The sequence below is a fragment of the Pelophylax lessonae genome, assembly GCF_965119305.1.
Source record: "Pelophylax lessonae genome assembly, chromosome: 2".
NCBI classification, from domain to species: Eukaryota; Metazoa; Chordata; class Amphibia; order Anura; family Ranidae; genus Pelophylax; species Pelophylax lessonae.
Genome location: NC_138769.1, coordinates 420551921 through 420624009, shown reverse-complemented (window position 1 = coordinate 420624009; position 72089 = coordinate 420551921).

Sequence of the window (72089 nt, the reverse complement as noted above, 5' to 3'; positions counted from 1 at the left end):
GGGTGGGTCCGGAACATAACCCACGCAATGGAGGGGGGTTTACTGTATACTCTATATATTTATACATGGTGATCATATCTCTTCTTTGGTACAATGTTTTAATTGGGTTTTAAGGAAGAATACAGCTGTAATAATTCCACACAAGGGATATGAACAGTAGGCATGACACAGTACAACATAAGAATTCACACCTAGAACATTTTTTAAGGCATAAATTGTCGAGCAACAGTTCCCCTCCGACCAGAGGGTGCCTGAGTCGAAGGGCTCAGGGGCTGGAGTGTGGAGCAATCCACAAAGACTGGGGTAAGTGAAACATAAAAGAACAAAAAAGAGGGCGGGGGGGACCAAACAAAACATAAATAAATACATTTCAAAGAAGGGGGAGGGTCAGATAGAGGTAGGAGGGGGTCACAGAAGAAGAAGAAAAGGGGAGCAATTTAAAGAATGGGGAGAGAAAATTTACCCCCAGGCCAGAAGGTGCAAGAGGTCAATTGGAGAGGCCCAGGCTGGTCAAGTGCAAGGTTAAAAGAGCGTAAGGCCACAACAGGGACCACACCTTAGGAATTTAGCATTAGAGTGATCATATCTCTTCTCAAGAGAATTAAGTCAGCTTAATTAATCTTTCCTCATAGCTGAGCTCCCCCATGCCTCTTATCAGTTTGGTTGCCCTTCTCTGCACTTTCTTAATTTACCCAATATCTTTGTTTTGTGAACTGGTGCTCAAAACTGAACTGCACATTCCAGATAAGGTATTACTAATATATTATATATGAAGCAGCGCTAACAAAAAATGTAACTTAATATTGTGAAAACACAAAAATGAATCAATATAATGATATCAAACTTATTCAGTGAAAAACGTGTATAAAGAAATCACACCAAATATAGTCCAATGAAACAAATGGTCCATGATTCACTTGCTCCACCAGTGTCCCCACACTCATAACTTGTAGTGCTTCCATCACCAGGTGATACCAAATATTAAAGCCTCTAACTGGATCCTGTGGACCATCATATGGTATGGTCAAATGCACGTTACGTCTCCTTATGAAGGGAAACTCCAAAGCGCCACTTGTGATCCAGTCAAAATAAAAAGCATATACGCCCATAGTGTAGCCCAAAAAAACAATCAATCAAAAAAAAAAAAAAGTGAAACTTGCAAAGGGAATCACACTAAGCAAACCCTTGGGCAATAGGTTTAAAAAAACTTGCATATAGCAATAATAACAGATACAATTACTCTCCCAAAAAACAGTAGGCTATGTGGCTGTACCGGGACTCTCCTGCCGGTCAACAAGTGTGCGTGATAACAAAGCATTAATCTTCACTCTCTAAATACGGTCTTTGAGCTAGTTTTCTATCTATTTACAAACTGTTTTTTCTATATTTGCTTTGGCAGATAAAGATTATCTTAAAAAACCTTAGAGCTGTTTTGTGTATTGTTAGGATGTAGGAATAACTGATGTAGGAGTAGTGTTTACAATAATATCCAAGTTTAATGGCAGTAATGCCGCCCATTCTTGTGGCACTTGGTCCTGATTCAGTCATCAAGTTCTTAGAGGGTCAAGATCTCAGGGCTGTGTTGGCTTTGGCTGAAAAAGATCAAGTCACATTAGACAGAGTAGTGGGCTTATTTAGAAAACTTGTAAAAAAAAAGGCAACATGAAGATGAATTTCTTCCATAGTTTGCAGTTCCCTCTCAGGGTATGTGGAATTCCTTAGAATAAGTGTGCAGCACTGGCGAAACTCGACCAACTCATACAATAATTTGAATTCTGGAATTAGAGGGAGACTGTTGAAAAGGGTGCTAAAGGATTGTGTTCAGGCTGACAGAGAAGCCATTTTCCCTAATATACTACAGGAAGCTATCAAGCAAGATCAGAAGGAAGAAGGAGCTTGAATGATAATTGCTTTGGGGCCGTATCACAGGTTTTTAATAGAGGACACTGGAGTATCTTCTGCCTTGTCCATATTAGAGAGCACTTTCCAGGACATTAAAGAATCATTAGCCTCTATTAAGAAGGAGATGATGACTGTTAAACAGGTTACAAGGACCTTGTCTAGTGTCAAATCTTTCTGTAGGGGTACTAGTACTGATCAGAGGTGTTGGCAGTGTGGGAGAATTGGTGATTTCAGAACTCTGGGTGAGGGGGGGCACTTTTGCAGAGCTTATGGTAAAAGAGCAAGCTGTGGGGAGAACCTTGATCAGCTCTAAAAAGGTAGAACCAAAATGGCAGCTTCCTTCCAGTGACAACAGCAGTGATCAGCCTGTGTGCCACTTAATAAATACTAGGTCAAAATTTACTACAATGGACCATGCCTTTTATTAGCATCAGTATAATCATCCAGGGACATAGAACACTCTGTGGACTGCTTTGAAAGCAGCCAATAATTTACCTATACCAGTTGGAGGCATTGCCTGGAATATGTTACAGGTATTTGATCAAAAATGTAGTAAAATTTAATGGTGACCCATGGCTCTGTTCCTCCAGAAGTCCCTGTTGTTATAGGTATGAACATACAGAAGCTTCAGAAAAAGGGACCAAAGGTGGGGGAAAGCATTCTTGTACTCCATTGGAACAAAATATAGAGACCTGCCACACACTCCTCATAAAAGTTTGAGGTGACCTTAGATTAGATTAAATTAGAATAAGGGGGTAAATGGAACGACTAGTAGCTAGGGCAGAAAGGTGAATAGAGACTTTTACGTACACAAGTCCATATTTCAATGGTGTCTGTTTGGGTTGTTGTCTGTAGACTATGTGTGAAATTTCAGGATCAAGAGATATATTTGATGTGCTAAAAAATGATTGTAAATAATATTCATTGAAACATTGGATTAACAAGCACTGGCAAACTCACTGTATGTTGAGATATTGGACCTCACAATATGGAAGGCTGAGCACTGGGGGCCTATGTTACCTTCCACAATTTTTTTTATTATTGCCAAAATAGAAAGCATACCTAACAGTATGAGACCAGCTTTTGTTACCCCAGCATTTCAAATTCCTGAAATATGCCTGCTGTACCTTGTACTTGTATGAAAAAGTATCCTGCTCTCTGTGTATTGTTTCCTTTGTGTGAAATCCGGTGAGTTCCTGCCAGTCCCTCTGCTTTCTTGTTAAAAACTCACTACACTAAGCAGGAGAACACATCGTGGTCAGTTCTCTAGCTGTGCTGGAACTCAGCCTGCTCTCCTCCAATGATCATGCTTGCCCCCCCCCCCCCCGCACAGCCTTCCACTAGTAAGATCAGCATGCTGTTGCTTCTCCTTCCCCAGCTCGTATGCAGCTGAGAACAGAGGGAACAGAGGGTATGATATAACTTCTAAAAAAAGGGGAAAAAAGGTATTTATAATGTTTTTTTTTTTTTTTTTTTTAATATCTATACACAAATGTTTGCCTTTCATTTCAATTTTAAACTGAATGGATTGTTTTACAAGGTGATCATTTACAATCACTTTAATCACATCACAATAAAAATGATTAACAATGGTTCCTAGTATTTGGGCACGAGTGGGCATCCACATTTAATCCATATCATAAACCACATCTGAATGCATACTTTGTTATATAGAAATGCTGTAGCAGTGCAGACAAGAATCAATAATTCATTAAAACCACTGGGCCTGGTGCTAAGCAAGGATTCCTAAATCTAGTCTAACTACTCCTGCCTTTTTTTGGCACAGGTATGAAAGTAGACAGTCAGCTAGCTGAAAGTTTTTTGGTTCTGAAAAGAGTATCCAGAATATGAAGTCGTTATATCATAGTTCCTGATCTTCCTTTTTTCTCTATTTTAAAATTATTTTGGCAAAACTGCACAAAAAAAGGATCAGGCCAATTCAGAATGAATATTTTAAGGATTCAGTAGATACTGGAGTGTTAAAGCTGATTTCCAGGATAAGTACATATTGTTTAAATAAAAGAGCCACATGTTTTATTGCTAGAATCTTAGTGTTCTTTGTGTATTTCATCCAGATCTGTTCAGTAATTTAGTGTGAAACTTTGCCTCTGTGCAAGAGATTCCTGTTATAAAGACCTGTCACTGCTGCTTTCTGTCCTTGTACAGGGTGACTGGTCTTATAGATGACCGCCTCCTGTAGTTTTCTGCTGGCATCCTGTAGTTATTGAGACTGCTGAGCTCCTCCCACAGCTATGCTCTCTGTAAAGTCTATGTGCAGCACAGTCATGATGGTGCACACAATGTGGATTTATATACGTTGTGGCTATTGAAGAATAGAGTTAAATGAAGCTTTTGTGCCCCGAATTCAGCTTTAAACTTCAGGAATTCCAGTGTCAATATTTCTGTGTCTGTGTTCTGAGGTCTGCATTACTGTTGGGGTCTTTAACCACTTGCCTACTGGGCACTTTTGCGCCCTTCCTGCCCAGGCCAATTTCCATCTTTCAGGGTTGTCACACCTTGATTGACAATTGTGCGGTCATACAACACTGTATCCAAACAAAGTTTTGAAAACATTTTTGAGACAGATAAAGCTTTCTTTTAGTGGTATTTAATCAGCACTGTTTTTTTTTTTTTTTTGCTAAATAAAGAAAAAAAGACCAAGCATTTAGAAAATTGTTTTTTTTTCTTAGTTTCTGTTAATTTTGTAAATAAGTAATTTTCTCCTTCACCGATGTGTGCTGATGAAGTTGCACTGATGGTCACTGATAGGCTACACTGAGGGGCACTAATGAGGCTGCATTGATGGGAACTGATGAGGCGGCACTGATGAGGCAGCACTGATATGTGGCACTGATAGATGGCACTGATGGCCACTGATAGGTTGCACTGATGGGCACTGATAGGCAACAATGATGGAAACTGGTAGGCGGCACTGATGGGCACTGATAGGCGGCACTGACAGACATTGGTAGGCAGCACTGACAGTCACTCTTCCCTGCCAGTGTCATTATTACAGTAACAGTGCATATTTTTAGCACTGATCACTGTAGTAATATCACTTTGGTCCCCCCCAAAAGTGTCAAAAATGTCAGTAAGGGGTCCGATCTGTCCGCCGCAATGTTGCAGTCCTGCAGAAAATCGCAGATCGCTGCCATTACTAGTAAAAAAACAAAAAACAATAAAAATGACATAAATCTTTCCCGTAGATAGTAGACGCAATAACTTTTGCGCAAACTAATCAAAATAGGCTTATTGCGATTTTGTTTTTACCAAAAATATGTAGCAAAAAACAAATTGGCCTAAAATGTTAAAAGATTTTGATTTTTTAATTTTTTTTTTTTTTGAGAATGTCATATAGCAGTATGTGAAAATTTTTCAAAATTATCGCTCTTTTTTTGTTTATAGCACAAAAAATAAAAACTGCACAGGTAACAAAATAAAGCTCTATTTGTGGGAAAAAAAGGACATCAATTTTATTTGGGTACATCGTCGCACGACCGCGCAATTGTCCATTAAAATAACGCCGAATCGCAAAATAGGGCCTGGTCAGGAAGGGGCCAAATCCTTCTGGTCTTAAAGTGGTTAAAGAATAAATAAACCCACCCCCAAAAAACATTAAGCCCTGGTTCACACCAGTTTAAAGTGGCATGACAAGTTGCACCCTATTTGGAGCAATGGGATTGTTCAGAAAGATTCCTGCACTATTTCTGTGTGATTTCAATGCGACTTGCATTGACATATATTAACCACTTAAGCCCCGGAAGATTTTACCCCCATTCCGACCAGGGGGTATTTTGCCCCACAAACAGAGCTTTCTTTTGGTGGTATTTGATCACCTGTGCGATTTTTTGATCACGCGCTATAAACAAAAAAAGAGCGTCAATTTTGCAAAAATAGCAATATTTTTCACATTTTTTTATATGAAATTCCCCCAAAAAAAAATGTAAAAATCAAAATTTTTAAAAATTTTCGGCCAATTTGTTTTATGCTACCTATGTTTGGTAAAAAAAATCGCAAAAAGCGTATTTTGATTGGTTTGCGCAAAAGTTATCGCGTTTACTAACAAAGGGAAAGATTTTTGTCATTTTTGTTGTTTTTTTTTTAACGCGTAATGGCGGCGATCTGCGATTTTTTTTGCGGTACTGCGACATTGCGGCGGACAGATCGGACCCTTGACTGACATTTTTGACACTTTTGGGGTTACCAGTGACATTTCTACAGTAATCAGTGCTATACATATGCACTGCTACTGTAAAAATACACTGGTAGTGAAGGGGTTAACTTTATTTGGAAGGGAGGGGCTGTGTGTGTCCCTAGGGGCGTGGTTTCTACTGTGATTGGCTGTGGCTCTAGCTGTAAGGACACTGATCAACGGATCTACATACCAGATCCGTTTTATCAGTGTCTTTGCAGCGAGGAGAATGACAGGCAGTTTGTTTACACAAGCTGCCTGACATTCTCCCTCTCCCCCGCCGATCGCCGAGTGACCGGCGGACATCGGGTCCGCTGGTCACACGCGCGGGGGGGTCCGTGACCACGCGGGAGCGGGAGCGCGCCCCCGGGGGCGCGCGCTCGCTCCCTAGACCCTCACAAGCAAGCAACGTAGCCCTACGTTAGTTTGCCTGTGAGGGGCTGACCGCCGACGTAGATAGTCGTGCGGCGGTCGGCAAGTGGTTAAATGAAGTTGTACAGATGTCAGCAAGCTGCCCATGAAATTGCACCGATGGTTGGCTTTAAAGTTGCACTGGTGTGAACCAGGGCTAAAGTACATTACAGTGCTTTAACGTTCACTCCTGCTTAAAGCGGTAGTAAACCGCTGGAATTAAAAAAAAAAAAAAAAAGCTTTCCCCTGTAAAATAATAGCATAACGTGCTAGTATGCATAGCATATTAGCAAATAATGAAACACTTCACCTAAAACAAAGCCCTCCAGCGGTGCGCTGTCACCTCTGAGTGGGCTTCCATCTTCCCCTGGTATTCCTTCTGGGTTTGCAGACTCTGGCTGTGTGAATAGCCTAAGCCACGATTACATCACTCAGGCACATGCGGGAGCCCTCAGTTACGGCAGGGTGCCGGTGACGTCACTGGCTGCATCCAGGGTGAAAATCTCCTAAATAAAGCACGTTTAGGAGAGAGTCATTTTAGCTACAGGTAAGCCTTATTATAGGCTTAGCTCTAGGTAAAAATCACAAAGCGGACTTTACAACTGCTTTAATGGCCTCTGGCCACTTTCATTTCATACACCTGTATCATAGACACATGTGTACGTCTCTCCTAGTGACATCACCAGCTAGCTTGTAGTCAATAGAACCTCAGGAGCTACTTTCAATCACTTTCCCTAAAGTCGTACTGCATGTGGGCAATAAAGCTGTAAATGCTGACTGTGCATTAGCTTGTACAACTTTTATATAGAAAATGTGTATTTAACTGTTCTATACCATCATAATACCATTTCTTGTAACCTGTGAGAAAAATGGAAGGAATAAAAAAAACAAAACTTAAAATCTATAACACCATAAATGGCTGCATGTGCACAAAATATTGTATACATGTACCAAGTTTGCAAATTTTTTTTTATTCCTTCCATTTTGCTCACGAGAAAGATATTTCTCGTGAACTTTTCAAACAGAGGTTGTGTGATTTTGTTTGGGTTTAATCTGTTTAGATTACAGGATATGGTATTATGATGGTATGGTACGGTTACATACACATTTCCTATATATAAAATTGGTTAGTAACTGCAGCTTGGCATTTAAAGTGATTGTATTTGTAAAGTTTTGTTAATTTTTTTTTTTTTAAAATAAGAAATATGTTTATACTTACCTCCTCTGTGCAGGGGTGTTGCACAGAGCAGACCAGATTCTCCGCTTCTTGGATCCCATAGCAGCTTGCTATGGGGGCACCTGAGCCGAGCCACAACTCCCTGTATCCATTCAGACACGGAGCTGCGGTTCGGCCCCACCACCTATCTCTCCTGATTGGTTAACGGACTTTGATCGACAGCGGCGGGAGCCAATGGCCAATCAGGATGCAGAGTCCCAGAAGGCAGTCGTGCACATTGCTGGATAGAAATGGGCCTCAGGTAAGTATTAGGGGGGCTGCTGCACACAGAAAGTTTTTATCTTAATGCATAGAATGTATTAAGATAATAGACCTTCTGACTTTACAACCACTTTAATACACAGATTGTATGTGTTGTTCCATTTTGGAGCAGGTCACGTTTGCTTTATAATTTGGACAGCTTGTAGCCTGCAGCACAATCTAAGGTGACAAAGCTGTTTCTACTTAGAACGTTGTGACATCAGGACAGCAAGTAAAAGAATAGGCTGGAGTAGCAGGTGAAAAAAGAACAAAAGAAAAAAGGAGGATAATCTACTTTACATGAGCAGGGGCAGTAGTGAACACCCAAAACTCATAGTAAGCAGGATAAGCAACTAATATTTGTCCCTGGGTACCCCAAAAGATATAAGAAACAACTAGGTGGCTAACCCAATAGATTTCCTCTACACATAAAATATTTTAAGGCAGTGTGGCCTAGGGATCGACCGATTATCGGCAAATCTGATTATGGGAGGGCCGATATTCACTTTTGCCGATATATCTGTATCGGCCCCGGAACTGGCCGTTATTACTGATATTCCAAATATTGCTCATGAAAGGGTAAAATGATGTCACATAGCATAATTCAGTTTACAAATGTTATTCAAAATGCCACTCACATATGTACAAAATATATAAGCAATTCCACATTAGCAGATCTGCTGGCAGATTGGTATCTGTCACCCACTTGGCGCAAGTGATACCGGGTGATACCGCTCCATTCGGCTTCCACTCAATACCTCTCTGTCCCTCACCCGCTCCATCTCCCACCCACCCGATACCGCTCCCTCTCTCACCCACTTGCCGTAAGTGACACCCGGGTGATACCGCTCCATTCGGTGACCAACGTGACCTCCGAGATCGTATGCTGGACCAAGCGGTATCACCCAGGTGTCACTTACGGCAAGTGGGTGAGAGACAGAGCAGTATCGGGTGGGTGGGAGACGGAGCGGGTGAGAGACGGAGTGGGTGAGAGATGGAGCGGTATCGAGTGGGTGCCGAACGGAGTGGTATCACCCGGGTATCATGTACAGCTAGTGGGTGACAGATACCGATCTGCTAGCAGATCTGCTAATGTGGAATTGCTTATATCTTTTGTACATATGTGAGTGGCATATTCAATATCATTTGTAAACGGAATTATATTATGTGACATAATTTTACCTTTACATGAGCATCACCACCTAATGTTTGGAGGAGGAGAAGACTAATCTCGGACCCTGACATAGGATGTACAAAATATGGGCCCATATCGGCCAATACTGATACGTTGTGACCAATATATCGGTATCGACCCTGGAAAAAACCATATCGGTCTATCCCTAATGTGGCCCTTTTGCAATCACCAGATAAAATACACATATACAAAGGGTTCTTCAAAAAGTTTCCACACTTTTTTTTAACTCTTAAATATAAAAAAGTGCAGAGACTTTTTGAAGACCCCTCGTAAATATATAGGATCTGTGAACTCAACAATTTAGATTTTGTTGAAATTGTCATCAGCAATAAGGGAAGAAAGACATCTACCTTTATTTCTTCTGTCTTTGCCTGAAAACACAAGCATATTAATTTATTTTCAATAGTTCAACTTTTAGGTTGTTCAGTAGCATTATCAGCTATTGTTCTAGATACCAAGCTCTATTTTAATATGAGCAGTGTACTACATTTTATTAGAATATATTGTTTCTGGGGGCAAAAAGGCCACACAGCTGCTAAAACAATTTAGGAGAAAAGTGTTCAGAGCCTGCTAAGCTATATCTGTATCATGTATCATCATTTTATTCTAAAGAATATCCCTTCTTAAACACAATATTTTTCTATGGCTTTTACACAAACATTGATATTAATCTTGTTTCAACAATGAGCATTTTCGCAGTGTTCAGTCCAGATAGTGAATTGCAGAAGGAACAAGGCTCTCATTCCTTGTTTAGAGATTAATGATCCTCTCTTGTTGTTGAGAGGAATGGAATCCCCCAAGCACATCTTAAAACCAGTTGCAATGTTAGGAAGACCAAGAAAAAAAGGCACAGATGAATATATCCAAATTATTGTGGCATTAGAAGAATACATATAGAATATTTCACCCATGAAGGATGACTGTTATGTTTTTTTCATGAGCATAAAAGTCTAGTAAGCAGTAACTTGCCAGGCATTACTGGGCTGTGAAGGTCTCTCCTGATGCAGAAAATATTGATGGATAAGTTGGATCTGACTGTTCTATCTTCTATTCATGCCTTGTTTTTCCTCATGCATTATGACTGTAATAAAGCATAGCCTGACAACCAAGAACTTGCACTTTTTTACTATCTTGTACAAGGACAATGCATGGCTAAAATTATGAGTGAGATTCAATTTCTACATAACATCTACCTGCACTATAAGTTGCACATTTTTGTAAAATTATAAAAGAGAGCTTTGCCTTGGTGCACAACTTGCTTGCAACACTTCATGTTAATTAGGAGCCAACTTAAAGCTTAGGAGATAGCATAAAAATGCTGTTATCTAATATTGCCTAAATCACTGGGACTGCAGAGCCTATTCTTCATAACACCTTATAGCTTTGTTGATGAAGTGCTTGAAGAAGTTTTTATGTGGCTTTTTTACAAAGTGGACTTAACCTCATATAAAAGACATGCATTCCTTGCTTAAAAGCAGCATATTGCTAATAGGCACAATGTATTTTCAATATCTTTCTGCCATGACAATATTTCTTTAAAAGAAGGACCTGCAACAAAATGAAAGCAGATTTAAGTCAGAAAAAAAAACTCTACGTGTTATTTTAACACTTGTTCCAGGCTTTTCCTGTTTGCTAGGCTTGAGGGCATCTTTTGAGAGTTTTTATATGTTAATTCAGACCAGGGCTGTAGATACATTTTTTTCAGGATGGTTCAGCTAGTGGATGAGCTGCATTTTTACCACCTCCAACTGCTCCCCCTTAACCTCCCTGGTGGTATGATTGTTTCTGATTTTAGGTGCTGAAAGCGGTACCATTATTTTACATGTAATTCTTAAGGACTAGCAGCCCAAACCAACTATTTACATATGATTTTTTTTTTTTTTACTGTGCGTTCTTCTTTATAACATCTCGGGTATGATAAAGTTTGAAACACAAAATCATAAATTATAACATAATAAATAACTATAAAAAAGTTAAAGTATATATATATATGTGTGTGTGTGTGTGTATATATACAGTACAGACCAAAAGTTTGGACACACCTTCTCATTCAAAGAGTTTTCTTTATTTTCATGACTATGAAAATTGTAGAGTCACACTTCAAGAGGTAGTCACCTGAAATGGTCTTCCAACAGTCTTGGAGGCGTTCCCAGAGATGCTTAGAACTTGTTGGCCCTTTTCCCTTCACTCTGCGGTCCAGCTCACCCCAAACCATCTTGATTGGGTTCAGGTGCGGTGACTGTGGAGGCCAGGTCATCTGGCGCAGCACCCCATCACTCTCCTTCTTGGTCAAATAGCCCTTACCCAGCCTGGAGGTGTGTTTGGGGTCATTGTCCTGTTGAAAAATAAATGATGGTCCAACTAAACGCAAACCGGATGGAATAGCATGCCACTGCAAGATGCTGTGGTAGCCATGCTGGTTCAGTATGCCTTCAATTTTGAATAAATCCCCAACAGTGTCACCAACAAAGCACCCCCACACCTCCTTCTCCATGCTTCACGGTGGGAACCAGGCATGTAGAGTCCATCCGTTCACCTTTTCTGCGTCGCACAAAGACACGGTGGTTGGAACCAAAGATCTCAAATTTGGACTCATCAGACCAAAGCACAGATTTCCACTGGTCTAATTTCCATTCCTTGTGTTCTTTAGCCCAAACAAGTCTCTTCTGCTTGTTGCCTTTCTTTAGCAGTGGTTTCCTAGCAGATATTCTACCATGAAGGCCTGATTCACACAGTCTCCTCTTAACAGTTGTTCTAGACAGGGCTGGCCCAAGACATTGTGCTGCCTGGGTCCGAGAATGAAATGCTGCCCCCCCCCCAAAAAAATTCACGCCCTCCAAGAGGCCCCCACATTCTAGATTTAGATGAGTGTGAGTGTGTACGGAGTGGCAGCAGGAGCAGGACAGAGCAGTAGACACTGGGCAGATGAGCGCACCAGGCTTTCTACTGTCTATAGTGCCACAGTGCCCTGCAGTGCTGTGGGCATGGTACAGGAGAATGCAGAGGCTGCGGGCATGGTACAGGAGAATGCAGGGTGGTGGGCATGGCACAGGAGAATGCAGGGCTGCAGGCATGGTACAGGAGAATGCGGGGCTGCTGGCATGGCACAGGAGAATGCAGGGCTGCGGACATGGTACAGGAGAATGCAGGGCTGCAGGCACGGTACAAGAGAATGCAGGGCTGTGGGCATGGTACAGGAGAATGCAGGGCTGCAGGCAGGGTACAGGAGAATGCGGGGCTGTGGGCATGGTACAGGAGAATGCAGGGCTGCGGGCATGGTACAGGAGAATGTAGGGCTGCGGGCATTGTACAGGAGAATGCAGGGCTGCGGGCATGGTGCATGAGAATGCAGGGCTGCGGGCATGGTACAGGAGAATACAGTGCTGCGGGCATGGTACAGGAGAATGCAGGGCTGCGGGCATGGTACAGGAGAATGCGGGGCTGCGGGCATGGTACAGGAGAATGCAGGGCTGCGGACATGGTACAGGAGAATGTAGGGCTGTGGGCATGGTACAGGAGAATGCGGGGATGCGGGCATGGTACAGGAGAATACAGTGCTGCAGGCATTGTACAGGAGAATGTAGGGCTGTGGGCATGGTACAGGAGAATGCGGGGCTGCGGGCATGGTACAGGAGAATGCGGGGCTGCGGGCATGTTGCAGGAGAATACAGTGCTGCAGGCATGGTACAGGAGAATGCGGGGCTGCGGGCATGGTACAGGAGAATGCGGGGCTACGGGCATGGTACAGGAGAATGTGGGACTGCGGGCACGGTACAGGAGAATGCGGGGCTGCGGGCATGGTACAGGAGAATGCGGGGCTGCAGGCATGGTACAGGAGAATGCGGGGCTGTGGGCATGGTACAGGTGAATGCAGGGTGTAGGCATGGTACAGGAGAATGCAGGGTGCGGCATGGTGCATGAGAATGCAGGGCTGTGGGCATGGTGCAAGAGAATGCAGTACTGCGGGCATGGTAGAGGAGAATGTAGGGCTGCGGGCATGGTACAGGAGAATGCAGGGCTGCGGGCATGGTGCATGAGAATGCAGGGCTGCGGGCATGGTACAGGAGAATACAGTGCTGCGGGCATGGTACAGGAGAATGCAGGGCTGCGGGCATGGTACAGGAGAATGCGGGGCTGCGGGCATGGTACAGGAGAATGCAGGGCTGCGGACATGGTACAGGAGAATGTAGGGCTGTGGGCATGGTACAGGAGAATGCGGGGATGCGGGCATGGTACAGGAGAATACAGTGCTGCAGGCATTGTACAGGAGAATGTAGGGCTGTGGGCATGGTACAGGAGAATGCGGGGCTGCGGGCATGGTACAGGAGAATGCGGGGCTGCGGGCATGTTGCAGGAGAATACAGTGCTGCAGGCATGGTACAGGAGAATGCGGGGCTGCGGGCATGGTACAGGAGAATGCGGGGCTACGGGCATGGTACAGGAGAATGTGGGACTGCGGGCACGGTACAGGAGAATGCGGGGCTGCGGGCATGGTACAGGAGAATGCGGGGCTGCAGGCATGGTACAGGAGAATGCGGGGCTGTGGGCATGGTACAGGTGAATGCAGGGTGTAGGCATGGTACAGGAGAATGCAGGGTGCAGCATGGTGCATGAGAATGCTGGGCTGTGGGCATGGTGCAAGAGAATGCAGTACTGCGGGCATGGTAGAGGAGAATGAGGGTCTGCGGGCATACTACAGGATATGCAGTGTTGTGGGCATGTACCATGCCCGCAGCACTGCATCTTCTGTAGTATGCCTGCAGCCCTGCATAATGGCAGGTAATGTGGCTGTGTGTGGAGCAGTCTCACTTACCTGTTCCAAAAGGGCACCTTAGGATTTAAAAATGGCGCCGCCCGGCACCAAAAAAGAAGGACCGCGGCCGGCCTGCCTGACATGCACACTGCACATGCGCCACCACCGCTCGGAAAAGCCCGTAAACGTTCGGCTATTCACGGTCCTTTTTTTTTGGAAAAGCCAAAGAAGAGAAGAGGCGGCCGCCTGGGTCCCATGGTAGGGCCGGCCCTGGGGGGAAGATGGATGGGAGTAGTAGTGTATGAGGAGATGTGAGTAGTGGGAGGGGGGAGACAATGTGAGTAGCAGTGTGTGAGGGGGGGTGGAGAGATGAGGGGAGTAGTAATTGAGGGGGGCATGATGGGACTAGAAGTGAAACATGGGGGGCACGATGGGGGCACGATGGGACTAGTAGTGGAACATGGGGGCATGATGGGACTAGTAGTGGAACATGGGGGGGCACGATGGGACTAGTAGTGGAGGGTATGATGGGAGTAGTAGTGGGGGGTAGGATGGGAGTAGTAGTGGGGGGTAGGATGGGAGTAATAGTGGGGGGTATGATGGGAGTAGTGGTGGGGGTATGATGGGAGTAGTGGTCGGTATCTCCTCCTCGCCCCCCAGTAGGCGGAGCCTCTTCCTGGCTCTCCGGTCGGGTCGGGGGATTTCCGGGCAGCTCCTCTTCTTCCCGCTCGGTCCCCGGGGTGATGGGGGGAGGGGGTTCCGGTCTCGGTGGGTCTCTCCGGGGTCCTCAGCAGCTCTTCCAGCTTGTGGCTCCGGGTGACGATTCGGACCTTCCCCCGCTTCCCCTCCAGGGGCGCCGCCCGCTTCCACTGCCCGAAGAACTGAGTGACCCGAGTCTGCGCCATTCTGTACCGATCACATGTTTGGCTATTCCCGGAAATAGCCGAACGTTTGCTTTTCCGAGCGGCGGCGGCAGGGCATGCGCACTTGCGCAGTGTGCCTGTCAGGCCGGCCGCGGACCTTTTTTTTTTTTGGAAAAGCTGGGGGCCGCCCCTCTCTAAGTGCCGCCTGGGTCCCATGGTCCCACCGGGACCCATGGTAGGGCCGGCCCTGGTTCTAGAGATATGTCTGCTGCTAGAACTCCGTGTGCCATTGACCTGGTCTGTAATCTGAGCTGCTGTTAACCTGCGATTTCTGAGGCTGGTGACTCGGATGAACTTATCCTCCGCAGCAGAGGTGACTCTTGGTCTTCCTTTCCTGGGGCGGTCCGCATGTGAGCCAGTTTCTCTGTAGCGCTTGATGGTTTTTGTGACTGCACTTGGGGACACTTTCAAAGTTTTCCCAATTTTCCGGACTGACTGACCTTCATTTCTTAAAGTAATGATGGCCACTTGTTTTCCTGTACTTAGCTGTTTTTTTCTTGCAATAATACAAATTCTAACAGTCTATTCAGTAGGACTATCAGCTGTGTATCCACCTGACTTCTGCACAACACAACTGATGGTCCCAACCCCATTTATAAGGCAAGAAATCACACTTATTAAACCTGACACGGCACACCTGTGAAGTGAAAACCATTTCAGGTGACTACCTCTTGAAGTGTGACTCTACAATTTTCATAGTCATGAAAATAAAGAAAACAGTTTGAATGAGAAGGTGTGTCCAAACTTTTGGTCTGTACTATATATATATATAAATATACACACACACAAACACACACGTGTATATATATATATCTATATATATATATATATATAAGTACAGTAAAACTGTAAAACTGGGGGGCAAACTAATGTCAATTTATTTTATCTTATAATGTAATCCAATAGGATTACAATATATTAGTGTGTTTGTGTGTTTTACTTTTCAAATTTGCCTCCAGTTCCACCCCCCTGCGATGTGACGCACGCAGGAGATGGAAGCCGGGGTACACAGCATCAGGCGGAAGATCCGACCGCCGTATGCTGCAGGAACACATTGCGGGATCCCGGGGACAAGGTAAGTAACCTCTTCCAGGATCCAGCGACTTCTCCCTGGCGGTACCCCGAGTGTGGCTCGGGGTTACTGCTAATGGCACTGAAATTCCACCCCAAGCCACACTCGGGAATACGGCCAGGGAGGTTAAACTGCAAACAGGCTGTTGCACACAGCAAGTAGTAGCACCTATCGAATGTGACCCATTCCCCACGTAGTTGTGGCACAGGTTTTTAGGAGTTAAAACAGGCATTGAGGACCTTAACGTGTTTCTAAACCCACAACAGTAAACTCAGTCTGTATATACTATAAAGCATGCTTGTTATACTCACTGTGGAACCTAAAGGGTTTATGCTCAGCATTGGCATATCCTGTCTCTCTGATCCTCCTCTTCTTCCAATGGCTCCAATCTATCTCCTGATAGAACAGAGCATTAGGGGACAAGCTGTACATGTTCAGTTTGGTGTGTGTTGCTAGAGAGTTTTTTTTTTCTTTGGAGAGTGCATGTGATCAGCACAGAGCCAATCAGCACTGTCCAGACAGAGGGTCAGGGTTCCTACAATAGGGCAATCAGAGGGAAAAAAAACTCCTCCTATAAGCTTTAATCAAACACTGATACAAGTCACAAGACTGCTTTACCTGAAAAAAGGTATTTGGCAGTTTATATTTACTAAACCTTTTGCATTTCCATGGTTTGTGTACTGTGGGAGACCAGATATAGTGAATGCAGGGTCCTGGGTTTGGTAACACTTTATTGCCTCCACACAGATGCATAAATCTAAAGAGAGTAAAGACAGAGAGCTAACACTTTATCTGAGCTTTCCGTGAAGATGAATTTCATTAAAACCGTTGCAAACTACACAGCGACAGGCAAATGTTGAGAAAAAAAAAACACTTTATTCAGACATACGGAACACATAACATATATTGAGTGCAATTGTAGTACTGAATCTCTTGATCGTCTTCTGTACAAGTGCCCTTTTGGATTTTCCCAGCTCGATCAGCAATGCGGGCTGTAGCCTGCAACACTAATCAGTGTATTCTGATAGCGGGAGACTCTCCCTGCTGTCAAAATACAATAGTTTAGCAGGGAGGATTCTTCTATCCACCTCGAGCACATGAATGGGAGCACTGGATCCGTTTTTTAGTTTAACCAGTGACTCATTTATAGCCAGCTTAACAGGACTCCTCTGCTCTCAGAAAACATTGAAAAGTGCTGCAGCCGCTGATCAAATGAAAATGTTTCAACATTCCCATTAGATAAATGTTGATCATTAGATCAATGTCTGTCAAGTGGGAATAGGCATAGATGGATCGAAATTCAACTGGTCCCTGCTGAATTGTGATCCATCTATGGCCATTTTAAAGTTTATATAACATACTATATGGTATATAGGCCCAATTCACAAAGCTGACACACCAGGATAAGAATACTTATTTTCAAAAAAGGGACAGTTCTTTTCACCTCCAATGAGCTTTGAAAATAAGTCACATGGATAAAATAAAGATTCTTATCCTGGTATTAAATCCTTGTGAATTGAGACTATAGAGTGTAGCTGTCAGGACTGTACAATGTACTACAAATTTTATGTCAATGGATCCTAGGTAGGGAAAAAATCATCTGATGTCATTAATTCTTGGGACTAAAAAATGGCCCGCATTAGTGAGGGGTGGGGGGGGGGGGGGTGATCTGGCCTCAGTTGTCTGGATTGAACAGATACAGCATTTGTAAATAGATCTGGGTGTGCTAGTGTGCTACTTTAGTCTGGGTTTACACTATGGCATTGCAGTAACACATTACGTGTGTTAGTGTGGTGTAGCGTCATACATTTTGAATGGCGCCCCAACACACTAAAGCTGGCCATAGAGAAAGCAAATTCTGGTTGGTTCAGCAGGGACCAGACACATTTCAATTGCGCACTGCACTTAAGGCCTCCCACGCCTCCCACAGCCTCATGTTACAGCCAGCTGCAGTCCAGTCCAGTCACGCTGCCAGCCATCCATCCACCCACAGACCCTGGCCTCAGCCAACCACCACAACAGAGTGCCAGCTAAAGCGAGTAAGCAACAAGCCACCCAGATGACACCAAGCCTGCCACCCACCACCGTGACCAGTGTTCCAGCAAGCCAGCAGCTACCCGCTACAACAGGCCAGGGTAAGTGAGTGACACCAAGCCAGCCACCCACACAACAGGGTGACCTCAAGCCAGCCCCCCACCACAGTGTTCCTGCAAGCCAGCCATCCACCAAAGTGTTCCAGCAAGCCAGCCACCCATCACAGTGTTCCTGCAAGCCAGCCACCCATAACAGGGTGACCCCAAGCAAGCCAACCAAGCACCACAGAGACTGTTCCTGAAAGCCACCCATCCACCCACCCACCATAGTGTTCCTGCAAGCCAGGCGCCCACCACAGTGTCCCTGCAAGCCAACCAGGCACCACAGTGACTATTCCTGCAAGCCAGCCACCCATCACAGTGTTCCTGCAAGCCAGCCACCCACCACAGTGGAGGGTGACACTAATCCAGTCAGCAACCACAGTGTTTCTGCAAGCCAGCCACCCATAATAGGGTGACACCAATCCAGCCACCCACCACAGTGTTCCTGCAAGCCAGCCACCCACCACAGTGTTCCAGAAAGTCAGCCACCCACCACAGTGTTCCTGCAAGCCAGCCACCCATAACATGGTGACACCAAGCCAGCCAACCAGGCACCACAGAGACTGATCCTGCAAGCCAGCCACCCACCCACCACAGTGTTCCTGCAAGCCAGCCACCTATAAGAGGGTGACACCAATCCAGCCACCCACCACAGTGTTCCTGCAAGCCAGTCACCCATAAGAGGGTGACACCAATCCAGTCAGCAACCACTGTGTTTCTGCAAGCCAGTCACCCATAACAGGGTGACACCAAGCAAGCCAACCAGGCCCCACAGAGACTGTTCCTGCAAGCCAGCCACCCACCACAGTGTTTCTGCAGGCCTGCCACCCACCACAGAGTTCCTGCAACCCAGCCACCCATAAGAGGGTGACACCAATCCAGCCAGCCACCACAGCGTCCTGCAAGCCAACCACCCATAACAGGGTGACACCAAGCAAGCAAGCCAACCAGGCACCACAGAGACTGTTCCTGCAAGCCAGCCACCCGACCAACCCACCCACCCACCACAGTGTTCATGCAAGCCAGTAACCACAGTGTTCCTGCAAGCCAGCCACCCATAAGCGGGTGACAACAATCCAGTCAGCAACCACAATGTTTCTGCAAGACAGCCACCCATAAGAGGGTGACACCAATCCAGCCACCCACCACAGTGTTCCTGCAAGCCAGCCACCCACCACAGTGTTCCTGAAAGCAAGACACCCACCACAGTGTTCCTGCAAGCCAGCCACCCACCACAGTGTTCCTGCAAGCCAGCCACCCATAAGAGGGTGACACCTATCCAGCCAGCCACAACAGTGTTCCTGCAAGCCAGCCACCAATAACAGGGTGACACCAAGCAAGCCAACTAGGCACCACAGAGACTGTTCCTGCAAGCCAGCCACCCACCACAGTGTTTCTGCAGGCCAGCCACCCACCACAGAGTTCCTGCAACCCAGCCACCCATAAGAGGGTGACACCAATCCAGCCAGCCACCACAGTGTTCCTGCAAGCCAGCCACCCATAACAGGGTGACACCAAGCAAGCAAGCCAACCAGGCACCACAGAGACTGTTCCTGCAAGCCAGCCACCCGACCAACCCACCCACCCACCACAGTGTTCATGCAAGCCAGTAACCACAGTGTTCCTGCAAGCCAGCCACCCATAAGAGGGTGACAACAATCCAGTCAGCAACCACAATGTTTCTGCAAGACAGCCACCCATAAGAGGGTGACACCAATCCAGCCACCCACCACAGTGTTCCTGCAAGCCAGCCACCCACCACAGTGTTCCTGAAAGCAAGACACCCACCACAGTGTTCCTGCAAGCCAGCCACCCACCACAGTGTTCCTGCAAGCCAGCCACCCATAAGAGGGTGACACCAATCCAGCCAGCCACAACAGTGTTCCGGCAAGCCAGCCAGCCATAACAGGGTGACACCAAGCAAGCCAACTAGGCACCACAGAGACTGTTCCTGCAAGCCAGCCACCCACCCACCACAGTGTTCCTGCAAGCCAGCCACCCACCACAGTGTTCCTGCAAGCCAGCCACCCATAACAGGGTGACACCTATCCAGCCAGCCACCACAGTGTTCCTGCAAGCTAGCCACCCATAACAGGTTGACACCAAGCAAGCCAACCAGGCACCACAGAGACTGTTCCTGCAAGCCAGCCACCCACCACAGTGTCCCTGCAAGCCAGCCAACCACCACAGTGTTCCTGCAAGCCAGCCACCCATAAGAATGTGGCACCAATCCAGCCAGCCACCACAGTGTTCCTGCAATCCAGCCACCCATAACAGGGTGACACCAAGAAAGCCAACCAGGCACCACAGGGACTGTTCCTGCAAGCCACCCACTCACCACAGTGTTACATAGTTACATAGTTACATAGTTTGTGAGGTTGAAAAAAGACATCAGTCTATCCAGTTCAACCTATGATGTGTGTGTGTGTCTGCTGTTAATTGTACATTATATCCCCCTGTATGTTGTGATCTTTAAGGTGCCCATCTAATAGTCTTTTGAAACTATCGATGCTCCCCGCAGACAACACTGCCTGTGGGAGAGAATTCCACATCCTTACTGCTCTGACAGTGAAGAACCCTTTACGTATTTTAAGGTTAAACCGTTTTTCCTCTAGTTTTAGTGAGTGGCCATGTGTCTTATTGTATTCCCTTTCTCTAAAAAGTTTGTTCCTTATGCTAGGGTCGCCAGTACAGTATTTGTGTGTTCCCGCAAGCCAGCCACCCACCACAGTGTTCCTGCAAGCCAGCCACCCACAAGAGGGTGACACCAATCCAGCCAGCCACCACAGTGTTCCTGCAATCCAGCCACCCATAACAGGGTGACACCAAGCAAGCCAACTAGGCACCACAGAGACTGTTCCTGCAAGCCAGCCACCCACCACAGTGTCCCTGCAAGCCAGCCACCCACCACAGTGTTCCTGCAAGCCAGCCACCCATAACAGGGTGACACCTATCCAGCCAGCCACCACAGTGTTCCTGCAAGCTAGCCACCCATAACAGGTTGACACCAAGCAAGCCAACCAGGCACCACAGAGACTGTTCCTGCAAGCCAGCCACCCACCCACCACAGTGTTCCTGCAAGCCAGCCACCCACCACAGTGTTCCTGCAAGCCAGCCACCCATAAGAGGGTGGCACCAATCCACCCAGCCACCACAGTGTTCCTGCAAGCCACCCATAACAGGGTGACACCAAGTAAGCCAACCAGGCACCACAGGGACTGTTCCTGCAAGGCACCCACTCACCACAGTGTTACATAGTTACATAGTTTGTGAGGTTGAAAAAAGACATCAGTCTATCCAGTTCAACCTATGATGTGTGTATGTGTTTGCTGTTAACTGTACATTATATACCCCTGTATATTGTGATCTTTAAGGTGCCCATCTAATAGTCTTTTGAAACTATCGATGCTCCCCGCTGACAACACTGCCTGTGGGAGAGAATTCCACACCCTTACTGCTCTGACAGTGAAGAACCCTTTACGTATTTTAAGGTTAAACCGTTTTTCCTCTAGTTTTAGTGAGTGGCTATGTGTCTTATTGTATTCCCTTTCTCTAAAAAGTTTGTTCCTTATGCTAGGGTCGCCAGTACAGTATTTGTGTGTTCCTGCAAGCCAGCCACCCACCACAGTGTTCCTGCAAGCCAGCCACCCACAAGAGGGTGACACCAATCCAGCCAGCCACCACAGTGTTCCTGCAAGCCAGCCACCCATAACAGGGTGACACCAAGCAAGCCAACCAGGCACCACAGAGACTGTTTCTGCAAGCCAGCCACCCACCACAGTGTTCCTGCAAGCCAGCCACCCACCACAGTGTTCCTGCAAGCCACCCACCCACCACAGTGTTCCTGCAAGCCAGCCACCCATAAGAGGGTGGCACCAATCCAGCCAGCCACCACAGTGTTCCTGCAATCCAGCCACCCATAACAGGGTGACACCAAGTAAGCCAACCAGGCACCACAGGGACTGTTCCTGCAAGCCACCCACTCACCACAGTGTTACATAGTTACATAGTTACATAGTTTGTGAGGTTGAAAAAAGACATCAGTCTATCCAGTTCAACCTATGATGTGTGTGTGTGTGTCTTCTGTTATCTGTACATTATATACCCCTGTATGTTGTGATCTTTAAGGTGCCCATCTAATAGTCTTTTGAAACTATCGATGCTCCCCGCTGACAACACTGCCTGTGGGAGAGAATTCCACATCCTTACTGCTCTGACAGTGAAGAACCCTTTACGTATTTTAAGGTTAAACCGTTTTTCCTCTAGTTTTAGTGAGTGGCCATGTGTCTTATTGTATTCCCTTTCTCTAAAAAGTTTATTCCTTATGCTAGGGTCGCCAGTACAGTATTTGTGTGTTCCTGGAAGCCAGCCACCCACCACAGTGTTCCTGCAAGCCAGCCACCCACAAGAGGGTGACACCAATCCAGCCAGCCACCACAGTGTTCCTGCAAGCCAGCCACCCATAACAGGGTGACACCAAGCAAGCCAACCAGACACCACAGAGACTGTTTCTGCAAGCCAGCCACCCACCACAGTGTTCCTGCAAGCTAGCCACCCACCACAGTGTTCCTGCAAGCCAGCCACCCATAACAAAGTGACACCAGTCACCAAACCAGCCAGCCACCCATAACAGGGTGACACCAAGCCAGCCAGCCACCACAGTGTTCCTGCAAGCCAGGCACCCATAATATGGTGACACCAAGCCAGCCAGCCAGCCAGTGCCACCACAGTGTTCCTGCAAGCCAGCCACCCAAAACAGGGCGACACTAAGCCAGCCAACCAGTGCCACCACAGTGTTCCTGCAAGCCAGCTACCCAGAACAGGGTGCTGCCAGCCACCACAGTGTTTTTCGGCAAGCAAGCCACCCACAACAGGGTGCCACCAAGCCAGCCACACTGCCAGGCATCAGCCACCAACCCACAACAGGGTGCCAGTATCAGCAGCAACTTCAGCAAACCATTTCTTTAATCTATTTTGTGTCTTTAAAGTTTAAATGGAGATGGATGAGGAGAGAAAGAGTAAAAGTGTGGTCTGGGATTATTTCTCGTCTCAACCTTCTCCAGGAAAAGCAGCAGTGTGCAACACATGTACAAACAACATAAGCATAGGATCAGTAACTGCAAAAAACAAAAATACCTCAAATCTTTGGGCCCATCTAACAGTTCATCATATTGAATTGTATCATGCAGCACAGAAAAAAACAAAATGAATTTCAATGTGATTTTGATTCAATAACCTCCACTATCCCAGGCAACCATAACAGATATGTTTGTGAAAAAAACAGATGTCACTGTCTAGATTCAGATGGAAGATCCCAACTGCTGGACAGAGTAATCACAGAGATGATTGTCACTGATAACCATCCATTTACAATGGTGTCTGACTCAGGATTTAAGCATTTGATGCCCATGCTTGAGCCAAGCTACACACTGAAGAGCGAGAAGTATTATCAAACCAAAATGCTGGCAAAGCTACACCAAAAGGTAGTTGACAAAATAAAGGCAATGCTGCAACCAGAGAATACTGGCAACTCGCTCTCATTCTCGATGGACTGCTGGTCACAAACAGAGTCCAAGTCACTACTCATTCTTACATGCCACTTCATTGACAGCGGATGGACAAAAAGGCAATTGGTGTTGAATACAAAAGTGATGCAAGGATCCCACACAGCTGAGTACAGTAGAGAAATGCTTCTAGGCATGCTTGAAGAATGGGGAATCAACAAAGACCGAGTGATGCTTGCGCAACTTAGAGAGAGTGGAGCAAACATGCCTAAAGGAGTGAGGCTTGCTGATACGTCAGACCTCTGTGTCATCATGGCACACAACACCCTCCAACTTTCAAATTATATTGCTTTGCTTGATATATGTTTTGAGAAGCATGAAGAGATTAAACATGTTGTGCTTGCAAGTCTTTTGAATCCTCGATACGAGAACCATGCTTTCTCTTCTGATGATTTATTGGCTAAGGTGAAACAATGGCTAACAGAAGATATGGAGGTGCAGGAGGTTTCTGCCGAAAAGAAAAGTCCAGAACACTACGTTTATGAAGAGCAGCATGCTGAAAAAACAGACAAATGTCCAAAAATACGTCAACAAACAAAATAGAATCTGCTTCATCATCGTCAAATTGATCAGGAAATTTTCTGTGTTTTATTGGGGCCTCATGCGGAGGATTCAATTTCTTCTAAATCTGCAACGATGAGCCTGGATGATGAACTTCATCTCTATTTGAAAGAAGCTGTAATTGACAGAAGAAGTCATCCTCTTCAGTGGTGGAGAGAAAATGAGGCACTCTACAAAAGACTTGTTTCCCATGCTAGAAGATACCTCTCCTGAGCATGTTTACGAAGTTGCAGCATTGTTTCAACAAAACAGAAGACCTTTAACAGGTGACCATGGACATGCTGAAATGTCCTGCTTTCTGCATTATAATATTGTTCTACTTAACTGGGAGTATTGAAAATGGTAGTTTTGCACTGACTGCTGTAGTTGCAGTGATTGCCCTACTGCTAAAAGTCCAATGCAATCCACTGTCTAGCTGTTGCCTAGCTTTTTTCTAGCAGTTTTGCACTGACTGCTGTAGTTGCAGTGAGTGCCCTACTGCAGAGGTAGTCCACTGACTCCAATCCAATCCACTGTCTAGCTGTTGCCTAGCAGTTTTGCACTGACGGAACTGCATTAGTTGCAGTCAGTGCCTTACTGCAGAGGGTAGTCCTCCACTGACTCCAGTCCAGTCCAATCCACTGTGACATTGTGTAGCTGTTGCCTAGCTTTTTGCTAGCAGATTTGCACTGACTGCACTGCATTAGTTGCAGTCAATGCCTTACTGCAGAGGGTAGTCCTCCACTGACTCCAGTCCAATTCAATCCACTGTGACATTGTGTAGCTGTTGCCTTGCTCTTTTTCTAGCAGTTTTGCACTGACTGCACTGCATTAGTTGCAGTCAGTGCTTTACTACAAAGGGTAGTCCTCCACTGACTCCAGTCCAGTCCAATCCACTGTGACATTGTGTAGCTTTTGCCTTGCTCTTTTTCTAGCTGTTTTGCACTGACTGCACTGCAGTAACATATTGCAGTGTGTGAGCCCACTATTGCAGCACTTTTATCATAAAGGTTATCATGTTAAAAATGTTAATAAACAAAGATTAACATGTTTATTAAGAGATTTCTGTTAATTTTTGTGTTTTTTTTGGGGTAATTTTTACATGTGTGAAAATATCTGCCAATATCGGCCGATATCGATATGCGATCTGCAAAATATCGGTATCGGCAACAAAAAATATATCGGTCAATCACTAATAGGCTTACCTATAGGCAGGGGCTGACTGGCAGCTTTTGGCCCAGGGGGCAGCTATAACCCAGAGGCCCATGGTGGAGCGACTCAGCCCCCTCCCACTCTCCCTCTTCTCTGCCTCCTCCCAACTCCCACCTGCCACTTTCATCAGCCATGTAAACTAACCCTTTCACTGCCAGAGCCATTTTTGCCTTTTTTTTTGCGTAATTTTAGACCTGAAGATTTCAGTAATTTAATTTAATTTCAGTAAAAAACACACTAAAGTGAATTGTAGGGCAAACAAACGCAAAAAACTACCCACATTTTTGGTAAAATACAAAAGACGAGGTTGCACCGAGTAAATAGATACCCAACATGTCAAACCTTAAATTTGTGTGAAATGGCGACAAACTTCAGGACCCTATATTTTCTATAGGTGGTGCTTCAAAAACCCCCTATAGGTATCAGGTTTAGTGTTACGGAGGAGGTCTTGTGTTGCTCTCACTCCAGCGTGAGCGGAGATATGTAACATGTGTATCGCAATCAACGTCTTTATACCTAGGCACCCCTGACACATGTGTTTACATTTATACGTGTGTATATGTGGGGGTGGGGGGGGGGGTTATGTGCTTGGGTGTTACCTTTTTTTTTTTTTTTTTTTTTTACTTAAGTTTTTTTTTTTTATTATTAAATAGGGGAAAAAAGTCCCCCACATGATGATTTTAGGGTGGCAGCTTCTCTTTAATGAGACATGCAATACCCCAAGTACACTCCGTATGTGGATGTTCAGATGATACTGAGAATTGGCACTAGTTTGGTCTCTTAAGGAGTACAGGAGGTCTTCTTTATTTTTATGCCAATAGTTGTCTGCAGTGACTGAGCTCTATCAGATGCCTCTTTAAACAACTTTTTTTTGCTAATTTTGTCCTTGCAGGTTCAGGTTGCCCCTTCCTGGTTAGAGATGTCCCGAACTATTCGCCGGCGAACAGTTCCCGGCGAACATCGCTTGTTCGCGTCCGCCGCTGCGGGCGTACATATGCGATGTACGGTCCGCCCCCTATACTTCATCATTGAGGCAAACTTTGACCCTGTACCTCACAGTCAGCAGACACATTCCAGCCAATCAGCATACCCTCCCTCCCACACCCTCCCACCTCCTATAAAAAAGCAAGGGCAGCATCCATCTTAGATCATTCTGAAGCAGTGTGTTAGTGAGAGCAGGGAGAGAGCTGCTGCTGCTGTTAATAGGGACAGTTGTTAGATAGTGTTCTCGGTCCACTCCTGCTGTAAGGACAGCATCCTGACAGCACCCCAAAAAGCCCTTTTTAGGGCTGGTATTTCAGTATTTTTTTTTTTATATATATATATATATATATATATATATAGATAAATCTATTGTGCAGTTGCCTGCCTGCCGTGTGTGAGAGGCCACAGACACACCACAGACTGTACTGTGTGCACACCACACTCATATCGGGTGGCACAGTACCTTGCGGTTTAAAAAATATTTTTTTTTCCTCTGTCATAATTGCAGTTGCCTGCCGGCTTCCAGTGAGTGTCAGGTCCACAGAGTGTACTGTGCCCACTGCAGTGCCCACCACTGATTTATATGGTGGCACAGCACCTTGCAAATTAAAAAAATATATATTTTTTATAATTGCAGTTGCCTGGCCTGCCAGTGAGTGTCAGGTCCACAGAGTGTACTGTGCCCACTGCAGTGCCCACCACTCATATATACGGTGGCACAGCATCTTGCAAATTAAAAAAATATATATTTTTTATAATTGCATTTGCCTGGCCTGCCAGTGAGTGTCAGGTCCACAGAGTGTACTGTGCCCACTGCAGTGCCCACCACTCATATATACGGTGGCACAGAACCTTGCAAATTAAAAAAAAATATATTTTTTATAATTGCAGTTGACTGGCTTGCCAGTGAGTGTCAGGTCCACAGAGTGTACTGTGCCCACTGCAGTGCCCACCACTCATATATATGGTGGCACAGCACCTTGCAAATTAAAAAAATATATATTTTTTATAATTGCAGTTGCCTGGCCTGCCAGTGAGTGTCAGGTCCACAGAGTGTACTGTGCCTACTGCAGTGCCCACCACTCATATATATATGGTGGCACAGCACCTTGCAAATTAAAAAAAAATATATTTTTTATAATTGCAGTTGTCTGGCCTGCCAGTGAGTGTCAGGTCCACAGAGTGTACTGTGCCCACTGCAGTGCCCACCACTCATATATACGGTGGCACAGCACCTTGCAAATTAAAAAAATATATATTTTTTATAATTGCAGTTGCCTGGCCTGCCAGTGAGTGTCAGGTCCACAGAGTGTACTGTGCCCACTGCAGTGCCCACCACTCATATATACGGTGGCACAGCACCTTGCAAATTAAAAAAAATATATATTTTTTTATAATTGCAGTTGCCTGACCTGCCAGTGAGTGTCAGGTCCACAGAATGTACTGTGCCCACTGCAGTGCCCACCACTCATATATACGGTGGCACAGCACCTTGCAAATTAAAAAATATATTTTTTATAATTGCAGTTGCCTGGCCTGCCAGTGAGTGTCAGGTCCACAGAGTGTACTGTGCCCACTGCAGTGCCCACCACTCATATATACGGTGGCACAGCACCTTGCAAATGAAAAAAAAAAATATTTTTTATAGTTGCCTGCCAGTGAGTGTCAGGTCCACAGACTGTACTGTACCCACTGCAAATGGACTGTTTGCGGTTGTTTGCGGTGCGTTAAACGGGGAGTTTGGTCTGTCAGAGTTTGGTCTGTCACTGTGAAGCGGGCGTAACCCTTACACTACCTGATTGATACAACATCATACCTGATCGTATACACACACTGGATGTTTTAAAGCACGTTATTCCAAACAATTTAGGAATGTTAGATGATTTATGACCTTTATGGATTAAAACCCGACTCTGCGTCAACTACGTAATTTTCCATGGGAGTTTTGCCATGGATCCCCCTCCAGCATGTCACAGTCCAGGTGTTAGTCCCCTTGAAACAACTTTTCCATCACTATTGTGGCCAGAAAGAGTCCCTGTGGGTTTTAAAATTCGCCTGCCTATTGAAGTCTATGGCGGTTCGCCCGGTTCGCCCGTTCGCGAACATTTGCGGAGGTTCGCGTTCACCGTTCACGAATGGCAAATTTTAGGTTCGTGACATCTCTATTCCTGGTTTGAATATTTCAGTGGCGAGCTATTGGCATGCCTGCACCCACTCCATGTTCTGGTAGTAGTGACTCATAGTCGGTTTTCCGACTAGTAACTCCCATTCACTGGTTTGGGTGCTATTTTGGTTCTGGTGTTTGAGTGGGACATTCAGCGTGCGTGCTGTTTTGAGCGTATGTGTCACTTTGCTGCCTCTGCAGTTCTTAGGTCTGTATCATATGTTAATGTTAGCTTTTGATGTTCACTTTTGTAATATTTTTAGCTACCAATAAAATCGTTTATTTTTGCACTTTCTAACCAGAGTTGAGCTTCCATTTTCTGCAGCCCTTCTGAGGTGATCATTTCTAATCTCCTCAACCCCCCCTTTTTCATGCCACATAGCTTAGGCTCCACGGCAAAATTGGACCGTTTGGATTAAATATATGTTTGGATGATATACACCTCAGTTCACTTACCTGAGTGGTAACTATCCCCATAACCTTTTATCAACATTTTCTCTAAAACTAGGGGTCGACTGATTATCAGTACGGCTGACTATCGGAGGGCGATATTCACTTTTTTCGAAGAATCGGTATCGGTCACAAACTTACCAATATTGGTCTCTCACTGTCCTCTGCCAGGGTGAAAGAAGCCAGGACTTCCCAGGAGGTTTTGTACTGCAGACCCAGTGCGCGGAGGCACACTTTGCCTGCAAATGTTCTGACAGTCTAACTGAGTCCTGGTTTCTTCTACCTGGATAAGGAAAAGGCCACCGCCTCCCTCGCCTTGGGACATGCCAGCCAGCCAGCCATCTACAGCAGGGTCCCAGCCAGCCAGCCACCCACAGCAGGGTGCCAGCCAGCAACCCACCCACAGCAGGGTGCCAGCCAGCCAGCCAGCCAGCCACCCACCCACAGCAGAATGCCAGATAACTTTAAATGTACAGAATATCTGCACCTGATAATGGCTGTCGGCCTGAAAGGTGGCCGAAAAATCGGTATCAGCCCTGAAAAAATATATTAGTCGAACCCTATTTAAAACACAAGAAAAAAATGAAAAAATAAATCACATTTTAGGACTGTTTAGAAAAAATATTTAGAGAACTCTTTAAACTCATATCTACAAAATACTGCAAAAATCCTGTACTGTGGGAGACTCACTAAAATAAACCTACATTTAATTTAAAAATTATTGACATGTATACACTCGGACCATAAGGGGCTGAAAAATACTTTGTTGGCAGTACTAAACAAAGTTTTTTTAGTCCCCTTTTATATCAGATGTCCCCCCTTCACATCTGGAGTCCCCCTATACATCAGGAGTCCCTACTTAGCAACGGGTGTCCTCCTTTACAACAGAGTTCCCTTCACATCAGCAGTATCCCCTTAAATCAGGAGCCCCCTTACATCAAGGGCACCCTTTACATCAGAATCCAGATTTTCACATCAGAGTCTATTTCCATAATAATAACCGCCAGCATAAGTGCCAGCTTGCACACTAATAACCCACAGCATTGGTGTCCTGTAGCAGCAATAATACCCTGCAGCATCAGTGACAGTGTTTGCAAATATATCCCCCAGCATCTTTGCCAGTTTCTGCAATTATATCCCCCAGCATCAGTGGCAGTTTCTGCAACAATAATCCCCAGCAATGGTGCCAGTTTATGTAATAACCCCCAGTATTTATGACATTTTCTGCAACAAATATCCCCACGTGAACTGGCTGGAGTAGTTAAAGTGAGATTAACGCCTTCCCACCCTGCCTATAGTAAAATGATGGCTGGGCCAGTCATTCGCTGTTCTGGGTGGACGTAATATGATGTCCTCCACAGAACGCACCTTGCATGTGCCCCATGGACCACGTTGCATCGTGATCTGTCACCACAGTGAATAACAGATTAGTGTATCGGCCTTCTGCGGGTATTATGTGATCGCTGTGACCAATCACAGCAGATCACATGACAATTGTACACAATTAATAGTATCCATTCATGCCATTTATTGTGTATACAGACAGGGCCAATCACAACCTGTCTGTACCATGTGATTAGCTGTGGCCAATCACAGCTAATCACAATAATAAACACTGAATGAACAGATTTCATTTAAAAAAGGGGTTTCTTATAACAGTAAAATTCACTGTTACAAGTAATCATGGTGTTAAAAGAAAAAAAATCTGATCACCTCCCCAGAGTAGTGCAGTGTTACTATGGTAACATTGTATTGCTCTGGTCACAGTATGTAAAAAAAAAAATGTAATAAAAAAGAAAAAAAAACATATTTAAGAGAATTGGGAAAAATTATTATTTTTTTTTTTTTTTTTAACATACTGTCACCGGCCAGTGTTCCTGATCACCGCCACACAAGTTATATGATGAGGCTGTATTACACTGGTGACAGTATTTAAAAAAATGTTTTTTACCAAAGAGATGTAGCAGAATACACTTGGCTTAAATTTATGAAGAAAGATTATTTATTTGCAAAGTTTTTTTTTTTTTTTACCAGAAATTAAGAAAAACCTTTGTTTTTAAAAAAATGTTCAGTCTTTTTTCATTTCTCTATTTTTGTGAAAAAAATTATAAGAATGTCATATGGGCACAGTGTTGCATGACCGTGCAATTCTCATTCAAAGCGTGACAGCGCTGCAAGCTGAAATTGGCCTGGGCTACAGTTCATTAAGGGAACCGCGAATGCCAACATGTACTGTGACCTACTGAAGCAGAGCATGATCCCAGGGCAGTATTCCAACATGATAATGACCCCAACATACACCTCCAAGACAACCACTGCTTTGCTAAGGAAGCTGAGGGTAAAGGTGATGGACTGGCCAAGCATGTCTCCAGATCTAAACCCTATTGAGCATTTGCGGGGCATCCTCAAACGGAAGGTGGAGGAGTGGAAGAGGACTCCAGTGGCAACCTGTGAAGCTCTGATGAACTCCATGCCCAAGAGGGTTAAGGCAGTGCTGGAAAATAATGGTGGCCACACAAAATATTGACCTTTTGGGCCCAATTTGGACATTTTGACTTAAAGGTGTACTCACTTTTATATCCAGCAGTTTAGACATTAATGGCTGTGTGCTGAGTTATTTTGAGGGAGACAGAAAATTGACACTGTTATACAAGCTGTACACTCACTACTTTACATTGTAGCAAAGTGTAATTTCTTCAGTGTTATCACATGAAAAGATAAAATAAAATATTTACAAAAATATTAGGGATGTTCTCACTTTTGTGAGATACTGTATACTGTATGTGAGAAATATTAGAATTGGCCCAGTTTTTATCATAATTTATTAATCATCAATCAATAATTTATTAATCATGCTAGCACAATATGGGTAAGTTACAGAAAAGCATTACAGAAAAAACACAGCCTGGTCAGTTCTCTAGATGAGTTGGAACTCAGCCTACTCTCCTCCAATGATTAGACTTCTGCTGACACGCCTCCCCCCCCCCCCCCCTGTTCCTGAACAGCCATTTGCTGGCAAGACCAATGTACTGCTGTTTTTCCTTCCACAGCTCTTATGCATCTGAAACAGAGGGAATGTAATTACTTATATAAAAGGGAAAAGGGTATTTATAACGTTTTTTTTTTTATAATATCTATACACAAATGGTTTGTCTTTCATGTCTATATCTAGGTGAGGTTTACATATACTTTAACATCTTATAGTGCTGCAGATGACATTTGGAAATATGTTTCATGCTGTGTACACTGACTTATGCACATTACCATATCATTCCCATCCCCTAATTGGAAGGTCATGAAACCATTACTACAATATGAGCGCAGTGGGCCTCTATGTAAGTTGGGTCCTTTTCCTTCAGAAAAGACAAACGAAAGCTTAATTTACACTAGCTTTAGTGGTGATGCATCCAATTCAATTTTCCTTTACAAAAAAATGACTTTTCTGGTGTAAATGTAATGGTAAAATCATTAAAATCATGCAGGGGCACTTGGTATACACTGCTGGAATTTAAAACAAACATTGACAATCAAAGAATGTAGACTTTATGGGTGGAATTAACAACTTTTTTAAAGACAAAAATGGAGCAGTCGCTGCTGCCATTTACCAAAAGGGGTACACAGCACAGGCAATCGAGATTCATGCTCACCTGCAGGCTCTGCTTATGTAGGGTAATTATGACACATGCAGAGAGAGGGATATGAGCTGTCTACTGACAGCTCACCTCTTGTATGACAAGTTTAGACCTGTCAGGAATCTCCTCCAGTTTTCTATATGAGAAACTTTGGCAATCCCTCTGTCAGGGCCTGAATGTTAACCTGGGACCTCTGCTGTGTGTGACTCTTCTTGCTGAGCTACCGGAGATGCTGGACAACACCCTATCTGATCCATTGTACAGCCCTGCCTTGTGCCTTGACTTCTGCAGAACCTTGAACTCTTTGCTCCTCCCATGAACTTCCTGATTTAGACCATGCCTTGTGCTTTCTTCAGCCAATATCCCTTTCTGACTTCCCTGCTGCTGTCCATGTCTTTGCTACTACTTGTTACTGACACTTGGCTTGTTTTTCAACTATGCTTCTGCCTGATTCCAACCTGCAACTACTTGTTACTGACCTTTGGCTTTTTTACTGACTACACTTCTGTTTGATCCTTACCTGCTATATCGGTTACTGGACCCCGGCTTGCTCACCTCCTGGTGGGGCAATCCTGAGGACCGCGACCTGGTACTAACATGCAGTTAAATCCATCTCCACCATCAGGATCTCTGGGAAACACTGGCTAGTATTTAGGCCACGCACCTTAGGTGAGCCGCATGTATACCTATCCCGCTGGTCAGTGGAAGTCCTGCTACTGCTATAGCATCAGGTCTTTGAGCCTGACCCCTGATCATGACACCCTCTGTTAATTAAATGCAGATCCTGCACTACTTTCTTTTTTACTCTGAAATATAAACTGGCATGGGTGATGCAGATAGGTCTATCTTCTTAGTTAATGTGGCTCATACCACCGCTGACAGATTCATGTGCCATTATGCCAGTGCAAGGAGATTATGTGCACAGGCTTATTCAGTAGGGCTAAGAGTAATGTGTACAGCAGCCAATGAAAATACTATGCTAGACCTCGCAAACTTTCAGGCACTCACAAAGGATAAAATAAAATGCAGCGCTTTATTAAAACTGAAATATAATATATTTCAAGTCCATCCTCCTAAAACAAGTAATAAAAACCATATAAGGAGTCCTTTCGCTTTAAGAAGAGATGGTAACTTCACAGGAGACATAAATCCAGACTTAAGACCGTCACCTTTATCACCACCACACTTAGCCTCTTATCAGACACTGTTAACCCCTTATTACAGAGGGTCAAACACACTTGTATGTTATCTTAGGCGATCTCCAGGACGGCTCCCTTCATCTAGTATGCCATCAATAGATTCCAAATCAAAGCACCACACCAATAAAGGATCTCCCATAAGAATACTTAGATATGCAATGGGTATCTCTCAATAAAGCAAATACATGCTGCTCATAGCATAATATGTTTAAACTTCATTTAATTAAAAGTAAAAAGGGCCACTTACATGATATATATTCAGTTCAAACCAGCATTCAAATTAACCACACTGATTTTCCAACCGAGAAAATGGCCGTGCTCTGCTTAGTTGCTGGTACTGCAATGATGTCATACGCCAGGCCCCACCCTACGCATTTCATCAAAAAATAGATGTCGTCAGGGGCGTGACATCCTCACAAAGGTTGTAATAATGAAATTGAACCGAGCCATCAGCATCTTTCTCCTTTTTAAATTTTTTTTTTAGCAATTTAAGGACATCGGTACTTTACTTCTTTGACTAACAAGCATGCCTCTTCCTTCCTGAATTGCTCCATGAGTGCTGGTCACAAAGGCTGAATATTTTATTCATTGACCTTTAAAGTGTTATTTTATGTTTGCAGTCAAATTTGAGTAAACATCCACCAAAACATCTGCAAGGAAAACAGTAATTTGCTTTTCACATAGCTGTGTAATTGAAGTGAATATTAACAAAACTTTTTGAGTGAAGATTCTTAACTCCTAGTAAATCAACCCAATGGTATGTATCATCCATTGTTTAGATTTTGACGAGAAATTAGTTTATTCTTTAATTAGTTTGATGTGTGTAATATCCCTGACTACTTATTTCCTACATAAATATTTAATTGAAATTTGCACAGCTAATCATAATTTATAATCCTAATGTAACTGCGTATGTTTATCAGTGAGAACAGAATACATAACATTTATTGTCAACTCTATTGTCAATTATTAAAATATTTAATGGCAACATTTACATTGCTATATTTGTTTGGCATTTTAATATAAATTACATCTTAGTTAAGATAATTAATTTTACTATATCTAATTTACTGCAGTGTCATTTGTGTAAATCATGGAGCATTGAGTCACAAATTATACACTTTCATTGCAATATTATTCATTTTATTCTAAGATACTATATATGAGTTTCTAAGTCTTGCACAGAATAGAATGTCCAATTTTAGTAAAATGATTTAAGAAAAGTTAGAATTTTTTTATAGATTGCACATATATACTGTAAAACAGAAAAAGCTGTTTTGTGTGACGTCCTTGTGTATCAATAATGAAACAAATCCACACTCATGAGTGAATAACAATGACTCCAACTTCTGAAAATATTATCCAGACTGGTAGAAGTTATTTAAAAAACTTCATCAGTGAGACTACAACCTAAACTTCCAGGGACAATACATGCCTATATACAGATACCTGTACTCACTTTTAAACTTGTTAAACTCAACTTCTGCCTAAGGGCAGATAACCATACTCCATTCAGTACTACATTTATTAACCAGAAAAGCTTATTCCATGGGAAGGTGGGAGGGGGCTGATTTTGTGGCTAAGTTCTTTAATAATCCAACTGACCTATAGCACTGTCCCAATGTCTAGTTAGAGCACTCTCTTAAGGCAGACAGGGTGACAATTCATAGAGCTTAGCCATACTAAAAAATACTAAAAAATGATTTATTCCTCTTATGAGTTATAAAACCACTTTAACCACTTTCTGCCAATGTTTCTCATGTACATGTGTGTGCAAGCTCTGATAATGATATTTAAGAAAGCTCTGATTTATTCAGCTCACAATAGCTAAGCTAGCAAGAGAAAAGTCACATTTAACTTGACTTATTTTTTTAATGTTGATTACATTTCATAGCTTATCCAAGCCATTTCTTCAATTCTAAATGGCAGGAAACCACCCCACATTTACAGTATTTCCACACAGGTAGCAAACTTGTATTTTCCTCACACTCATTAGAACTGTGGTTGAATAAGTTGTTAGGAGTCTTCAGCATTACAGAACAGGTCCAGTTGAATGTGACTAACAGAAAAAAGGTACTTTACATTTCCATTCAAGTAATTGGTAATTGCAGGATTAGACGGAGGGAATTCTAATTAGCACCTTCCTAATGTAACTCTGAATTCGTTTACTCTTTTAAATACTCTTGAACATACTATCAGTCCAAGCAATATATACCCTGGTATAACTGGTTACAACAGCATTCACAGCTGTCATATGTTACTAAATAGCCCTCAGCTATAAAACATTTTCTGTAGAAATTAACATGATTTTGAAATAAGCCTGCCTTTACACTAAAGCCTGTATTAGTTTTCTAATATCAATGTGTAATATATGCCATGTTAAAATGTATGTGTGGTCAAAATTGCAACTTCATAGATAGCAGAACTAATAATAATTAGTCACATTCAAGTGGACTTATTCTGATAATTAAGCACATCATTTCTGCCGTACGTATATACCTGTATATGGCCCAGTTTTGAGGTAGATATACTGGAATCATGGTTGAGGTTAAAACCATGATTCCAGTATCATTTCATTTAGATGGGGATTCCCTATCTTGTAAAAGTAATCAGAGCAGCTATACAGCCATTCAATCACTTTTACAGGCATCAGAAGGGGGTCCCCCTCCACTGTCACCTTTCTCTAACCCCCCCCAGATCTCTGCTTAAAGTGGACCTGTCATGGCTCTTGCTATCACAATGGAAATTGTTCTTCCTCTGTGATAACAATAACGTTAACAAATGTTAACTTTGTTAAAAAAAGTTTGAAATATCCAATAAATTTCATTCCACTTCATGATTGTGTCCCACTTGTTGTTGATTCTTCACAAAAAATTACAGTTTTATATCTTTATGTTTGAAGCCTGAAATGTGGCAAAAGGTCCCAAAGTTCAAGGGGGCCGAATACTTTCGCAAGGCACTGTTTATTTGATCGACAAATTCATTACCTCTCATACATCGTGATTGACAAGCTATAGCAACACTGTGCTATACTAATCTACAACGTGACCTTTAAATGTCATGACGCTGCGTGTATCAGTGTGACCTAAGAATCTATTCATTTAAAACATATTATTAACTTGTTCAGCCAAAAAAATAACATATTTAAAAAAAATATGCATAAATATAATAAATTATAACCAGAGGCTTAACTGAAACCTTCAGGGCAACGGTGTAGAAAACTATGAAGAGTCCCCCTAACCCCTGGCTTCCCTACGGGCCCAGGGCCCTTCCCACTGATCCCAAGGACCTTTACTCCTGTTCGGGGGAACCTTTTTCTACAGTCCTGCAGTGGGACCCTTTCACATGTCCTACAGCTTCTTGGTGCCCCCATGGTGGCAGAAAACCAGGGCCTGGTTGCAAGTGGAACCTTTGCAAAACTGGTAGTTCCGCCACTTATGTCAGAAGTTTTTTATTTTTGGTATTATTTTTTACCATTCTTCTTTTATTTTTACAATTTTATTTTTTATGACTTTCCACAACTTTTTAGGAGCCCCGTTGGGGGCTTTCCAGAGATATCATGGGTCTAAACAGACCTCTGATATTTCACCTTTGAGACAGAGAAAGGACACCGCCTTCGATATCCTTCTCTGCAGCCTCAGCAGTACAAAAGTACAGAAGCTGCTGTTTTGAATTGACAGAGTCAGTGATCGGTACCGCTGTGGGTACCAGGTGCACAGGTATTAATCAACTCTATACAGCGATAGTGGTCCGTGTATATAAATCTATATGCATTCAACTAAAAAAATTAATATATTATATTATACAATAATTATTTTTACACTTTACTGTATAATATATATATATATTTTTTGAATGCACATAGATTTGTATACACAAACCAATAGCGCTGTATAAGTTGATTAATATATACACTAAGTGCTTGTATTGCTCTTTGGATACAGCAGCTTTCGTGTATTTTATAGATCCAAGAGCTGGTGTATGGTATTAGAAACCAGGTGTACAGGGGAGCTATTTGGGCCCCCTGGAGCATGAAGCGGGGGCTGAATTGTGACCCCCTGCTACCCCTATTGGTACACAACTGTTTATAACTGAGAACATATTATTGCACACTAATGCTAACTAACAGTGTTTAAAACAAATGTATATATCATTACTTTGTTAAACTGATACTGTCTATTTTTGTCTAAACCAGTCCTGTTTCTAGATATTTCTGACCAGCTTGTAGATGGGGTGCAGCATGGTGCAGCAGCAATAATTTACACAGTCAGGTGCAATATAAACCTTGTACTGAATAGGGATGATCGAACGGTTTGGGTCGACCATCGGTTCCACCCGAACTTTGACTGTTCGAAATTCGGCTGAATTCCGAACTTTTTGCTGAAAAAGTTCGGAATTCGGCAACCAGAACCGACCAAAATGCAATGGGACAGGAACTGGGCTTTAAAAGCCAGCGATTGGACCAGAACCATCAGTAAAAGCCAATTGAGGGGGCAGGAGGATGCTAGGAATGTGATTGGATTGACTAGGGGGTCCAGAGGCCAATCAGTAGTGAATACGCCCCCCAGTATATAAGATAGCCCCGCCAAATCTCTAGCATTGTAATACAGGGGCTGTGGAAGAGAGTGAAAGCAGTTCTGTTACTTCTGCTTCAAAAGTGTCATTTAGCAATTATTAGTGTGAGGAAAGGGATATCTAGTGTAGTTAGGGTACTATTTTCCACTATAGTTAGATTCAATAATCTAGTTTCTGTAGGGAAAGTGTTAAGTGTCAGGGTGACCGTAGTGTAGTGTAGGGTGAACTGACTCTGACTGCTATGGCCAAACCCTTCCATGTCAGGGTAACCGCCATAGAAAAAAGATCGTTTGTATTAGAATTGCAGTAGAGCAGGGTAGTGGCTCCGCTACTTTTACACCTGGCCGTTTTTGTTGCAGGCGTTTATTGGGCTTTTTTGTGGACGTCTTTGGAGGCAGGCATGACATCTGAACTTCTGTGTAGGGGTATATATACACACACACATATATGTATATATACACATACACATATATAGGTGTGAAAGTAGCAGAACCCTATGCCTGCGTTAATGAAATTATTTGCAGGCATAGGGCTCCGCTCCTATCACACCTATATGTGTGTATTTGTATATATACATATAAGTGTGTGTGCATATATACCCCTATACAGAAGTTCAGATGTTATGCCTGCCTCCAAAGACGCCCAAAAAATGCCCAAAAAAACGCCTGCAACAACACACCTGGGCGTTTTTGTTGCAGGCGTTTTTTTGGGCATTTTTTGGGCGTCTTTGGAGGTAGGCATAACATCTGAACTTCTGTGTAGGGGTATATATACACACACACACATATATGTATATATACACATACACATATATAGGTGTGAAAGTAGCAGAACCCTATGCCTGCGCTAATGAAATTATTTGCAGGCATAGGGCTCCGCTCCTATCACACCTATATGTGTGTATGTGTATATATACATATAAGTGTGTGTGTATATATACCCCTATACAGAAGTTCAGATGTTATGCCTGCCTCCAAAGACGCCTAAAAAATGCCCAAAAAATCGCCTGCAACAACACACCTGGGCGTTTTTGTTGCAGGCGTTTTTTGGGCATTTTTTGGTCATCTTTGGAGGCAGGCATAACATCTGAACTTCTGTGTAGGGGTATATATACACACACACATATATGTATATATACACATACACATATATAGGTGTGAAAGTAGCAGAACCCTATACCTGCGCTAATGAAATTATTTGCAGGCATAGGGCTCCGCTCCTATCACACCTATATGTGTATATATACATATATGTGTGTGTGTATATATACCCCTACACAGAAATTCAGATGTTATGCCTGCCTCCAAAAACGCCCAAAAAATGCCCAAAAAAATGCCTGCAACAAAAACGCCCAGGTGTGTTGTTGCAGGCGTTTTTTGGGCATTTTTTAGGCGTCTTTGGAGGCAGGCATAACATATGAACTTCTGTATAGGGGTATATATTCACACACACATATATGTATTTATACACATACACACATATAGGTGTGACAGGAGCGGAGCCCTATGCCTGCAAATAATTTCATTAGTGCAGGCATAGGGTTCCGCTACTTCGGGGGGGGGGGGGGGGGCGAGAGCCTGCTTGAAAACTGACAAATTGCTTGCAGTGAAGTGGAGGTATACACGGGATGTTTTCGTTCTGTCCTCCATTCACGCGGACACGATGATCCAAATTCATACGGCAACTGGTGTTTTGGAGAAGCCCCTCTGTGACCACGAATATAACCTTAATATGGGAGGGGTGGACCTCAATGACCAGCTTTTGTCGCCGTACTTAATTGCCCATAAAGCCAAACGCTGGTACAATAAAGTGTCTGTGTATTTTTTTCAATTGGCTTTGCTGAACGCTTTTGTGCTATACAAAGCGTCAGGACGAAATGGATCCTTCCTAGAATTCCAGGAAGAGATCATCAGTTCCTACCTGTATCCAGGAGGTGCTCCTGCCCAACTTCCCCTACCAGATGCAGTGAGCCGGCTGCATGAGAGGCATTTTCCACATGTCCTCCCGAGTACCCCTGCCAAAGGAAACCCCCAAAAAAAGATGTTGTGTCTGTAGTAAGCGCAGATTTAGGCATGACACCCGCACTTATTGTCCCTTCTGTCCTGACCAAACTGGTCTCTGCATCGGGGAAAGTTTCCAATGCTACCACACACTAGTGGATTATTAGTGTAGGGTAAAGCAAAAACAAGGACCAGCAATGTACTGGTATGTTGCTGGACTTTGAGTGGTTATACCAGGATGATGTCTGCAGATCATTTAGGCATCATCTTGGTATGGTTTTTTACAGCCAGTGGACGGCATACATGTAAAAGCGATCCTAGCAGATAATTAGTCGCTAGACTGCTTTTACACGCAGTGGGAGGGGACCCCCCTCCAGCCGCCTTCTGCGGTTTGTCTTGGGCTCTTCTGTCCCACCGGTTAACCCGAGAGTGCAGCCAGTGGTTCCATTATCTGACAATAGAGCTGATTGGAGATGAGAATGGCTCCAATCATCTCTATGGCCTAAGATACCGGAAGCTACGAACATTTCATGACTTCTGTTTCGCCAGAAATAAACAGCGCCATTGGGAAATTGGGAAAGCATCTTATCACACCAATCTTGGTGTGGTCAGATACTTTAAGGTCAGAGGAGAGATCTAGAATCTAAAAGACCCCAATTTTTTTTTAAAAAAGAGAACCTGTCACTACAGATTGCTATCATAGTGGATATTTAAATCCACTATGATAACAATAAAAATTATTAAAAAAAAAAAAATGAAAGGAAAGGTGTCAAAATAACATAAAAAAAGCGAAATAAAAAAAAATTGAAGCCCCCCCTTTCCCCCCGTGCTTACGCGCAAAGGCGCACGCAAGTGTTGGTCTAGTGTCATATGTAAACCACAATTGCAGCATGCATGTGAGGTATTGCCGCGAACGCCAGGTTGAGGGCAGTAATTCTTGCAGTAGACCTTCTCTGTAAGTCCAAAGTGGTAAACTGTAAAGACTTTTAAAGGCTTTTAAAAATGTATGTAGTTTGTTGCCGCTGCAGGGGCGTGAGCAATTTTAAAGCATGTCATGTTTCATATCTATGTACTTGGCATAAGATCATCTTTTAAATTTTACCAAACAATTAGGAAATATATAGTGTATTTGTGCATTAAATTAAAAAAAAATTATTTTGGCTCCCAAAAAGTCTCACACATGTGGTATCCCTGTACTCAGGAGAAGCAGCAGTGTAATGCAGTGGGGTGTAATTACACATATACCCATGGCATGCGTAAGCAATATATAATTTTAATGACAACTTTTTGTAAAAACAAAAATGTTTTTTTTTTTTTGTCATTTTTTAAACACCTGTGACAAAAAAATTAAATATTCAATGAGCTCAACATGCCTCTCAGGACATTCCTTAGGATGTCTACTTTCCAAAAAGTGGTAATTTGGGGGGGGGGGGGGGGGGTTGTACTGCCCTGCCATTTTAGCACTTCAAGAATTGAGATAGGCAGTCAGAAAGTAAAAGCTGGGTAAATTCCAGTATTTACACCATAGTTTGTAGATGCTATAACTTTTGCGCAAACCAATAAAAATACGCTTATTGAGATTTTTTTTGTCAAAGACATGTAGCTAAATACATTTTGGCCTAAATACATGACAAAAATTGAATACATTGGATATTTTTTAAACGACAAAGTAGAAAATGTAAATTTTTTGTAAAATGGTCACAATTGTCAGTTAAAGTCACGCAGTGCCAAGTTGAAAAAAGTGCTCTGGTCATTAAGGGGGTAAAACCTTCAGGGGCTGAAGTGGTTAATATATGAATTGTTATAAAGCATAGTACAATCTATCTTTACGGATGCGATTCACAGAATTTGAAATATGAAATAATTTATTTTATATTATTGTTTGTTTATGGTAAACCAAAACTTGATTGCACAAATGCACTTTGATGTAGTCTTTAGCAGATGCGATTCTGTCAAAATGTAAGATATAAGTCTGTACCCAAATATTTATTCTTAAACTAGATTACTTATCATGTACATATATATTCAAGAGGAGAAAATATCTAGGAGCGCAGCACATTTATTTATCTATATTGGCCAATTTACTCTGTTAAGGTAACAGTATAGTACGAGCAGCACCAAGATTGATATAAAAATTTTCTTACTGTGGTAGCGCGAGGATCAATACAACCCCTTGCTCGTAATTACAGCTCAGCTTCCATATACAGTCTATTCAAAGTTTCTCTCGCACTCATATTAACCATGATTAATCATAAAAATCGATTATTTCACAAGCTTGCATCAATATAATTTCTATAATTGTTGAATTATAAATATAAAATCATTTCTACAGTGGCTATACCCTGCTTCTGTCACTAATGTTGTCGTGAGGCAGGCTATTTAATCTGAGCCATTGCACAGGTTTATTGCTGTCTTGTCTACAGTGTTTCCTGCAAAATCTGTGACTTGTTATCTGCATCTGATTACCAGTTACCAACCTTGTCCTGCCCACCCCTTGAACTTAGCCTATACTGACTCTAGCTTTTTCTTGACCTCTGCTTCTCTCTACTGCTGCTGCCACTGTACTGCTTATCCATTACTGACATGGCCCGAATCCTGATCATGCTCCAGTCCATGTGCTTGTACCCGAACCGATTACCATTCAATACCCAGCATTTCTGACTCTGCCTAGCAATCTTCTCCAAGCACCCACCTTCTGCCAGTCAGCACCTGATCATCCCCATCTGCCGACAAGCCCAAACATGCTCATCTCCTGTCTGCTGTCAGCCAGTACCCGCTTGCTCCAATCGACTGTTTGTCTGCTGCCACCAAGCCAGTTTACACTGCCATGGATTGCTGTTGACCTACTTCTGCTCTGCCTTGAACACCCTGCTCGTCTCTGCAGTGGGCAAAGGCACGCATTCCACTCCGCGCTCTTTTGCCATCTGTCCACTTTACCAGTTACTCTGGGCCAGGGGTGTAAGGGAAGCCTAAGGAAAGTTAAACCAATACATCTTTTTAAAACAGCCTCCCGAATGCTCCCTTTGTTGTATAATGGTCACGTGATAGTTTAAGTTCCTTTAGAGTTTTTATTCGATATGTGCAAAGCCAGATCACACAAATACTCATAAATATAACATTTATTAAAGATAAAGACAGATACAGATAAAGATAAAGAAAATATGTCAAGAATACTTGACATATTGAGAACTAAAGACACATACCTGATGGCAGTTCTAGGTGAGACTAGCCTATTCCAATTTGAGGTGTGGCATTTAGACTTGTGTATAAGAAACTGACACCCCCAAAGTCAACTCCCTTTACAATAGAACCCCTCAAGGACTTGGTCAGTTTACAATCACACATTCCTATAAGATGAGTCATTCAAGGTAACCAGGATAACCAGGATTTTAGAGGCTTAGTTAGATATTCGTGAGGCTAACATTTTTAAGGAATACTGTATGAAATATGCAATTTCCCTATCACCCCTAGATTTTTATTATGGAATTTCAACTCCAGAAAGAGTGAATCTCATAAAGATTAATTTTAGCTACTGGAGCAAGAGATGCTGGTAGGTTTCTGGTACTCCGATCCTATTTGCTGGTGGTTATGTCTCGAAGGTGCTTTTTATCAGCATTTTGCTGTCTAGCCTGGTTTTATTACCACATCAAATTACATTTCAAATTCAGAAAGATTATTTTAATAACATAACTTTAAAAGCGTGTGTCATTTATGTTTTTTTATGCAGCACTGACATGCCAGACAAAGCAATGTGTTAATAGATTAAGTATTTCACAATGTGCTTTAGAATTCTGTAAGGTTATTTGCCCCTGGAACAAGGACAGCTCTGCAAATTCTTTCATGGGTCTTAAGCATAATAATAGTGCCTGTGGTTCAGCTGTCATGCTAATTAGGATGTGTTTTTGGTTTGAGATACAAGGGAAATCATAACCCCATAGCCTGGTTATTACCATAAAAAGTGCAGACAACTAAGCAATTCTCAATCTAAATTCTTTCCTAGGTGAATTAACTAAATGTTTACTTTACAAAGTGAATGTTCACTGAACAAAGTGAAGGCTTATTCACTTCAATCCTCCAACCACATACAAACTTTTTTTTAAATTTATAGCCAACTCAGAGACATTTGCTATACTATCTGTTGAATACATGCGCAGCAGAACTTTTTCAATAAAAAACAAAAAACTTACATTTTGACTTAAGTGGAAGCAATTGTTTTCTATTTTGTACAGGCAGTTTCCTTCCACTGGAGTGGACACACTTTTTCTAACAGACAGTCAGCAATGGATTTCACACTATCCCAAAATGGCTGCTGCAATTTACATCTATAGGATGGCTACTGAAAAGGGAGACACATGTGCCAAACTGCCAAACTACAGACAGGGATGAGCTTGGGGTATGGATAGAACATGAGACCGAGCTGAATGCAAGTTGTTTGCAGTCCGAGAAACAGCAAACTAATGCGACTACTCAACTCTATAGCAACCAACTACCTATCTTGCATTTCCTGGCTTTTGAACTGTAGTCAGGTGGCTTACAAAGGGCCAATAACAAGGGTATTTTTTTTTATATGTCTTATGTGCCAGCCATCTCCCTAATAAAATCAGGTTTTCCAACAATCTTTTGTCAGTGTATAGTCTGTACTCCATGTTTGCTGTTCTGTATTGTGATACATCACTATGAATTACAGTGTGCTAGGGTTTCATAATATTATATACCCTCCTCTGTGTTCACAAGGCTTAGACCGAACAGTCATTTTTAGGATTATCCCTTTGTGAGTCTCAGAAAAAAAATTCAGTTTGTTTTTATTGTAGTTTTAGTTGTCTTTTTTCATTATTTTACATTTTCATATTTATTTATATATTTTACTAATGGGGATTTAGTTTTTTTTTTTTTTTTTTTATTACATTTACATTATTTAAATATCATTATTCTAGAGTCGTTTTTCTCAAGGGTCAACAGCATGAATTTGTTTCAAACTGCCCTTTTTTGCAGCACATCACCACATATCTATGTTTTACAATTTAGAGCACCAAAACACCACAGTGTTAAGTGCACTAAAGCACAACATCCTCAATCCCCTTAATGACATAATGCTAATAAAGTTAGGCAAACCTCTGTATCCCTCATGTCTAGGAGACATAAAGAGGCAGAGGTTCACAACGCATGGAGGTCAAGCTGGTTTTGCATCTATAGGACAAACCAGTGTTAAGGCTGCACCTTTGAGAGCCAGGGCATATCTGCATTTTCTTTCTGTGAAAGCTATACAGCCAGCGCATTGCTGAGTTAGTGGAATTATTTGAGCACAAAATGAGTAAGTTGCTGCTGGAGGTAGGAACAATTAACATGTTTGCTGCTGACAGCACCATAGTGGTTTGCAGCTTCTGCTTGCTGGGTATAAAGAGTGGTAAATGTACCAGTGCTTTGGGTACCATATGCATGAGGAGACACGTGATTCTTCACCACAAAGCTTGGTGGGAGAAGTATATCAATGTCATGATATCAGTTGGCAGCAAAAGGCCATTGATACTCCTATTCACTCCTTTTCTAAAACCCCCCCCCCCCAAATCCACAAGACTCTCCATCTGCACCAGCTGCAACACCTGTGGCCTCAAGCGATAGGGAAGGAAGTCTGACAAGGAATTTGAGAGGCATACTTTACTGCCCATCAAGTGGGGAAAAGGGTCATCATGGAACCATGCAAAGTAGAGCCAAACATATGCTTCAACCACAATCAAGTCTCCCAACCCCACTCCACCTTTTCAAGATACATCCCTAATCAAGCAGGTGTTTCTCTCTAGGGCTGAGACAATAGCAGGCAGAAGAGGAGAGTTGGGGTGTTAGTAGTGAGTGGATGGAGGACATTGGTTTGTTTCACCCCTCCCAAATTTGAGTTGTATGTGGGCAGGGTGAGATTATTAAGGACCCTCTGCTTTAGACAATTGGTGGTGAATTTGCCTATTCTCGCTGAAATGACCTCAGGATTTGTGCCATGAGGGAGAGGGACTATTACTAGTTGGGCACCCTTTTGGATGCCAGATCTTATGCTGCCATCCCAGATGAAGCAAAAAATGTACTACTTAGAAGATGAGAAGTACCTCTTGGTTGCCTTTCCAGAGTTGCTGGACCTCCTTTGATGGCAGATCGCTGAACGAGCAGCAGTGTTCTGTCACTGTAAAGGTGCCACACATAATGTTTGCTCAGCTGGGCCTCCTCTACAAAAAATTGTATTTTTCATGCAGCATCAGTCCAGTGTTTTGCCTCAAGGTTTGCAGCTCACCACAGTGATCATGCATTCTTAGGCGGCTACACATGTTTCTGCTAAGAAAACACCAGTTATATCTGTGCCAATAAGTACCTTTTTATTCCAGCAGCTTTATTAAAATTCCTAATGGCATTTAGGCTTATATAATAAAAACATACGGCACTAGTCTGGTTCCAAAAGCTATCCAGTGCCCCCTCAGCTCAGTGTAAATACCTATATTTCAAATAACAATTTACGTATCCATAAAAGGTGTAGTGGAAATATGTGTATAAAATATAAAGCCATGTAAAATATATAAGAATAATGTAAATTCTTCACTCGAAAATTACCACAACTAAATACATAATTATTCTGTGTTAAACAATTCATAAAACAATCTTTGATCACCATGAATAAAACATAAGATAGCTGTGCAAGTAATTACATAATGTTTTTTCATGCATAAAGTGTCCAGTGTATTAAAACTATTCTGTGTCACTTCACGCAATAATCTTCAGAGCAAGCTTGAATCTTCACTTGTAATAAAGTGCCAGACTCCACTCCACAGTGCTTAATGTTACTCTTTTTAGTGCTTCCTTTACCAACACTTTGACCTACTCACCAGAGGATCAGACCCTCTAATGTTGCAGGTCATATGTTTTCTTCTTCTTTCTTCTTTATCTTTCGAGTATTTAATCAATATGAACCACATTTAATAGATAAAACATAGCTCCTTATTGGGCAACACCTTTATTAAAATCTACTCAACTAAAAACACTTTCATTGCACTCCCATTGATCAGTACCTATTCTGGCATGCTGACATTATCCTCCAGGATCCTTCCATGATAATGTCTATATGATTTAATGTTTGTTGGACATGTTGATGTGACATAATCACACACAGAAGGACCCACTCACAGGTAGCTGAGTATACTGGGTTTTCTAGATAAGAATGTCAGTGTGCTTGTATAGGCACTGAATATTGTGAGTGCAATGAAAGTAAGCAATTGGTGGTACACTTTTCTTAGATGAATATTTCTGTACACTTTAATCACTTTAATTCCCCATGAAGTAGGCATTTCTGCTCTCAGCTTTTTGGCAAACAATCTGATTTATACTATACTCAAACACTATTTATTCTAGACAGCACCAGATTTTGTCTAGAACATAATGATTTTACATTTGACATTGATTATTATCTTCAAATACATGGTACCGCTATGGGTGCCTCATTAAGCTAGCTTAAAGCAGAGTTCTAGCCGTTTTTGTGTTTATTAACCACTAAAGCCCCGGAAGATTTTACCCCCTTCCTGACCAGGGCCTATTTTGCGATTCGGCACTGCGTGACTTTAATGGACAATTGCGCGGTCGTGCGACACTGTACCTAAACGAATTTGACGTCCTTTTTTCCCACAAACAGAGCTTTCTTTTGGTGGTATTTGATCACCTGTGCGATTTTTTGATCATGCGCTATAAACAAAAAAAGAGCGTTAATTTTGCAAAAATAACAATATTTTTCACAATATTTTTCACATTTTTTTATATGAAATTCCCCCCAAAAAATGTAAAAATCAAAATTTTTTAATATTTTAGGCAAATTTGTTTTATGCTACATATTTTTGGTAAAAAAAATCGCATTTTGATTGGTTTGCGCAAAAGTTATTGCGTTTACTAACTAAGGGAAAGATTTTTGTCATTTTTGTTGTTTTTTAACCACTTTACCACCGGAGGATTTTGCTGTCTTCCGTCCAGGCCACTTTTTGCGATTCGGCGCTGTGCGACTTTAACTGACAATTGAGCGGCCGTGCGACGCCGTACCTAAACAAAATTTACGTCCTTTTTTTCCCACAAACAGTGCTTTCTTTTGGTGGTATTTGATCACCTGTGCAATTTTTACTTTTTGCGCTATAAACAAAAAAAGAGCGTTTATTTTGAAAAAATAACAATATTTTTCACATTTTTTTATATGAAATTCCCCCCCAAAAAAAATGTAAAAATCAAATTTTTTTTAAATTTTTGGCCAATTTGTTTTCTGCTACCTATGTGTAGTAAAAAAAAACGCAATAAGCGTATTTTGATTGGTTTGTGCAAAAGTTATTGCGTTTACTAACTAAGGGAAAGATTTCTGTCATTTTTGGTGTTTTTTTTTTAATGCGTAATGGCGGTGATCTGCGATTTTTTTTGCGGGACTGCGACATTGCGGCGGACAGATCGGACCCTTGACTGACATTTTTGACACTTTTGGGGGTACCAGTGACATTTCTACAGTAATCATTGCTATATATATGCACTGTTACTGTAAAAATGACACTGGCAGGGAAGGGGTTAATTTTATTGCAGAGGGAGGGGTTAATGTATGCCTGGTGCTTACTGACGTGTGGGGGGGGGAGGTGACTGTGTGACAGAAGGACAGATCGGATGTCCAGCTATGCTGAACACTCCGATCTGTCAGTCCCTGTCACTATGGAGATCCGCCCGCTGTGTTTACACACAGCGGGCGGATCCCCAGACTCGATCCCCGACGATCGGGGCAGAGCAGCGGCAATCGCCGCTGCTCCTCCGCTGGCCCAACTCCCGTTGTGAATGAACACAGCGGGAGCGAGCCTCCGGCGGCGCGCGAGCGCCGCCCACAAGGGGCGGAGTCCAGCGACGTAGGTCTACGTCGCTGGACGGGATCGCGGCACTTTGCCGCAGTAGCCTCCATGTGAGCGGAGGTAAAGTGGTTAACGTGTAATGGCGGCGATCTGCAATTTTTTTTGCGGGACTGCGACATTGCGGCGGACAGATCGGACCCTTGACTGACATTTTTGACACTTTTGGGGTTACCAGTGACATTACTACAGTAATCAGTGCTATACATATGCACTGTTACTGTAAAAATGACACTGGCAGTGAAGGGGTTAACCTTTTTTGAGAGGGAGGGGTTAAGTGTGTCCCTAGGGGCGTGTTTCTAACTGTGATTGGTTGTGGCTTGAGGTGTAAGAACAGTGATCAACGGTCCTACATAGCAGAACCGTATGATCACTATTCTTACACAGGGGAGAATGACAAGCGGCTTTGTTTACATTAGCCGCCTGCCTTTCTCCCGATGTAACGGACGATCGCGAGTGCCCTGTGGACATCAGGTCCGCCGGGCACACGCGCGGGGGGGGTCCGTGACCGAGCGGGAGTGTGCATCCGGTGGCGCGCGCTCACTCCCCAGAGCCTCACATGCTAGTGACGTATCCCTACATCACTTTGCCTGTGAGGGGCTGACCGCCGCAGTATATGTACTTGTGGCGGTCGGCAAGTGGTTAAAAGTCAGCAGCTACAAAAAGTGTAGCTGCTGACTTGTAATAAACTCACACTCACCTGTCCCATGATCCAGTGATGTGGCCAGCAGGACCCTCAGTTCTCTCCCTCTTCTCCTTGCGGTGCCGGCATCACAAGTGTGGGCACCCGGTTGTGAAAGCTTGTGCACTGCTCATGCGCAAGTCGCGCTGCACTTCCTTAGTGGCCGGGCAATCTTCTGGGACCTGTTATGTGTCCCAGAAGATGGGAGGGAGGGGGAGAGGAGAACTTCCGCTCGAGCCGCCTAGGTGGCCTCAGTGGAAGTGGGAGGGGGTACCTGTCAAAACTAGGTACCCGCTCCCCCCCAAAAAAATGACACGCCAAATGTGGCATGTCAGGGGGTTAGAACCACTTAAAGCGCAAGTTCCACTTTTGGATGGAACTCTGCTTTAACTACGGGTTGGTGTAAGCAGTCCCATATTTGGACAAACAACCCAATCATATTGTCTTTTTTGGAAGGTATGTTAATAAATTTTATTGTCATATGGGATGGTCCTCCCTCCACCATTGAATCCTTAGTACCGTATTGTAATAGGTACAGTATAGGCCTGTCATTTACACACATGTGGAACCCTTTATTTCTTGTATTTCTTGATTTGGAACGTAGTTACATGGATGATAGGATTATTTCCAAGACACACTTCAAACCGACATCTGTTAATTCCTATCTGCACTCAAAAAATTGTTACCGTCCAAATTGGACTGTTAGCGTTCCCAGGGGACAATTCTGTAGACTAAGAAGAATTTTACTCTAGATACAGACTACATCTAATGATGTAAAATACTAAATGAAAGGTTAATGGATAAAGGCTATGACCCCAATATTGTGGAGAGGGCCCCCCCAGGAATGTCTCACTCTCCTGCGCAGAGTATTTGTTAAAAAAACATGATCCCAGTTGGATGTGAAAAGTCTGCGAACCGCGAGTTCGCGGCGGGCCCCATTTTTGCAGCCACAAAAGACACACTAGCTGTGCACAAATAGTCCCAGCACATGGACAATGTCATAACAGAAGTATTGCAATTGGAAACATTTTTTTTTTTTTACAGCAAAAATTTTTGTTTTTTTCATAAATCAGCCAAAACTGACAGCAGCCGGTAAATACATGTCAAATACATATAGGGTCCATTCACACATCTGTAAAATGGGTCCGCATCCATTCCACAATTTGGCCTAACCTTTACAGACCCATTGATTTTCAATTGCAATCTGAAAAATTAGGCATTCACAGGATAAAGAAGTAAGTGTCGGGCAGTATAGGCCCCAAAAATTAGCCCACATGGGTTTACTTGACAGCTAAGAACATAGTATTTGGTGGCTGGAGGTACATTAGGCATTCACAGGATACAAAAGTAAGTGTCGTCCAGTATAGGCCCCAAAAATTAGCCCACATGGGTTTACCTGACAGCAAAGAACGTAGTATTTGGTGGCTGGAGGTACATTAGGCATTCACAGGATAAAGAAGTAAGTGTCGGCCAGTATAGGCCTCAAAAATTAGACCACATGGGTTTACCTGACAGCTAAGAATGTTGTATTCTGTGGCTGAAGGTTCATTAGGCATTCACAGGATACATAAGTAAGTGTTGGCCGGTATTGGCCCCAAAAATTAGCCCACATGGGTTTACCTGACAGCTAAGAATGTTGCATTCTGTGGCTGAAGGTTCATTAGGCATTCACAGGATACCGAAGTAAGTGTCGGCCAGTATAGGCCCCAAAAAGTAGCCCACATGGGTTTACCTGACAGCTAAGAAGGTTGTATTCTGTGGCTGAAGGTACATTAGGCATTCACAGGATACCGAAGTGTCGGCTAGTATAGGCCCAAAAAATTAGCCCACATGGGTTTACCTGACAGCAAAAAAAGTTGTATTCTGTGGCTGGAGGTACATTAAGCAATCACAGAAAAAATAATTGTCGGCCCTGAAAGGCCCCAAAAATTGGGCATTCAATGGAGATGAAATGCCTTTTATGCCGCTGTATTTAGCAAAGACAAGGACCAGGAATTGAAATATAAGAAATCCGCGCTTAGGATGATTTTAACCTCTTTGTTAATACTGGCTGCAGCCCACCTATAGACTATATTCCACAGAAATATAGTAAAAAGTAGAAGGTAAAGGAAGGTGCGTGGCGCTGCCAGATTATACTTAATATTCTGTGCACATCTCAAAGGTGCTATACATATAATAAACTTGAATAAAGTGTGTGTCTCTCCTATACAAATAAATATGTGACTGGATATTAAAAATTCTTAAAGTGTCAAGTGCAACAGATGTGTATCCTGTGAATGATAAATACAACAATGATAAGTGGCCCAACTCGGTGTGGGGTGCACAATGGTGCAAAAAACAAAACACCAAATGCAAAAATATAAAGTGAAAAAAATGTGTTAGCAGCAAAAAAGGTGAGTAGTATCAGACCTTATGGATAAATAGAAATCAATTGGGTCCACCTAAAGACATTGGTGACAAATAAGTGAAAAATAAACTGTATGAATCCTTGAGTGTGCCAAGAAAGTGCAATTATGCAATAAATAGCATCATATATTAGCAGGGAACTATATAATAGGCAGGTATATAAAAAAAATTATATAAAACCACCCTAGAACATAGCAGCAATCTTCCGGGTATTAAATAGTCCGTAAAGGCTTAAAAAAGACCTAAAAAGGAGGATAATCCCACAATTAAAAAACAGTCCATAGGATAAGGGTACAAAAAGTGACTTCAGTGCAGGTGCTCTAATGGAGATTTTTGAAGGTGCTCGGATGCCGGTGATCACTCAGTGCTCCCCGCACCCCCTGGACCGCACTCACCAGAGTTGATCACCCCTGCAGGGGTATCAAGCCTTGGGTATGTAATCTTGAGATCCCCTTCTCTGGTTACTATGGGTAACAGTGTGGTCCAATGACCTGCCCGAGTCCTTCGTGCCAATATCCTTGGAAATGGGGTCAACAGGTATATATGGGAAAAAGGCTCACATAGAGTAGTACCGCTTTAAAACGCTTTATTATAATTAAAGAATGGTACTCACAAACATATAAGGATCAAATCGGCAGGTAAAAACAGTTGCAGTCGCGCACTTCTGGGACGCCTGAAGACGTCATACTGACGAAACGTGTAGAGCGTCATCGCGTCACATCCGCCTGGTTGGAACGCACATCCGGTCCGTGGAACGCACGGCGTCCCGGAAGTGCGCGACTGCAACTGTTTTTACCTGCCGATTTGATCCTTATATGTTTGTGAGTATCATTCTTTAATTATAATAAAGCGTTTTAAAGTGGTACTTTTGTGTAAGTGTCTGCCTCTTCCTCTGCCTGTCATGTTTTTAAATTACCCTGTGATAAAAGTCTCAAGAGAATCGCAGTATATCCGGAAAAGGTATATAACACCCCGCTTCAATCTGTGGTATTGGGGGGCCACAGGTTTATCACACCAGTTCTACAAATAATTGGCCAGAAACTGTTGTCACTGTGTGTAGCACAGTTAACACAGCAAAAGAGGCCAAATTTTTGCAGGACTAAAATACAAACTTAGAAAAGTATACTGTTAAATAACACCCCACTTCAATATGTGATATTGAGGGCCACAGTTTTATCACACCGGTTCTACAAATAATTGCCCAGTAACTGTTGTCACTGTGTGTAGCACAGTTAACACAGCAAAAGAGGCCAAATTTTTGCAGGACTAAAATACACTCTTAGAAAAGTATAATGTTAAATAACACCCCACTTCAATATGTGGTATTGGGGGGGGCACTGGTCTATCACACTAGTTATAATACATTAAAAGTGCTTTTGTCACTGTTTGTAGTATTGCTGCAGCAACGCTCAGTCACCACACCAATCACAATGCTGCACAGTGCACAATACAAATCCACTATAATATGCTTTCTATATTACAAAGTATATTATACCGTGAATTACACCCCTATATAGTGCACTGTACACCAATATCAAAAAAATTCCAGCCCTTTAAATTACTTTTGTGGACATTAACAGAGCTATTTGTGTCACTGCAGATCTGTCCCTAGAGCACAGACTGGATACCTGTCCCTAAACTGAACAGAAACTGCACACCAATACCAAAAAAATTGCAGCCCTTTAAATGACTTTTTTTGATATTAACAGTGTCACTGCCAATCTCTAACTGTCCCTGGAGCACATACTGGATACCTGTCCCTAAACTGAAAAGAGACTGTAGTAGACCTATACCGAAATACCAGCCCTGAAAAGGACTTTTGTGGATCTTGACAGAGCTATTTGTGTCTGGCAAACTCTCCCTGATGCATACAGCAGACCTCTCCCTATGGTGACAAAAAGCAGAATGTGAAATGGCCGCCTGCTCTGGTCTATTTATAAGGTAAGGTAGGGGGCATGTCCATGTGCTGAAATGTTTCAATTGGCTGTCCCGTTCCACCTGAAGGCTGTGTCATGGGTCAAAGTTCTCCCCAATGTAAACTAATATGGCCGCTGCGAACATCGGCAAAAGTCCGCCTTTTTGCGAATTTGTGAACAAGCAAAATTTGCTGCGAACCGACCACTGGGCAAACCGCAAGGCCATCTCTTCTCAATTCTACTGCAAATACAGGCATATAGAAAGAATAGTTCAGTGCCATTGGTGTATTTTACTCCAGGACCCTATATTAGAGCCAGTAACCCTCAAAAGACCATGGTTTTTATATAAGAGGGCCCAACATTAATCACAAAATTGTCACCAGAAGTCAATACATGGTCCCCCAATTCTCTTGTATCTTTTTGTAATCCTATGGAGATATATTAGTGTAAAAAGAAAAAGTGTAAAATATGTAGTTTTGTTAGCCACTGACAAAAAAAACTTTTTTTTTGTGATGCCAATTAAAAAAACATACACTTTAAAATCCTTTTCTACATGTTTCCCTTAATTTGTGGTATATTGACTTTATTGTCCCCGCAGCCTCCTTTATGTGGGCCCCACGATCTGCCCTGTACAGTTTTTGCACACAGGAGGCTTATTGAGAAGGGAAACATTGATCATAGCTCCCCCAGGCATTTTACACTGAAAAACAACAAACTACTGAGGGTCTCAAGATTTGGGTTATTGACTCTATCACCAGATGTAAGTCTATGGTGAAAACATTTAGGAGTTAATATAACAAAGAGACTTATTGGATCTTTTACTTTAAACACCTTGACCCCAAAGGGTCTTACTGAGGAATTAGTCCAATCTATACTATGAATTAGATCTATAAACCATTTCAGTTTGATTTGTATTTTTTTTAATTCATTTTTATATATATAATTTTTAATTTTTTTTTATTCTTTAAAATATTCTTAAAATATTCTTTACCATATTTTAATCGTATCTTGATACTTCGTGACACAGGTATTTTGTACGACTATATATGCTACATATTTTACAGTATTTGGTCTACATACCATAATATAATTTAATTTATTAGGATACATATGATAGATGCTAGCAACATTTATTACATATAATTATTCATATTATTTTATTGTTATCCCATTAATATTATGCCTTTTGTTTTGTACTAATTTTTACTCTTTGTTACTGACTTCTCTTTGTCCCAAAACTTTCTGGCAGTCCTGAGGGCAGCATTTTCTATGTCCTGCCTTTAACATCAGTGCTGTGTTTAATAACTGGCATTTGTTTCCTTTTTTGGGCAGACTTCACTACATCACTAAGTCCCAACAGCAGTGCTTTCTATGTCTCGCTTTTCATACTGGAGCTGTGCTTAAAAGCCAGCTTCTTTTTCTCTTCATGCAGCCTTTATAAAGGGGCAGTGCCCTTGAAACATGTTGCCATCCATTCACTCCCTGTGGCGCTGCACGATACTTGATCTGTCGGTGAACTGAGCACAGTCATGGATGCTGCCAGCTGTCATCCTCCTTTGGTGGGCCCAGTGCCTCTGAAGCAGGTCTTACTGATCTCAGTGATTCCCTTTGACTGCATATGCTTCTGCTTCTCTGCATTGTGAAGTGGATACAGACCATTTCTATGTAGGCGATGCTATGTTTTGTCAATAAAAATGTAACCAGTATAATTTTGCACCTTTGCTGCTTTGTTGCTTTTCTGTTTAAAATGTGGCCTAGTGAAAATACTTACATACTGTAAATACAGTCACTACAATATTTTGCTGTTCATTTCAATTGAAATGAATACTCTCTTATGTTAATCTTTGTCTTAAAATCAAATTCCTTTGTGAAAATCGTATGATTTACAAACTGTCTGTGAATGTCTGCTATGGGCAGCAGCTGCCCGTAAACAATGTGGCCGTGGACCAGCTTGGGAACTGCACATGCTGGCAGGGTTCAGGCAGGCTCGGGTGGTGAACGGGTGTGTAGTGACATCATGGCACTGTTTGGTGCCTTTTATGAATTATAGGACTAGAGAGGGAGTTGGGACTTGGGAGCAGGAACACCGCCAGGATCTGTCACTGGAGGGCTGGTTGTCTAAGAGGAGAATAGTTGGTAATAAGGATCAAACCAGCGGAACCGCCAAGCTGCCTGAAGAACCCTATCTGACTGCCTTGCAAATGAGTGAGTAATGGAGGAGGTCAATGACAGCTCCAGCCTCCAGCCAGGCCACACAAAGCCTTTGGGGGGGGCTGATGTGACGGTGGTGTACTAAGGTAAGGGGGGACACTGATATGATTCCTCCTTATATCAGTAACACCCCCTGATCTTAATGTATTCACTCTGCTGAAGGTGGTTGGTGGTCACCAGGTCCCCCCACATCAAATTTCCCGACATTCCCTCTAAAATCAGTATCCTCCGCCTTCCTATTTACATCAGACTTTGCAGGATTCCCCCTACATTGCAAGGTTTGAACTCTGTGGACCCTGATATAAAGGGGAACTCTGATGTAAAGGGCAATGCTGCAGACCCTGATGTAAGTGGGAACACCGATGTAAAGGATAATGCTGTGGACCCTGATGTAAGGAGGGGGGACTATGGTGACCAGGGACCACCTTACATCAGAGTTCCACTTTACACCAGAGTCGTCAACATTTCCCTTTACATCATGGTCCACAGCATTCCACTTTACATCAGATTTCCCCTTTAAATCAGGGTCCACAAATTTCCCCTTTGCACTGTAAAAGGAAATCCCACAGAGTCTGATATAAAGGGGAACTCTGAAGGCACTGATCTAAGAGGGAATGCCAGGAAAACTGATGTGGGGGGGGGGTCAAGAAATGAAGGGGACACTTTGTTGATTCTTTTTTAGGTGTGGCTCTGATGACCAGAGCCCCCTTACATCAGAGTTCCACTTTACATCAGGATCCACAGTATTCCCCTAGACATCAGGGTCCACAGAGCTCTCCCTTACACTATAAGAGTCTGTGGACTCTGATATAAAGGAGAACTCTGCATACTGTGATGTAAGGTGGAACTTTGTGGACTGCGATGTAAAGGGGTACTCTGTGGAGTCTGATGTAATGGGGAACTCTGTGAACTGTGATGTAAAGGGGAGCCCTATGGACTGTTGTGTAAGGGGAGGGCTCTAGTAACCAGAGATCCTTTTACATTATAGTTTCCCTTTACACAAGAGTACTCAGCATTTCCCCTTATATCAGTGTCCTCAGATTTCTCATTTACATCAAAGTCCATAGTGTTCCTTTTTACATCAGGGTCCACAGAGTTTCCCCTTGCACTTTGATGTAAGGGGGGACTCTGTGCTGGGTATACTAACCTGATCTTCATGTAAAAGGAGAAATATGTTTTTTTGCTTTTTGTTATACCTTAAGCACATTGCTAATAGTACTAGTTACATGTTTGTAGCTTAAATATTGATATTTGCACTGAAAATGGTCATTTTAACAGATTTTTTGAAAGGTCAGTAAAAGTTTGGCTTTTTTTTTTTGTGTTGTGTCAGTAAGTGTCACTTCAAGAGGTAGGCAACCCTGCATGCGGATGGAAGTTGGGTATTAGTAGTTTATAGAAGAAAGATTTTTTTTCTTTTCAATTCAACTTAAAGAAAGTTACAAGGACACTGCATTTCTAGCCAGATCAACAGGTAGTTTCCGGAATGCTGAATGTTCTTAGGGATAAAAATAAAAAATTAATGCAGCCAACACCTTATCAACTGTAATATATTACATTTTTGTTTTGGGGTTAGGATATACATTAGGACTGCATTAACAGTTTGTGAATCTTTATTGAATACAGTGTGTATATATATATATATATATATATATATATATATAAATAATCAGCAAAGAATTAAGCCTATAAATTGGATTGTTAATGGATTTCAGTTCATTTTTGTCACATGGTAAAATGTATTCAGAAAGAAAATTACATTCAAGGGCAAAAACGTTTACAGCACTTGGAGCATTGAGCTAAAACTGATGCAAGTAGAAACCATTTAAAAATTGCCATTTCATCATTTACATGTGAAGGTATTTAATAAGACAGACAGCACACTTATTGTTAACTGCATTTAAGAAAAAAAATTACGTAAAATGTATATCATGCTATGCAGTTCACACTTTTCTCCATTGTTTTAAGTACTGAATGCTTTGCCAAAGTAATTAAAATGTGTAGGCCTTCACAGACAGCAGCAGAATGCCAAAGTATGCACAGAAAGGGTCACTGTCATTTTTCTAATGTGGGTAAAGTGATGACACATTGGCAAAAAACTGCTTCTGCTAACGTCTAATGTAGGGGGAAAATAGAATTGTAGGCTAATAAAACTACAAACAAAAAATATTGCACTTAAAGTAATTAACTTTTACATTTCAAATGTAATTTATACATAGTTTTCATAGTATTATCCATTAGCTTTAGACTGGGATTATTACAAAAAAGAAGAAAACATAACTTATTCTTTATGAAAATTATTAAAAAAAATGCTTCTTAATTAATCAAATAGTCAACAGATGAGGGATGCATATATGGCATGGCAATGGATGGAAACTCCTTGACTGCTATACTGACTGACCTTGTTCTCCCTGCTTGCTAAAACCATAGCACCTACTGTAGACCCACCTCCACAGATTGTACACTGGGACAAAGAAATTAAAACTAGAGCAAATTATGTGAAAATACGATTGAGAACCTAGAGATTGTATCCCTGTAGATTTAAAAGATAAGTGCAGCCATAGCGTTCATTTTGCACTCCTCTGACCCGATTTCAAGCTTGAGCAAGATCGTGACAATAAAGTCGGGATCCCCCCACATGCCTGGACTGGCACTCGGCTCACCCACGCAGCGGGCCGCTAAGATCATGAGACACCTGCTCCCGCCCCCTCCACAGCCCAGCACTCCAGTGAGCATGAGGGAGTAGAGCAAACAGCGGTGAATGACAGTCAGAAGCTCTCTGCTCAGGGAGTTCTGAGAACCGAGCGATAGGCAGTGTTTGATCGCTCAGTTCTCAGTGTTAGAGCTGGCTGGGGACAGATGTAGCCTCTGTCTGATGCTGCATCCACCTAGGTAAGTATGATTTAGAAAAAAAAAACCAACCACATAATTCTCTTTTAACCTCAGGATTTGAGGGCTCCCTGAAAATATAATTGACTGCATAAAACATATTTCAAAACTTACTTCCTCAGGCAGATTCATCTATTTTCTAAATTGACAAAATTCACAGGACTCTGGCTGGAGCCAGACATGCAGGATTTTTTAAATGAAATGAAAAACACAGCACGCTTTAACCAGTTGCCGGCCACCCGCCGCCGTTTTACTTCAGCAAGATGACTGGGCTGCACAAACCAACGTAACTTTACTTCAGTCTCGCTAGGTTCACAACCAATTAGTCATCAGGTCCAGGCCAATGATTTTTGGCCTGGACCTGGTGATTGGTTCTGACCAATTGTAGAACGTCCTGTGCCTGTGTAATGTAAACACAGGCACAGGAAATGATGTAATCTTCTCTCCTGGAGCCTTTTTGGGCTTGAGCGTGAGAGAAGGGAGCATCAGACTGTGAGAACACAGGCACTACACTGATACCAGTACACATAGGCACATTTGTCACCCCCTGATCACCTCCCCAGTTAACCCTGTCCCTCCCTGTCACAGTGCCACTATATACAGTATACAGATAATTTACTTATCACTGTATTAGTGTCACTTGTGACACAAGTTAGTGTGAGAGGCAGCTAGAGGTTGTTAGCGGCAGTCCCAGATAGGTTTAGGGTACTCACCATATATCCCCTAATAAAGATTTAACCCCCCCCTTATCACCCCAAGTTAACCCCTTCATTACCCTGTCACAGTGTCACTATTATAGTGTACAGATCTATTTTCTAATCACTGTATTAGTGTCACAGGTGACATTAGTTAGTGTTAACGTTAGTTAGCGTCAATCCAGAACAGCGTCAGATTGCCCGCTGCATATTTAATAATATATTTCAACCCCTTGATTGCCAGTAATACACACACACACACACACACATACTAAACACCTCAATTACTAGTATAGTGTCTGAACGGATCAATAACTTTGATCAAATCAGAACTATACTAGCGTCACTAATAGTTTAGTATAGATAAAAGTTTAGCGAAGGCGCCTAGCCCTTAAAAAAGATGTTAAAACCTGCTGCCCTTTTAATTGTTAAAAACAATAAATAGGTATGTATAGTTGGTAAAAAGGAGCTGGTGATCTTTTTATAGTGCTATATACAAATACTTAAAATATATAATTATTTTCATACAAATCCAATAAAAAAAGAATTCTTTTTTGCACAAGTACAGCATAGCAAGTGCACTTTTACTATATATATATTGATTATATATGTAATATCTATTTTTTATTGGATTTGTATGAAAATAATTTTATATTTTAAGTATTTGTATATAGCACTATAAAAAGATCACCAGCGCCTTTTTACCAACTATACATAAATAGTTTAGTATAGTGTTCCCAAAATGCAGCATTAGCAGGATCAGCCCCGACACCTGCCAGAACCAGCGTTTAGTCCCTCCGTGCAGTATCAGCAGATTACTGTCAATTCCAGTACACAGTACAATAACCGCAGCGTTAGCAGAGCCAGGCCTGATCTCTTCTAGCACTAGTAGTTAATTTATTTGGAAGCGGTTCTAACAGTCCTTGACAACCAGGTGCTTTTTTACCTGTGAGTCACACTAGGTACCTATAAATTTATTCGCCAAAATTTGCAAACAGAGATACACTAGTAAAGAGGCCTACACGATGCTGTGCATGACAGATGAGAGCGATAGGGAAGTCTCACCATCAGAATCAGGCTCAGTATTGAACCTGTAGACAGCAGTGGCACCCTGATAGATAGCTCTGACTATGTAATAGTTGTCCCTGCTAAGATCAGGCGTACCCGACTCCGTTCCTCTGTTGCTGATGTGCAACAATCGCAGGGTGTCGGTACTAGTACCGCTCAACCTTCTGGCCAACTGGCAAGCACCAGTGGCCTAGTACACCCTGGTCATAGTCAAACCAGCACTGCAGTAACACTTGGTGATGTATCGAGTCCCATAAGTGCATTTCAAGCTGGTGCAGTGGCAAGCACAAGTAGTGTCCCACAGCCACCAAGAATTCGAAGACAGACCTATAGAGCCCATAGTGTCCTTCCTGATGCGCTTTCAAATCCTGATTGGGAGCCCACCACTTCTGCAGCGCCCGTACTTCCCCCATTCACTGGCCAACCTGGAATCAGCCGATTTTACTCCCCTTGATTGTTATGAACTGTTTTTAATGGAAGATCTGCACAGATCTATTGTGAACCAAAACAATGCCGATCAATTTATCGCCGCAAATCCAAATTTGACCCTTGCCAGAGAATTTGCATGGACACGTATCACTGTTTGGAATTTAAAACCTTTCTAGGCCTATCCCTCATCATAGGCATTACTAAAAAGAGTGAGTGGCTGTCATATTGGTCCACTGACCCAATTCACCATATAACCTTGTTCTCTGCTGCCATTGCCAGAACTAGATATGAGCAAATCTTGCGGTTCATGGATTTAAATGACAATGAACTCCGTCCTCGGGGTGACCCTGGTTATGACCAGCTAAAAAGAACATTGCATGTATGCCCATCATTAGAAGTGGGTGGATGCTGGGATGGTGGGCATACCACACACTTTCCAGCAAAGCTTTCTTCATCCACATCAATCAATGTGAATGGAGGAATCTGTTAGGTTCTCTTTTGTGGGGGTTTTGTGCTATCTTGGTATTTCATGGCCTCCGAAACTGTGGTAGGTAGTGAGGAGAGAAATCAACAATTTACGCCCTTAGAAATTCTAAAGGCAGAGATTGGTTTTCAGCTAGATTGCCAAAAAGTCTCACACACGGGATATCCCCATATTCAGGAGAAGCAGCCCCATGGCATGCGTGAGCAATATATCATTTCAATGACAACATATTTTTTTTGTCATTTTTCAAACACCTGTGCCAAAAAAAATTTAATATTCAGTGGTCTCAACTAGCCTCTCCGGAAATTTCTTGGGATGTCCACTTTCCAAAAAGGGGTCATTTGGGGGGTTTGTACTGCCCTGCCATTTTAGCACTTCAAGAAATGAGATAGGCACTCAGAAAGTACAGTGGTGTTCGAAAGTTTGGGCACCCCAGGTAAAAATTTGTATTAATGTGCATAAAGAAGCCAAGGAAAGATGGAAAAATCTCCCAAAGGCATCAAATTACAGATTAGACATTCTTATAATATGTCAACAAAAGTTAGATTTTATTTCTATCATTTACACTTATTACAGAAAACAAAAAAATGTTGTCTGCAAAAGTTTGGGCACCCTGCAGAATTTATAGCATGCACTGCCCCCTTTTAAAGGCTGAGACCTTCCAGTGTCATGGATTGTTCTCAATCATCGTATGGGAAGACCAGGTGATGTCAATCTCAAAGGTTTTAAATGCCCAGACTCATCTGACCTTGCCCCAACAATCAGCACCATGGGATCTTCTAAGCAGTTGTCTAGAAAACTGAAACTGAAAATAGTTGATGCTCACAAAGCTGGAGAAGGCTATAAGAAGATAGCAAAGCGTTTTCAGATGTCAATATCCTCTATTCGGAATGTAATTAAGAAATGGCAGTCATCAGGAACAGTGGAGGTTAAAGCAAGATCTGGAAGACCAAGAAAAATATCAGACAGAGCAGCTCGCAGGATTGTGAGAAAAACAATTCAAAACCCACGTTTGACTGTATGATCCCTCCAGAAAGATCTGGCAGGCACTGGAGTTGTGGTACACTATTCCACTATAAAGAGATACTTGTACAAATATGGTCTTCATGGAAGAGTCATCAGAAGAAAACCTCTTCTACGTCCTCACCACAAAAATCAGCGTTTGAACTTTGCAAATGAACATATAGACAAGCCTGATGCATTTTGGAAACAAGTTCTGTGGACCAAAGAGGTTAAAATTGAACTTTTTGGCCGGAATGAGCAAAGGTACGTTTGGAGAAGAAGAGGCACAGAATTTAATGAAAAGAACCTCTGTCCAACTGTTAAGCATGGGGGTGGATCAATCATGCTTTGGGGTTGTATTGCAGCCAGTGGCACTGGGAACATCTCACAAGTAGAAGGAAAAATGGATTCAATACAATTTCGGCAAATTTTGGATGGTAACTTGATGCCATCTGTGAAAAAGCTGAAGTTAAAGAGAGGATGGCTTCTACAAATGGATAATGATCCTAAACACACCTCGAAACCCACTTGGGATTACATCAAGAGGCGTAAACTGAAGGTTTTGCCATGGCCTTCACAATCTCCTGACCTCAACAGAATTGAAAATCTATGGATAGACCTTAAAAGAGCAGTGTGTGACAGACAGCCCAAAAATCTCAAAGAACTGGAAGACTTTTGTAAGGAAGAATGGGCAAAGATACCTCAAACAAGAATTGAAAGACTCTTGGCTGGCTACAAAAAGTTTTTACAAGCTGTGATACTTGCCAAAGGAGGCAGTACAAGATATTAACTCTGCAGGGTGCCCAAACTTTTGCAGATGGCATTTTTTTGTTTTCTGTTATTTTGAAAGTGTAAATGATGGAAATAAAATCTAACTTTTGTTGACATAAGAATGTCTAATCTGTAATTTGATGCCTTTTGGAAATTTTTCCATCTTTCCTTGGCTTCTTTATGCACATTAATACAAATTTTTACCTGGGGTGCCCAAACTTTCGATTACCACTGTAAAACCTGTGTAGATTCCAGTATATACACCATAGTTTGTAGACGCTATAACTTTTGAGAAAACAAATAAATATACGCTTATTGAGATTTTTTTTATCAAAGACATGTAGCTAAATACATTTTGGCTTAAATGTGTGACAAAAATTTAGTTTATTGGATATTTTTTATAAGAAAAAGTAGAAAATGTAATTTTTTCTCAAAATGTTCGGTCTTTTTTCATTTATATCGCAAAAAATATAAACCGCAGAGGGGACCAAATACCACCAAAAGAAAGCTCTATTTTGTGGGAAAAAGGACATACATTTTGTTTGGGTACAGCATTGCATCACTGCGCAATTACAAGTTAAATTCACGCAGTGTCAAATTGCAAAAAATGGCCTGGCCATTAAAGGGTTAAACCTTTCGGTCCTTAAGTGGTTAATGTAAACACTGTTCACAGCCTCTGCAATTCTGAGTTTAAAAAAATTCTGTATTGCTTGCTGTCACATCCAAACAAAAATGTAACAAATTAATTGTATTTGAGGTGCTAGCTTAAATAACACTGTGTGCCCCCAACAACAAATACATATAATAAACAAAACAGTGCTGTTGCTTTAACACAGGGATGGGAAACCTGCGGCCCGCGGGCCGCATGTGGCCCACAAAGTCATTGCGTCTGCCCCCCCGTGCCGCTGAGCCTGTGTATGCCAGTGGAGCTGTCAGAACGGAGCTGATGTTTTCTTTATAGTTCCGGCTCCTTCCTGACAGTGTGAGTCACAGGCGAAGTGATACCAAATGCACTCCGCCTGCCTGTGAGGAGACAGATTGAGACAGGAGACAGGAAGCATCGGCTTTTTCTTCATTCAGCGCACCGCTGCTATTCTCTAGTCAGCTTTTCCCGCCAGAAGTACACACACAGCAGTACCCAAAGCAGTACCCAGAGGATTACCACCCAGAAGTACCAGCCTGAGCCAGCAGTACCCAGAGCATTACCACCTGAAGTACCAGCCTGAGCCAGCAGTACCCAGAGCATTACCACCTGAAGTACCAGCCTGAGCCAGCAGTACCCAGAGCATTACCACCTGAAGTACCAGCCTGAGCCAGCAGTACCCAGAGCATTACCACCTGAAATACCAGCCTGAGCCATCAGTACCCAGGGCATTACCACCTGAAGTACCAGCCTGAGCCAGTAATACCCAGAGCATTACCACCCAGAACTACCAGCCTGAGCCAGCAGTACCCACAGCAGTGCCATCCAGCAGTACCAGCCTGAGCCAGCAGTACCCATAGCAGTACCATCCAGCAGTACCAACCTGAGCCAGCAGTACCCAAAGCAGTACCAGCCTCAGACAGCAGTACCCACATCATTACCACCCAGCAGTACCAGCCTGAGCCAGCAGTACCCACAGCAGTACCATCCAGCAGTACCAGCTTGAGCCATCAGTACCCAGAGCATTACCACCGGAAGTACCAGCCTGAGCCAGTAGTACCCAGAGCATTACCACCCAGAACTACCAGCCTGAGCCAGCAGTACCCACAGAAGTGCCATCCAGCAGTACCAGCCTGAGCCAGCAGTACCCATAGCAGTACCATCCAGCAGTACCAACCTGAGCCAGCAGTACCCAAAGCAGTACCAGCCTCAGCCAGCAGTACCCACATCATTACCACCCAGCAGTACCAGCCTGAGCCAGCAGTACCCACAGCAGTACCATCCAGCAGTACCAGCCTTAGCCAGCAGTACCCATAGCAGTACCAGCCAGCAGTACCCATAGCAGTACCAGCCAGCAGTACCCGCAGCACAGTACCAGCCTGAGCCACCAGTACCCGCAGCAATACCATCCAGCAGTACCAGCCTGAGCTAGCAGTACCCACAGCAGTACCATCCAGCAGTACCCATAGCAGTACCAGCCAGCAGTACCCACAGCACAGTACCAGCAAGCAGTACTAGCCTGAGCCAACAGTACCCACAGCAGTACCATCCAGCAGTACCAGCCTGAGCCAGCAGTACCCACATCAGTACCATCCAGCAGTACCCATAGCAGTACCAGCCAGCAGTACCCACAGCACAGTACCAGCAAGCAGTACCAGTCTAATCCAGCAGTACCCACAGTAGTACCAGCCAGCAGTGTACCAGCCAGCAGTACCCACAGCAGTACCAGCCAGCAGTGTACCAGCCTGAGCCAGCAGTACCAGCCAGCAGCGCCCACAGCAGTACCAGCCAGTAGTACCCACAGCATAGTACCAGTCAGCAGTACCAGCCTGAGCCAGCGGTACCAGCCAGCAGTACCCACAGCCATACCCACAGCAGTACCAGCCAGCAGTGTACTAGCCTGAGCCAGCAGTACCAGCCAGCAGTGTCTACAGCAGTACCAGCCAGTAGTACCCACAGCACAGTACCAGCCTGAGCCAGCAGTACCAGCCAACAGTACCCACAGCCATACCCACAGCAGTACCAGCCAGCAGTGTACCAGCCTTCTTTTCAAAACTTGCGATAGCAAAGAGTCAACCGTGCTCCAGACTGACCGACGCAAACCTGGAAAACCAGTTGCGAGTTGCAACATTATCAACATCAGCTAACATCACACACCTCACCAAAGAGAAGCAGTTCCAGCCATCACATTAGGGGTGAGTTAACTAAATGTTTGACCAAATATAACAGGCAAATTTGTAAGCTGATAATTTTGTACGACCCCCGAATGATGTTACAAAAATCCAAAAGAAAAAAGGTTCCCCACCCCTGCTTTAACAGTATGTGAATGTTCTGTATACAAATTCAATCACGACTGTCCTTAATAAAAATTTCTACAAAACACCATGTGCATATTAGTACTTTGTATTCCTTTTTTGTGCTCCTCCATCTTAAGTAAGGTGGCCATTCACCAGAGGACTTTGGGCCACCAGGACCCTCACAGCTTATATGGAACTCCTTAACTTCAGGAGAGACTCAGCGTACATCCAACATCACCAGTTTAGAAAACAAAATGCCACTTGGCTACCCAGGGCTTCACATTAAATGCTACGCTTTAAATGGATCTCTTTAGCATCAGAATTGGCTCAGCGTCATCAGCAGAAATATCCCAGAATAAAAAACAAATCTAATAATTGTGCAGTACCTTTATTTAAAAGTGGTGACATAAAATTCATATGCCAATAAAACTCACATTTCAATGTGCCAAAAAGCAGCACCCACTATGAATCGCCTGGTACAGGCCCCCCCCAAAAAGCCAACCTGCCCAAAGCACCCACCCATGTCGAGGGCATGTGGTATGGTATGTGGCCTGGGCGCTTGCTCATCCCCCTCCTTTTCTGGCCTGGCCTGCAGGGTTGCATGCTCTGATAAGGGCCTTGTATGGATTGGGGGGGGGACCCCACACTGGTTATTTTTGACTTTTCTATTGCTGGCATTTTATTGCTTACATTTCAGCTGTCAGTGGGGAAGCCTGCTGACAGCTGATGAGTCATTGGTTGTTAAGGACTTGGCAGCCAGCTTCCCGGCCCGCTGCTTAACAACAAGCTATTCTTCACACAGAATTGGAATCGGCTGATCATTTTGTGACCCATCTGAATCGTTCCGAAAATTTGGAATTCGTTAGAAAACGAATAAACAAAACACATTTTAATGATTTCCAATGAAATTCTTTACTATTTCATTCGGAGATTCGGATGCATCCGATTCTCTGAATAACCAAAGATTCGTAACAAATTGCACAAGTCTACCTCACATGGGGACACCTGTCCAACTGAAAACTCCTGCAAGCTCCTTTAACATATTGTTATTTCAACAGAGCATTAGCATTATTGTCTCTTTGGTAACTGCTGTGTCAGTTTTTAATGATGTCTCTGCTCCAGCTGGGTAAATTCACTCTCCAGTTACCCTGTTTACCATTCCACTAAATCCAGAACAGAATTTGAGGGGACCTATGATCCTGGTGGCTACCTGGGATTTCCCCTCAATTTCTGTGTTGGTGGCGGGTTGTCTATGGGACTGAAATTGAAGGGAAAACTCTCCAGCTGGATGCAGGTGAAAAAAAAAACTGTTGGGATATATTAACCTGACCTTCATGAATTGGAGAAATATGCTTTTAGACTATTCTTATAACAATGCTAATAGCACTAGCGATATGTGACGCTGTCAGTAAATTTCATGATTTTTGTCAGTAAAAAATTGGTGCTGTTTGTAAATTGTGGGCGTCCTGTTAATAAATTTCACTTGGGGGGATTGGCAACACTGGTTTACACATCACAGGAGAAGAGACATAGGAAAGAAATGTGTCTGTATTTTGTTTAAAAATAAAGTTTAGGACTGACAGAACAAGTGTTACATTATACAGAGTGAATCTTCATTATGAGATAAACATGTTGGCATGTGGCTAATTATATCAGTTGCTCATTTGTGCTAAAGGAGGTTTAGTGATCATTTTCTGGTACCAGTTTGTTGGCAGTATAGTGCAGGTAATAATCGACTGCTCAGTTCTTGTTTCTCAGCCATGTTAATGTCTGATTTTCCCATGGTATATTTTCATACCATTAACCCCGCCATTTCAATTATATTGGTGCAGGCAACCCATTTGCCTAGTTATAAGTTGATTAATGCATTATTTTCTTTAGAAAATCTACAGCATCAGCTGAAACCTGGCTAACAGCTTTTAGAAGAGCGAAATAGAGTTATTTTTGCCGTAGTTTTCTGTGTTGTTTGGGATTCAGCTTAGATTTATTTTCACAAGATTTTTGAGAGAACACTATTTGGTGACACAGAGGGGTGCATTTACTAAAGGCAATTAGACTGTGCACTTTTCAAGTGCAGTTTCCCCAGAGTTTACAAAATGAGAAAAAGCTTCACTTTGCAAATAATAGCCAATCACATGCAAGGAAAAAATAAGGGAATTTTTGCTTGCACATGATTGGATGATAGAAGTCAGCAATGCTTCCCCCCATTTCCTAAGTTTTGGAGCAAATTCTCTTTCAGTAAATCCCCTTTAGTTAATCAACCCCTATGTTTTTAAAGTATCTAAACTAGGGATCCTCAAACTACAGCCCTCCAGCTGTTGCAGAACTACACATCACATGAGGCATTGTAAAACTCTGACATGCACAGACATGACTAGGCATGATGGGAATTGTAGTTCCTGAACAACTGGAGGGCCATAGTTTGAAGACCCCTGATCTAAACCATCAATCAACTATTATCACAAGTGACACATTGGAATTGTAACAACCATAATCTGTTTAAACCAAATAAGTACAAATAAAATTCTGCATATCTTAAAAAGGAGACACTATTTTGGAAGATAATTTATTATCTTTAGTGTTGAGCGAACACGGACTGTATTATTCGTGTTCGTACCGAATAATTGGATTTTTTTTACCCGAACACGGACACGGACACTTTACTGTATGTTCGGGTAAAAATCCGTGTTCGGTCGTTTTATTTCCGGGTTTTGCATGCTTTGGCGCTCTTTTCATGGCGGGCTTTCAACAGCCAATCAACAATCGTTTAACTGGTGTGCCTTAAGCCATCCCAGCCATGCCTGCAAATGTCTTAGTAGCTGTGATTGGCCGTCTGAAGCATGTGACCAAGTCTTTATAAGTTCGAGGCAGCCGCCGCAGCAGCGTCATTCTGCTGCTTAGCTAAGGGACAGAGCACACATCAATGTGCTGGCTGCTGATTAGGGAAAGATAGGCAGGAAAAAACCATTTGTGTCCGGATAGAATTGAGGGACAGGTCGGAGTGTTTAGGCAGGGCGAGTTGTAGGCATTTTAGGGATAGAGTCTGCTGAATTATAGGGTCAGTGTCTTCTACAAACTACAATCGATATTGCTGTGTGGGGGGTGGGGTGAATCTGCACTCAATCCTGATCTACGATCTCTTCTCAATCCTGTTAGGGACAGAGTCTGCTGAATTTTAGGGAAACTGTGTTCTACAAACTACAATCGATATTGCTGTGTGGTGTGGGATTGGAGATAGGCAGGTGTCAGTGATCCACATCCATTTTTCTGTGTGTGAGCTGCAGTGAACACAATCTTTTTGGGCTGCAGTGAACACAATCTTTTTGGGCTGCAGTGAACACAATCTTTTTGGGCTGCAGTGAACACAATCTTTTTGGGCTGCAGTGAACACAATCTTTTTGGGCTGCAGTGAACACAATCTTTTTGGGGTGCAGTGAACAAAATCTTTTTGGGGTGCAGTGAACACAATCCTTTTTGGTGTGCAGTGAACACAATCTTTGTGGGGTGCAGTGAACAAAATCCTTTGTGGGGTGCAGTGAACACAATCTTTTTGGGGTGCAGTGAACAAAATCCTTTTTGGGGTGCAGTGAACAACATCCTTTTTGGGGTGCAGTGAACACAATCTTTTTGGGGTGCAGTGAACAAAATCCTTTGTGGGGTGCAGTGAACACAATCTTTTTGGGGTGCAGTGAACACAATCTTTTTGGGGTGGAGTGAACAACATCCTTTTTGGGGTGCAGTGAACAAAATCCTTTTTGGGGTGCAGTGAACAAAATCATTTTTGGGGTGCAGTGAACACAATCTTTTTGGGGTGCAGTGAACACAATCTTTGTGGGGTGCAGTGAACACAATCTTTTTGGGGTGGAGTGAACAACATCCTTTTTGGGGTGCAGTGAACAACATCCTTTTTGGGGTGCAGTGAACACAATCTTTTTGGGGTGCAGTGAACACAATCTTTGTGGGGTACAGTGAACAGAATCTTTGTGGGGTGCAGTGAACACAATCTTTGGGGGGTACAGTGAACACAATCTTTTTGGGGTGCAGTGAACACAATCTTTGTGGGGTGCAGTGAACACAATCTTTTTGGGGTGGAGTGAACAAAATCATTTTTGGGGTGCAGTGAACAACATCCTTTTTGGGGTGCAGTGATCAAAATCCTTTTTGGGGTGCAGTGAACACAATCTTTTTGGGGTGCAGTGAACAAAATCCTTTGTGGGGTGCAGTGAACAGAATCTTTGTGGGGTGCAGTGAACACAATCTTTGGGGGGGTACAGTGAACACAATCTTTTTGGGGTGCAGTGAACACAATCTTTGTGGGGTACAGTGAACAGAATCTTTGTGGGGTGCAGTGAACACAATCTTTGGGGGGTACAGTGAACACAATCTTTTTGGGGTGCAGTGAACACAATCTTTGGGGGGTACAGTGAACACAATCTTTTTGGGGTGCAGTGAACACAATCTTTGTGGGGTGCAGTGAACACAATCTTTGGGGGGGTACAGTGAACACAATCTTTTTGGGGTGCAGTGAACAACATCCTTTTAGGGTGCAGTGAACACAATCTTTGTGGGGTGCAGTGAACAACATCCTTTTAGGGTGCAGTGAACACAATCTTTGTGGGGTACAGTGAACAGAATCTTTGTGGGGTGCAGTGAACACAATCTTTGGGGGGTACAGTGAACACAATCTTTGTGAGGTGCAGTGAACACAATCTTTGTGGGGTGCAGTGAACACAATCATTGTGGGGTGCAGTGAACTCAATCTTTGTGGGGTACAGTGAACACAATCTCATACTTCTGAAGATTTGAGGGTGCTGCCTGTTCCATACTCCCCCTACTCCTCATCTAGCCTTTTAGGGGTACAAACAATAGTAATTGGGGCCTAGTGTGGTTGTGTACGTGTGATATACATACACTTTTTTTGGATCATATTTTCTATTCCGCTATTTAATCAAAAACCTTTGGGGATCAGTTAAATTGGGGGATAGTCTGTGTTGGTACGTGTGAGAGAGATCCACCTTTCCAAGTTGTTGGGGTTCATCTCATACTTCTGAAGGTTTGAGGGTGCTGCCTGTTCCATACTCCCCCTACTCCTAGCCTTTTAGGGGTACAAACAATAGTAATTGGGGCCTAGTGTGGTTGTGTACGTGTGATATACATACACTTTTTTTGGATCATATTTTCTATTCCGCTATTTTATCAAAAACCTTTGGGGATCAGTTAAATTGGGGGATAGTCTGTGTTGGTACGTGTGAGAGAGATCCACCTTTCCAAGTTGTTGGGGTTCATCTCATACTTCTGAAGGTTTGAGGGTGCTGCCTGTTCCAT